This window comes from Miscanthus floridulus, chromosome 8 (assembly GCF_019320115.1).
Source record: "Miscanthus floridulus cultivar M001 chromosome 8, ASM1932011v1, whole genome shotgun sequence".
In the NCBI taxonomy this organism is placed as follows: Eukaryota; Viridiplantae; Streptophyta; class Magnoliopsida; order Poales; family Poaceae; genus Miscanthus; species Miscanthus floridulus.
In genome coordinates this window covers 126,461,967-126,534,055 of record NC_089587.1, presented here as the reverse complement: position 1 = coordinate 126,534,055, position 72,089 = coordinate 126,461,967, and positions in this window count along the sequence as shown.

The window sequence follows — 72,089 nt, the reverse complement described above, 5'->3', positions numbered from 1 at the left end:
CGACATGGGTAAACATCTTGTGAAGAATGGATATATGCCGGGCTACACCCGGTGGATCTACCATGGCGAAGCCCATCGTATGAGAGAGGTGGTGGTGAGACCATGCGTCAAAGCTTTTGATGATGATGCCGGTGTACCAGACTTGTTAGATGATGTTCACCAAGCACTCGGCGTTGACGAACGCGAGAAGGAGGAGATGGAGGCAGCCACAAAGGCTTTCTACGAGATGATGAACTCTGCTCAGAAGCCCCTTTACAATCGGTCCTCGATGTCTGAACTTGATGCCATTGGACGCTTGATGGCGTTGAAGTCCGAGTTAAACATCAGTCGAGACGGCTTCGATAAGATGTTGATCGTGATTGGCACCCTGCTTCCGGAGGGCCACATTCTGCCAAAGAGCATGTACGATTTACAGAAGCTCCTTCGGGCACTTAAGATGCCGTATGAGCAGATACATGCTTGTCCGAAGGGGTACGTCCTATTCTGGAAAGAACATGTGGATGCAAAGTACTGTCCACAGTGTGAATTGTCTAGGTACCTGGAGACAGACTTTGGTGATGGTCAGAAGAGTTAGACGATAGTCCCAGTGAAGATCGTACGGCGCCTTCCATTCCTATCGAGGATCCAATGGCTATTCATGAACGAGGAATCCACGAAATAGATGACATGGCACAAAAATGGAAAATGGTATAGTTCAGAGAAGATGGTGCATCCAGCCGATGGTGAAGTATGGAAACACTTCGATGACATATATCGTGAAAAAGCTGGAGAGGCTCGTAATGTACGTGTTGCGTTGGCAACAGACGGGTTCAATCCTTATGGAATGATGGCTGCCCCATACACATGTTGGCCCATGTTCGTTATCCCCCTCAATCTCCCCCCCCCCGGTGTCTCCTTTGAACGACATAACATATTCTTGTCGTTGATAATTCCTGGACACCCGGGGAGTAATATGGGTGTGTTCATGGAGCTGGTGATTGATGAATTGATCCATGCTTGGGAGGTAGGGGTATGGACATACGACAGAGCTACAAAGACAAGCTTCAAAATACACGTTTGATACCAGTACTCCATGCATGACTTCCTGGCATATGGGTTATTCAGTGGTTGGTGTGTTCACGGGAAGCTCCCATGCCCAGTATGCAAGGAAGCTTTAAGGTTCATCTGGTTATGGAAGGGTGGCAAGTATTCGTCGTTCGACGCACATCGGCAATTCCTCCCTTCTGAGCATCCATTCAGACAAGACATCAAGAACTTTACAAAAGGTGTCGTAGTGACAGACCCTCCACCACGGATGATGACTGGTGCTGAGGTTCATGCGTAGATAGATGCTCTCGTGTCCACTCCAGATGGTGGGTTTGTGGGATATGGTGAGCAACATATGTGGACACATAAGTTAGGCTTGACGAGGCTCCCCTATTTCGATGACCTTCTTCTGCCACATAACATCGATGTAATGCACACCGAGAAGAATGTCACCGAGGCACTTTGGGGAACACTCATGGACACTAAAAAGTCTAAGGACAACACTAAGGCTAGAGTGGACCTAGGAACATTATGTGATAGACCAAAGCAAGAGATGTAGCCTCCTAGAGGCAACAAGACATGGAGGTGGCCTAAGGTCGATTTCATCTTGACCAGGGATTAGAGGAGGGAAGTACTTCAATGGATCCAAATGCTAATGTTCCCTGATGGGTATGTAGCGAATTTGAGGAGGGGAGTCAACTTAGGCACTCTGCGAGTCAATAGGATGAAGAGTCATGACTTCCACATCTGGATTGAGCGGTTTCTTCCAGCGATGGTTCGAGGCTATGTCCCTGATCATATATGGCAAGTGCTTGCAGAGTTGAGCTATTTCTTTCGCTAGCTTTGTGCAAAGGAGCTTGACCGGTCCATCGTTCGTGACTTGGAAAAAGTGGCACCTGTGTTGGTCTGTAAGTTGGAGAAGATCTTTCCACCCGGCTTCTTCTTGCCGATGCAGCATTTGATTGTGCACCTCCCCTATGAGGCACGTATGGGGGGCCCGTGCAGGCCCAGTGGTGCTATCCAATCGAGAGATGTCTGAAGATTGTTCAAACAAAATGTAGAAATAAGGCCAAAATTGAGGCTTCCATTACAGAGGAAACCATTAGGGAGGAGGTGGGAACCTTCACACAGAAATACTACAAACTGAACCTCCTTTGTAGCGTGCATAATCCACCCCCTCGTTACAATGCTGGCAAAAATGAATCGAAGCTCAGCCTTTTCCAAGGGCAGCTCGGAAGCGCAAGTGCATCGACCACTAAGCAATTGAAAAATGAAGAGTGGCGCAGTATCATGCTGTATGTGTTGACCAACCTTGTCGAGGTGCAGCCGTTCATTGGGTAAGTTCTCAACCCCCTTGTTTTGATACGCCGTCACACTATTTCACATCCCCCTTATTTCTCTTTGGTACAGGGAATTCACTCGTCAAACCTGGCAAGGACGAAGGGATCCAACCCTGCAGGAAACTGATACCTTTCTCTCGAAGGGTGCGGGACCAGGGAGGCCCGATTTCATTTCTTGGTTCAAATGGAAGGCCCAAACTGATGTTACTATAAGTGACGAGTTAAGACAGGTTGCAAACGGCTGTGCCATTAGGGTCAAGTCATTTAACGGCTATGACGTGAATGGATATCGCTTTCAAACAACATGCTACGAGCAGAGTTGGCCCAATTGAAAGGCCACAAATAGCGGAGTTTTAACACCAAGCACTGATGAGGTCCAATATTATGGAAGAGTTGAGGAAATCTATGAACTTTCATTTCATGGTTCCAAAGCTCTTAATCCTGTCATATTCAAATGCCACTGGTTTGATCCTAGAGCAACGAGACGGACCCCTAATCTTGGGCTAGTGGAGATTCAACCAGATTCTGTCTACCTAGGAAAAGATGTCTATATTGTGGCTCAACAGGCCTACCAGGTGTATTATATGCCATATGCGTGCCAAGACGAAGAGCTTAAGGGTTGGGCTATTGTGCACAAGGTATCACCACATGGTAAACTACCTGCCCCAAACGGTGAAGATTACAACTTCAATCCAAGCACATATGAGGGAGAGTTCTTTCAAGAAGAGGGGCTACAAGGAAGCTTTGTGATAGACTTAACCAAAGCGATAGAAATGGAAGTAGACAATGAAAGGGTTGATGATGAGGATGCTGGAGATGAGGTCCAAAATGTGGATGACCTACAAATGCTTGAGCGATTACGTTTAGGCAATGACAATGAAGACAACATTCCTCCTTCAATTAGTGTTGATGATTTGGACAATGTTGATAGCGATGATGAGACCTATGATCCAGCTAATCCAAATAATGACGATTATTTCTAATAAATGTAATACTAAAGTTGATTATCATTTTGCATCTATTTCTAATTAAGTGTTTTGTAAGCATGAATATTATTTTTAATACATGTAATACTTTTCTTTTTTTTCAGGTGATTCAACAAAGATGGCGGGTGGGCGTCACAGGCCCGTTAGGTCGCTTTACTAAGCGGGGGAGGAGGCCGAGGGGTCAGACGCGAGGAGGAGGAGGAACCCGAGGAGCAGGAGGCCCCCGGCACGTCTCTAGGTGTCGGAGGAGGCGGAGCTAGTGACGCCCGTGGAGAGGGCGCACGAGGAGGAGGAGGAGGAGGCAGAGCCGGTGACGCCCGTGGAGAGGGCGCACGAGGAGGAGGAGGAGGCACCCTTCGACGAGCAGGAGGCATTGGCGGGAGGCACGAGTTCCTCTTCCTCTGCTCCGAGGGTGTACCTACGAGGTCCCGTGAGCCTCCCTGCTTTTCCACTTCCTCACCGCCGCCCAGTGATTCACCCTGAAGGGCAAGAGTAAGTAAACTTGACATTTCATTTGCCCCTACTTCATATGATAAGTTCAAACAAAGATGAACTACTAATTTTTCTTAATCACATGTGCAAGAACTGGGTGGTTGTGTCCGGTGCTGGTGCACGCACCCCCAATGGCATCCTAGGTCTTCTGTGCAGGCAGCACTACCCCGGCGTCGTCACGTACAATAACAACACATTGGCGGCCTGTTCGTTTGACCACTACGCCATTGCTGCTGATACGGAGCCGTACCCCAACAAGGCAGCACGGGTCATTGGGGAGTTTTGGGTAAGTCTCCTCGCATAGCATTGCTTCTTTCATTGAACTTTTTCTTTAAAAAATATCCATACAAATATCGTGTTTGTTCGCAGGCTTATTTCAAATGCGAGGGGGGATTTGAGGGCAGGAAGGATCAGGTGGCGACCAAAGCCTGCAAAAAGCTCGTTGTCGACATGATTCACGAGGCGAAGATCCAGGCCGTTGTCACCTACTATGAGTCGAAGCTTGGACAGAGGGTCAAAAAGGCCGACGCCAGAACCATGGACCTGACCCGGGAGCAGTACATTGAGGTACATGAGAACATCCAAATTGATTCGTTTTGAGAATAAGTAGGTTTAATTCGATCATCTTATATGTCAATTACCGGATGACATGCAGATGATTCCCTAGTGGTGCGGATCGTATCCCGAGGCGTGGGAGAAGATTGTGGACAACTGGTTTACGGAGGGGTATGTCTCGACGCACAACGCTGCAAGGGAACGGCGTTTGGAGATGTAAGGACCAGCATACCATCAAGGCAGCCGCAACCTCGCCGGATATAGAGACGCATGGGTACACGAATTCATTTATCTATTCTGATGCTCAATTATGACTGATTTCTAATCTTCTTGATGTGTTTCTCGTAGAGGGTGGCACATCAAGGCCAGGAGTGCTCGGACTTCCAGGCATGGTGCATGTCCCACAAGGGAAAGGCGACGTCTGACGTCTCCTTCAGCCTGGAGGACGGGCCCCAGGAGTACACGAACCCGAGCGTCCACATCTGCATCAACGAGTACACGTCGGCGGCAAGGTCAGTCCATGGGCCAGACTTCGACCCGTGCATGCAGGAGATTGATACGGAGCTTGTCATGAGGTTGGGAGGAGGGAAGAAGCACGGCCACATGTGGATTGCCGATGGCACAATCGACTCGACCGCTGTCCCCGACCTCTCCATGATCCGAGCCCGGAGCACGAGCGAGAGCCTGGCCATACGCACACGGCCGACCGTTGCACAGCAGCGGGTCGACGTCCTCGAGGTAATTTCAGTTTGACTCGTCGTATATTGACTTTTAAACACCATAATTAGCTATGCATTACTGAAACATTGGAGTGAAATATTGCAGGCCCGGCTCGAAGAAGAAGCTCGGCAGCGTCAAGAGCTGCAGGCGTAGCTGATGTCCCAGCGTCAGACCTATGAGAGTAGGTTGACGGGCATCACGGAGACCTATGAGAATCGGTTGTCGAGCATCACGGGCTTTCTTCAAAGCCTTGGGCAACATACGGGTCTTGCTGTGCCACCTGAGCTGCTCGCTCCACCACCTCCACCTGCAGCCTCACCCAGGGATGGACTTACACCTATGAGTATGAAAGTTAATTGCAGTCTCTTACATGCAACTAATTTCTAATTAGCTGCCAAGTACATGTCTAACACATAGAATATATACTCCTTTGTGCAGCCTCAGTCGGCGGGTTCCAATAATCCGCCTAATCGTTAGGATCCGTATCAGTCACCGCCCGATCAAAGGCGTATTTGGTAATGAGTTTGAACTTCTCCATGTTCATGGAATTGTGGTAATAAACTGGATGTTAGATGATGAACAACTTTTGAACTTGTGAATTTCGATGTGATATATTCAGACACTTATGTTTGTGACTTCTAAATGGTGTTTGTGATATGTAAGTGATGAATGTGTGATAATGGGATGGATGTGTGATGAATGTCATGGATTTGAAGAATATGATGAATATCTGTGAAATTTTCTATTTGAATGTGTGATGGAAGTGTTGGAATGTAAAAACAAGAAAAAAATAGGCAATTATAGACGCTTTGCCGAGTGTCACACTCGGCAAAGGCCTCTTTGCCGAGTGCAACACCCACTGCACTCGGCAAAGCTGGCAAAAACTGCATGAAAACACCAGATTTCCCAGCTTTGCCGAGTGTAATGACAAAGACACTCGGCAAAGCTGGGCCCTTTGCCGAGTGTCAGGCCACGGCACTCGGCAAAGGGGAAGGCTTTGCCGAGTGTTACTACAAACACTCGGCAAAGAGACTTTTTAAAAAAAATATTTTTTTTTTGCCGAGAGCCGACACTCGGCAAACAATTTTGGGAAAAAATTATATAAATTCTTTGCCGAGTGTCGTACATGAGACACTCGGCAAAGCAAACGTCATGATAGCGCCCCGTTAACGGCTACTTTTCTTTGCCGAGTGTACGGTCGACACTCTGCAAAGGCTTTGCCGAGTGCCCGACAAATAACACTCGGCAAAGAAGGCTTTGCCGACTTTTTTTTCTCCGAGTGGCCTATGCCGAGTGCAGCGCTCGGCAAAGCATTTGCCGAGTGTTTTTAGGCCTTTGCCGAGTGCCGCCTGTTTCCCATAGTGATGGATCTCTCGACCATATAATCAGGGTTATGATTTTCTAACTTACAATTTGTATGAATTAAACAGAAAAGACGAAAGCAGACTTTAGGGAATACTAGACAAATGAAACTGAACTATAACACTAATTACGGGAAGATATAAGGAGCGGCATGCCATCAAGTGCAAAAAGACTGATGTGACAATTTTGTGAGCTTTTTTTTAGAGGATGGCTACTGAGTGATGACTGTTCGGTAGTGTGGCAAATACTGTAATTTCCCTCCTAGGGATTAAAGGGAATATATAAATTGTTATTTGTATTGAATTTTTTCCAAGAAAGTATTGACAAATAATGTCCAGAGCAGAAAATATTGGATTAGACATGGGGAAACAGTTACGAATGCATAAGACAATAATTTGGGGCACCTCAAGCCTTAAGAAGTGGAAACAAGAAGAAAATGACTTTCTGATGTGGAAATTGTGTTTCTCACTATATATTAGCTTATTATCAGTAGTTTAGACGGAAAGGAATAAAAAAACTGCAACTTTGTGGTTACACGGGTCAACCTTCGGCACTTGAAATTTCGAATCTTTAAACAATATTTAAGCTTTCAATTTGCAACTCAAATCTTCTATTATTTTAATTTGGAATCCATTACTCCATTCATTCCAAATTATAAGTCGTTTTCATTTTTCATAGATACATTGTCTATGTATCTAAACATCCTCTATTTCTATATATCTAGTAAAAACTATGTATCTATAAAACCAAAATAACTTATAATATGGAGCAGGTGAAGTACTTAATTTTTTTTTATTCAGGCCCAATCTACGTACTCACTAAAGTAATCGATTATAGAAACACTAAATAATTTATTCAATATTTTGCTCAAAGCGTGAAACTTGAATATCAAAATATCAAACTTCTAGTTTTACCTCAGCTCATGAACTCAAGACTTCTGTTGAAAAAGAAACAATTATCAACTATTATTACATTAATCCAAATACAATAATAAATAAACTACTGGAAATGGTTTTTTTTTCCTGTGTGACCACATTGGTGCCCATGTGTGGTTCTTCAACAAGGCAGCATGTTCTTCTTCCATAGCAGCGTGCCAACATGGGTCGGCAAGGGCACTACGGAAGGTCTTGGGCACAGGAGACAGCGGTGTGGCATGGTAGAGAGCTGGAATCCGGTAGCTGCTCTTTGCACGCGTTGCCATGGAGTGTTGGTTGCGTACTGGTGGAACAACAACGACACCCTTGGGCAGTGGTGTAGCAGGAGGACCGCCAGACGCTGCAGTAGGGCTGGTGGCAGGCGCTGCAGCAGGGCTGCTAGCAGAAGGCACCACCGCAGCGGTCGGTCCCTGGCGAGTTTAGACATGCTTGATGACGGGCGCTGGGAACGGCTGTGGGGTGGCCACCAGAAGCGGGAAGCCGGGTGGAGGACCACGCGCGCCCGGTGACAGCGAAGGCAAAGTAGTCATCGTGGACGAGGGTGGAGGAGCCGCATGTGGTTGTGCGGATGGAGTAGTCATCGTGGACGAAGGCGCCAAGGCCACACATGGCTCTGTAGGCAGGGTCATGAGGCCGGCTGGGAGCACATCATGCGTTGCTAGACCATCCGTGACATCGCCAGGTGCAGCTGCACGTGGCTGTGCGGGAGGGTGGGCGCTGGAATCTGTAGAGATAAACCTTTGTGGGGATCCGATAGGAGCCGAGACATAGTCAGTCACATCCAAAAAATCAAAGTCGGCCTGTGATGGGGAAGAATCATGTTCAGCATAGGGAAAGGACGACTCATCAAAAACAACATGGCGAGAGATGATCAATCTGTTGGAAGAGAGATCAAGGCAGCAGTATCTTTTGTGATGAGCTGAATAACCCAGAAAAACACATAGGGTAGACCGAGGTGAGAGTTTGTGAGTAGCTATGGCAGACATATTGGGATAACATTTGCAACCAAAGACGCGAAGGTGGTCAAAGGAAGGCACAATACCGAAGAGGGCAAAGTGTGGGGTGGATGATCGAAGCGTCTTGGTGGGCAAAATGTTGATGAGGTAGGTGGCTGTTTGTAGGGCTTTGACCCTAAGGGAGGGTGGAAGAGATGCCTAGAACAGAAGATAACGCATAAAATTGTCAAGGGAATGAATGATGCGCTCGGCCTTACTGTTCTGAGGCGAAGTGTAGGGGCATGACATACGAAGATGAACACCATGAGTGAGGAAGAACGTGCGAGAACTAGAGTTGTCGATCTCCTATCCATTGTCGCACTGAACTGCCTTGACTGTGGTGCTGAACTAGGTAGAAATATAGGCAAAAAAGGAAACTAGCGTCGAAAAGGCGTCAGATTTAAGTTTTAAAGGAAATGTCCATGTATAATGAGAGCAATCATCAAATATGACCAAATAGTATTTATAGCCCGATACAATGAGAATAGGGGATGTCCATAGATCACAATGTATAAGATCAAAATTATTGGACGCTGTAGACGCTGACATATGAAATGGAAGACGCACATGGCGGCATAACTGACAAGCGTGACAAAGAGATGAACTATCCTGACGACAAGCAGGAAGACTAGACGACGCTAGTTTGAAGATGTCCTCATGTCCAGGATGACCGAGGCGGCGATGCCAAAGCGAAGACCTAGAGTCGGCGACCAGGGAGTGCGCAGCCGGTGGATGAAGAGGGTACAATGGCCCAGAGCTATTGCACCTGACGATCATGTTCCGAGACTGAAGATCCTTCACAGAACAACCAGTCAGGTCAAACTCAACAGAGCAATTGTTATCGAGAGTAAACTGGCAAACGAAAATAAGATTCTTAATAAGCTGTGGAGAGACCAAAACATTATTAAGATGTAAGGAAGGTGAAATAACAGTAGTGCCAGTAGCTGTAACGGGAAGTAAAGAATCGTTACTGACAACAATGGAGGAAGGAATAGGATACCGTAGGGAAGTTGTATGTGAAAGAATATTGGAACGTGAGGCCATTTAGATGTAGCACCTGCATTGAAGTACCACTCGTTGTTGTTCTGGGGCTGGTTCAGTGTCATGGTGCTGAACGTTGACGCTAGGGAGGGTTGATCCTAGGAGGGAAGCCTAGCCATCGGGTTGTAGACCCCAGGAGGAGGTGGCGCCGCCCACTAACTGGTGGGAGCAGACCATTGGCCAGTGTGGTCCATAGTAGGCCGGTTGTGGCCGGCTGCTGGGCTGACGGCTGCACCAATAGTGTCTGCTGGTGTGTGGGCGCCGACAGAGGCGCGAGCAGAGGCCACGGACCGGACCATTGGATGGACGTGGCTCACGGGTTGAAGAATGAGGGCCACAGGGTGCCCCTGGTGCTGGAACTGCCATGCTTGGACGGCGCAACGGGCTAGGAGCTGATGCCTGTAGGCTGGCCGCTGGCCGCTATCCAGAGCCATTGCACTTGCCACCACGCTTGCTGTGACGGCTCTTGGACGATGAAGAAGACACGCTCCCAGAGCGTGAGCCGCCCGTGTCGGGCTACTGAGCAGTTGGAGGGAGCGGGGTTGGCGAAGAGCCGGTGTTGGTGGAAGTAGCAAGGGCGGTTTGCTGAGAGGGGGTCTGGTTGTCCATTGTCAGCTCCTCCATGAGGAGATCGGCTTTGGCATCCAGGAACATGAGGAAGGGATGACCACGCTGGAGATGCATGCCGATGATCTTGAACTGCTCGTTCAGACCACAGATGACGTTAAGCACCTGATTGCGGTCGGTGACGACCTGACCCAAGTCATCGAGCATGTCTGTCGTGTGCTTGAAGTCCCTGCAGTAATTTGTGATGGATAGATCACCTTGAATGAAGTTCCAAAACTTGGCATCGAGGTAGAGGGCTAGTGTCTTGCGGTTGCTGAAGAACTGGGACTCAACAACACGCTAGGTGGTGCGGGCAGTGCCGTTTTGGGCCGAGATCATCTCGGCAAGGTCATCAGAGATGGTGTTGAGGATCCATGACTGGACAATGCAGTCCATGCGTGCCCAGTCAGGGAACCCAGGTGTTGGAGCATCCTGCAGGACATGATCTTGAAGGGAGAACTTCCCGACAATGAGGAGCAATTGATCGCGCCACCGATTATACTTGTCGGAATTGAGGTCGACGATGACCCTAACAAGGTTTTAGATGTTCTGTACAGCGACTGCCTGGGCATGAAGATTGGCGATGGCGGCGACTTCATGCAGGAGCAGGGCTTGATGAAGATCGTGGTGGTTTGAGGTGCGATCCTCCACATCAAAAGGGGGTTTGTCATCATCATCAGCGCCAGGCGCGTCGTCATCATCGGTGTTAGGTGCGCCAGTAGCGGCGCACTCCTGTTCAGCACGGGCTAGGGCATCACGAGTGCGTGCCGCAGCAGTATCGGCCATGCGAATAGAGAGGTCGTGAGCCTCTGCTATTTTGATGCTGTCATCCTCGCAGGTGTAAGCTGCGTATACGTTGCCCCTGAGAGTTAGAACCCCCTTCTCAGTAGGCATCTTGAGCACCAAATACCTATAGTGAGGTATGGCCATGAACTTGGTGAGCGCTGGTCGGCCAAGGATAGCATGGTAGGTGCCTTCGAAGTCGGTGACCACGAAGTTAACGTAGTCGGTGCGGAAGTGGTCTGGGGTACCAAATTGCACAGGTAGCGTGATCTGCCTGAGAGGTGTGGAGCTCTGTCCGAGGAGAACACCCCATAACTATGCCTCGTATGGCTTGAGATCAGCCTAGGTTATCTTCAGGGCTGGCAAACTGTTCTTGAACAGTATATCGATGGAACTGCCACCGTCAATCAGCACTCTATCGAACTGAACCTTGTTGATACAAGGATCGAGAACCAGAGGAAAACACCCTGGCTCAGGTATTGCAGCCCATTGGTCCTTTCTGCTGAAGGAGATCTCATGGTGAGACCAAGGAGGGAGCCATGGATCGGCGATGAGGTTGTCGGCATTGGCCACGTTCAAGCAAGCGCGGGCGAGCAGCTTGCGCTTTTGTTTGGTCTCGATGGACACTCTGCCCCAATGATGGTGTGGGCATGGTCGGTTGGCTTGACGTACTTGTGATGGGGATCTGCGTCTTCATCATCGTTGTCCTCGTTACGCTGCTCCCCTGCGTCGTTAGGCTTGTCGGATTTATCCAGAGCCTGTTGGCATGTGTAGATGGATTTGAGAACACGGCAATTCTCCATGGTATGGTTTGACTTGGGATGGAGCTGGCAGGGTCCTTTCAATGCTTTGGCATAGTCTTCTTTGTAGTTGCGACGTCCGCCACCTTTTTTAACAATGTTGACTTCGCCGTCATCTTCCCGAGCACGCTTGCCCCTGTAATCATCACGGCGATTATGCTGCTGATTACGCTGGTCGTGGTGGTCACAAAAATTGTTGTGCTGGTTGCGGCAATCAAAATTGTTGTTCTGACCATGGTTGCCGCGGTAGTCATCGCGGTGTGGGGGGTGGTCGGAGCGTGGAACCCTTGCTACTTCTTCGATGATTATCTTTTTAGCATCATCGGCGTCCACATATTTTTTAGCAGTAGCTAGGAGTGTTGTGACCAATTCAGGTCTTTTGCGGAGTAGCTTGTCCCTTAGGGCATCGTGGAAGCAGAGACCAGTGATGAAAGCTTCGATTGCCTCATTGTCGGAGATTGATGGGACCTTGATGCACATCTTCAAGAAGAGTCGGACGTACTCGCGCAGTGGCTCATCTTTGCGATCTCGAATCCGCTGCAGATCATATTTGTTGCCGAGTTGTTCGCAAGTAGCAATGAAGTTGTCGATGAATGCTTGCTTGAGCTCTTGCCAAGAATCAAAGTAGTTTGCCGACAAGCTGACCAGCCATTGGTGGCCTGCATGGCCGACGGCGACTGGGAAGTAATTAGACATGACGTGCTCATCAACCATGGCTGATCTGCACGCGGTTTTGTAGAGCATGACCCATAACTCGGGGTTCTCCTTGTTGTCGTACTTCTGGAGTTTTTCGAGCTTGAAGTTTTTTGGCCACACGACTTGGCGAAGGTGAGGAGTAAACTGCTTCAAACCCGGAGAGCCGTGGGTAGTATCATATTCCATACGGCGATAGCTTTCGTGGGATGCACGATCGTTGGCTCTTTGGTTAATACAATCGTGTAGATCACGTTCTCCGAGGGAATGGCAGAGATCGTTATTGCCATCACGGCGATCCCAATTGCCACCCTGGTTGACCACGCGACCACGGTTATCACGACGATTGTCGCGGTTGTCGCGACGGTTGTCGTCTTGGTAGTCATGGCAGTTGTCGTCTCGGTAGTCATTGCAGTTGTTGTCCCGACCGCCATTATGACCACCGTTTCCGCCTTGACGGTTGTCTAGTGGGTCGTTGTTGCGCGAGCCATGTTGGTTGGGTGGCTGTGGGCGACTTGAGTACTGGCGACTACGGCTTGATTCGACTGAGACAGACAGAGCCCGGGCTTGGTTTGCAATCTCTGCGGTCTGGGCTATAGCAGCCGTCAGGTATGCTTGTACATCATCACGAATTGCTTGGATTTCTAGGGTATTGGGTAGTCATTGCATTATCGCCATAGCAACAGCTACATTGGCGCTTGGAGTCCTGAAGACCTGCTTTTCCCCTACCCTATCAAAGGCATTGTTGAGATCGCGTGGCTGGAACATTATGCGCCGTGCCTCCTCTTCTGCCTCGGCTTCGGCTTGTCTATGATTAAACCGGTCAATATTGCGTACTTCACGTGCTAGCCTTTCTTGTTCTGTTTCGTCAACTGCTGGTGGTTCGTCATTACTGACGACATTGATCAAGTCTCCTTGCCTTGGTGGGAAGGATGGGAATCGTGGGAACCTCGGGGAGTGGTCTGGGATATCCAGATTGTATTCAACTTCTTCATTGTCACGATGCTAAAGCTCAGTGTGGACGGAGCCATTAGATGCGATGCTGGACGAGGAGCTTGAGCCGCCCTCTTGAACTATGTGGACCGATCCTTCTTTGATACTCCTCAATCCGAACCATGTTGACGAAGTTGCGTGGCTTTGGCCGAGGTCGATGTATAAAACACAGATCCGAGCAATGTTGTATATTGTACGCGTAGTTGGAAGCAGTGTTTCGCAGGCCGTAGGGCTGAGCCTGGTAATTCTCCATCAAGGCTTCGCACTTGGAGAGCCGGAGACCCGTTGCGGGGGCTGGTCTGCGACGAATGGAGCGCCCTTCAGGAGTTGACGTGACCACGAGATCCGTACCGAGTCATGCAGGACGACTGGCCCGAGCTAGTCAGGTAGATCTGTTGTGGGTAGTGGTTACCTGCTCGATAGGTTGATTTTGAATCGAATCTACCAGAGCTAGGGTTTCAGCAAGCTTGGTGCCGACATGATCGATGGAGTCGAGCAGGTCGATATTGTTGATCTGCCTCCCTTTGTAGCGAGGAAGCGAACGACGAGTTGTCGACGTGGCTGAAGACGATGCTGGTGTGGCCGGAGCCAGATCCAACGTGGTCGGAGCCGTAGCTGATGCTGGTGAAGCAGTAGTCGACACAGATTAGATCTGCGCCTCCTCCGTGGTCATGGCGATGAAGTTGTCAGAGCCAGTGGTCCAGGTGATCTGGCCGATGGTGAACGTGAGGCCGTTCAGTGTAGCCATGGAACCGGGGATGATGACCATCTTGTTCATCTAGGGAGCAGTACACACACCCCCTACCTGTCGCGCCACTGTCGACGAAATATGGTCGGTAGTCTACCTAGGGGTATGCCCAAGGTAGTAGATTATCGGTAGATAGGTGCGCAAGCTACGAACGAGATGGTGACGCAAGACAGACACGAGGTTTTATCCAGGTTTGGTCGCTGTGAAGGCGTAATACCTACGTCCCGCGTCTAATTGTATTGCTGTATGTAAATGAGATGATTTTTGAGAGGGGTCCCCTGCCTGCCTTATATAGTCTGGGGGGCAGGGTTACAGATCTAGAAACTAATCCCAACCAGTTACAATTGCTATAGGTGGCCGGATAAGGACTCCTATTCTAACCAACCAGGATCTTGCTTGATCTCCAAGTCTGCCTTGATTCCTTGCGCGGGACTCTGAGCAGATCGGCTGGGCCGCGCGTCGTCTTCTAGTGGGCCGGACCCCCTGGTCCGGGCCGGCCCAAACCTAGCCGTAAGGGTATAGGGGTTAATACCCCCACATGCTCCAAAGTGGCGTCTTGAGCCTCCTTCTCGACAGTGGCGGCACGTGCCACGGCGTTAGCCTAGGCCTTCTTGCGGGAGGCCACGTAGGCGCGCAATAGCGTCTGCATCAGCCGCGGTGACAGCGGCCTTTTCCTTGGCATCAGACTCTAGGGCAGAGGCCGGGGGGTCAGAGTCGGCGGCGGGGGCGGCGGCGGCGGCGCGAGGAGTAAGTGGGGGGAGTCCCACCCATGGAGATCACTGCACAGCACGGGATGCCGGCACGAAGGGCGCAGCCAGGGGAGGAGGGGGGAGGCGCAGCTAGAGAGGCGCGCTAGGGCAGCGGAAGGTGAATCAGGGTGATGACCTAGACTCGTGATACCATGAAAGCAGATATGTCTTAGGAATAATAGTAGATTGATTATCAGGAGTACAAGGGGTGTACAATATATAGGCAAGGATGACCAGAGGTTTATAGATCAATACCCAATCAGGAGGATCCTTGCCTAATACCAAATCACCTACTATAACAGCCCTGGGTATCTAGGCCCATGTGGCCTCACGCTAACACTCCCTACACACACAAATCCCGTTTCTCTTTTTCCTTAATTTTGTTGAAAATTTTGTTCTTGGAACTGATGAGGAGTTGGAAAGGGAATCAAAAGTGTTAGTGGTATATAAATCTCATTAAGTATAGTTTTACGTCTAGAGGTGTAGCAAGGGCAGCAATAATGGCCAGCTTCAGATTGTGTACTCTGTAATGGAAGAGATACTTCATCAATGTTAACATCGACATAAAAGCAGCAGTTTCACATTCAGTGGCACCTAGTGAATATCAAAACTTGGATCCTACAAATATTAAGTATAGTTGGCATTCTATTTGAGTTGTTCTTTCATGAGCTTTACCGTATTCAATTGGTCCTCTGTTTTAATTTACAAATACTCTGTTGAAATCTAAATTCTCCTATCTAAGCTAGTTCGGACTTTGGAGATATTAGACTATCATAAGTATGATGGAAAACGGACTCTGTTTACTTGATAGCTTTTGTAATGATTTGAGGTATTCCTGTTTGTAAATTTGCGTTGATATTTTTTGGACTATATATGTTTGTTTTTTTTTCAGTGTTATGCTTGCCGCTCTTCTTTCGATAATGGTTTTGTTAGGTCTTCACTTTTGTTGATCTCCCAGGTGTAGAGGAGCCATTGCAGCATATCACTACACGATTGAACAACAGAGCATGGAAACAGAGGGTACTTTCAACTTAGAAACTAGATGATTTTTATGTTTGTTAATTAAGATGTTAACTAAGCAGAATAATGTTGTGGCAATGGAATTAAAGAAGAGAGAGAGGAGGGGGGGGGGGGGGGGGCGGAAATAGTTTTTTAGATGAGAAATTATGTATACACGGGAGTCAAGATGTGAAGAGATATAGTAAGTAGATGATGGAGAAAGAAAACATATGATCGGCAGAGATTTATTTTGAAAAAAAAATATCGATTGAGAATATAGTTTCTATATTTAGTGTCTTTATGATTTTGGCACGTATAGAAACTATCTTAGAGTTTCTAGGTTGAGATTGCTCTAAGAGCAACTTTTTTTTTTGACAATGCATACCACAAGCTTTATTATTGAAGAATATTTACATCGTCCAGCACAAACTCAAGGGGGCTCATCGTCCCAAATACAATTTGTCTTAGTTTGCATAGCCCGCCTTGCCAACTCATGTGCTACACGGTTTGCATCCCTGTTGCAGTGCTCTATAGAAATCTCCTGGAAACCACTCCATATAATGTTGCATTCGTCATAGATGGCTGTTGCTGAGTTTGCCGAGAAACCACCTTCATTCATTGTTCCTTCTACCTCCATACAATCAGACTGGATGATGAGACGATTACCCCCAATGTGTTGTGCCAGCAGTAGACCTTCCTTTAGTGCATATGCCTCAGCCATAGGCGCATCAATCACATGAGCAACAAAGCTATGTGCAGCAGCTAACACCCCCCTGAGTGGTCTATGATTACTACTACTATACTACCACACCCCACATCATCATCAAACGATGCGGCAACATTCACCATTATCATTCCTTCCGGAGGCTTTTGCCATCCCTTGCGAATTGTTGATGTCATCTTTGTAGCCAATTTATAATCCCTAGATAGAGCCGCAATAGACATTGCTGACCTGGAAGGTCTCTGAATAGCTTCACCGTGTACATGTTGTCGACGCTCCCACCAAATATACCAGCCTCCGGTCAATACCAGTTCTGTTAAACCAACGTCCAATGATCGGACATGTTTGTCCTTTCTAATCACCTCCGCCAGAACTACTAAGCCAGACCGGTCCACAGTGAGCATCTGTGCAATCGAGTCCCAAATGCCCGGCGCCCTCCATGCTTCCTTGGCTCTATCACATGAAAAGAGTATATGCTTGTATCCTCCGCACCATTTGACACATAGGACTACCCCCCGTGTTTCCAATATGGCGATTAGCAAGAATTGCGCAACCTGGAATCAAGCCATGGAGAGCACACCATCTCTCGGGTTCATAATCCCGGAATCCCTCACAGACCGTCTTCCCAACAAAGGCTTGGCCCAAGCAGACAACGCGCAACTCATAAGGCCGGCCCAAGTATCTAAACAACAGGCCAAAAGGGCGATCCAATCACCAACTGGAAGGTCTGGCCGAGGAGGAGCGATGCCCGTTTTCCGATTCCGACCCACCTTTCTAACTGGAGGTCTCACTTCGGTCTCCAGTCGGCCTCCGGACGGCCTCTCCGATCGGAAGGCCTGGCCAAAGCATTACTTCCGACTTTGACCCCACGTCTCCGACCGGGGTACACAAAAACCCTGCTCACTGCTCTTCTCCGACTGGCGCAATCAGAGCTGACTGGGACCAACCGACCAGGGATGCCCACTCGGAAAGAACCAAGGAACGAACGGAGAAAACAAAGCAAGGCGCACAAGTCAAACCACAATAACAGGGACCATACCCTATACACCTACAGAAACAGTACTCTGCAACCTCTCTGACATAAACAATATTGTAGGCACCGATATTTTCCCTACAGTATTGTGGGCGTCAATAACTCCCATACGGTAAGGCTCCCCCACATGCCTCTAGGCATCGATAGTGTTGCGGGCGCCGGCATTTACCGTACCTAGTGAACATGGTGAAACTCCTCACATGTCTCTGGGCATCAACAGTATAGCAGGTACCGACATCTGCCATACCTGGACAAAACAACACAACCTCCCGCGTGCATACGACATCCAACAGTGTTGTGGGCACCTACCATCATCTTGTACCCACCGGCGTGAGCAACAAGGCTTAGAAGCATACGCACTCTCTCCCTCTCACTTGTAAGGCCATCCCCTTCATCTATAAAAGGGGATGCGCTCTCTCCCAACATGAGAGTCATTCCAAATTCATTAGATCAATCAAGTTCACTAGTTCACAACCACAGAACCGCCAGGTTCGAACCTCAAGGACATGCTTGGACACTTAGCTCATAACGGAGCTCCTATCGCTCTCCACCCTTCTGACTGGAGTCCGACCGGACCTCTTGTACACCCCATCTTTCTCCTTCTCGTTTGTAACCCCACTGCAAACTTTGAGCACCTGGGCTCAGGAATAAAGTCACCGACCAACTTGAACTGGACGTAGGGCACATTGCCTGAACCAGTATAAACCCTGTGTCATTGAGTGCTAGGCCACCTCCGATCACAACGTACGACAAAACTACAAATATTTACTTGTTGGTCACTTTCTGCACCGACAGTTGGCGCCATCCATGGGGAAGGCGTTGTACGTTCAACACTTTTTGGTCATCGGATGGCCCACTTTTCCACCACCTTTGCCGTGGCGAACTCAAGCGATACGACTCGCTTTGGCTCACTGGAGTTTCCTGCAATCCCACCGGTTGGGATATGGGTTCCACCCATCTTCGAGCCATCCCAGGCCTTCCTCTTCGGAAGCCTGGACTTCGTTGCCGATCGGCTCGGCGTACTATGCCTCCGCAAGGAGACTCTCGTTCCAGCACCCATCGGAGGGGCGCCCTCCATTGGTTCCGGAATGCACGACGACTTCAACGACGAGGCATCTACGCTTCATTCTGATCAAACCCTCTGCTCAAACCCCGCTGTGAGTAATATACATACTATAATTTACTCTCTATTTACTATCTCCCGCTGATTATCTGAGGGACCGTATTGACCGCATCGTAGACATCATACGATCGGTTTCCCTATGGCCTCGCGTCCCCCGCAGACGTGTGCGCTCGGGGGCTTCGAGGGACGCTGCCGCCATCCCCCTCATATCCGAATTTGTGGGAATGGCGAGCTATGCTCCTACCACTTTCCACGAACTCCCAGATGATGAGGGTGAGAGCGACGGCTCCAGCATTAGCGATGTGGCACCTAGCCACTGTCTGTCCCGAGAGTGCGCTATGGTGGACGTTCTAGGACAGCCGCTAGTCATTGTGGAGTCTACGCAAACTCACACCCCTCTAGACCCACGTGCGGCAGCCCTCGCATTTGCGCAAGGGCACGCCGAGGAACTACAAAAACAGCAGTAGAACTAGCTGCCACCTACGCCGGCAAGCTTGGTGCAGCACGTTGCACCCCATGCACATAACCCGACGCGTGGCGCTCGGGGTCGTGCTCGCCAGGTCCAACACGACATCATGAACGAGGGGAACGATCTCCCATAGTTCGCTTGGGCTAGCCATAACATTGCTGCTGCAACAATGCTTCTGCACGGCATTCCTGAGCCCATCGACCCCTAGGAGCGGGCGGTCTACCGAAACGTCTGGGTTGTAGTAGCAGCTGCCACCATACAACAAGCGAAAAGCTTGACATAGCGACTCCAACACACGCCCTCTCTCCCGACTGGGGGAGAAGGGACACGCCAGACGGATGGCTCCATCCGCTCGCCTCTACAGCTGCTAGGTGCGGCTCAGGAGGTAGCAGCTGTGCCTCGGTCCGACCTAGCGCCTGCTCCGCACCGACCGCCGGTACACGAGTGGCCCGGTCCGCACCAAGATGCTCACAACGTCGTCAGCAACCGGCATCAGGCCTGGCATGATGATGACGTCCATTGGGCGACGGTGAGAGCAGGCAACATGGATCCTAGCCGAACCATCGAGGGGAGCGGTTAAACGCGCCCTAGGCACGGTCGCTGGCTGGACGATCGAAGTCCTAGCCCTGAGGGCCTTTGGCCAGCGTATTTGGAGAGCGCTGTTCCCACAGCGCTTCCGACCGCCCACCAACATCACCAACTACACTAGGGAGACAAACCCCAGTATTTAGCTTGAAGATTTTTGGCTTGCCTGCCGAGCCGGAGGGGTGGATGATGACTATTTCATCATTCGGTATCTCCCCATCTGCGTGGGGGAACATGTTCGGGCATGACTTGAATTCCTCTCGCACGACAGCATCTGCGACTAGGTGGACCTCAAGAGGGTCTTCGTCGAGAATTTCTAGGGGACATGTATGCCCTAGAAACTCCTAGGACTTCAGTAGTTGCCAACAGGAGCCCAGCGAGTCCCTGTAGGACTATATCCGTAGGTTCTCCTAATGATGAAACTCCCTCCCTAATGTCATCGATGCGGATGTCATCAGCGTATTCCTCTCTAGGACGACCTGCGAGTCCCTGATCCACAAGCTTGGATGCCTGAAGCCCCGTACCACCCACGACCTGCTCGACGTCGCCACTAACCACGCCTTCGGTGAGGAGGCGGTCAGAGCGGTCATCAATGGGGGTCAAGACAAAGGCAAGGCCAAGCTCACGGACCAAGATGAGGGCCCCTCCACATAGAGGGGCAAGAAGAACAAAAAGGATCGGCGCCGATTGGACAACACCACGTTGGTCGCCGTGGCTGATCGCATGGGCAAGCAGCCCCAACAGGGACTGCCTGACCACTTCAACAAGCTCATGGACAGTCCATGCACTAACCATGCCTACACCATCAAACACCTCTACAAGGACTGCGAGCTCCTCAAATGTTTCCTACGATAGGCCGACGGGCCAAAAGAAGGGGATGGCAAAGAGGCGGCAACCAAGAAAGGAGGCACGGCGGGCAAGGACAGAGATGGTTTTCCCAATGCTGAGGAATGCATCATGATCTTCGGTGGATCCGACGCCATCTGGTCCAAGCGTCAGCACAAGGTACGCTACAGGGAGGCATGCACCGCTGAGATGGCCATCTCCTCCTTCCTTAGCTGGTCGGAATCTCCGATCACCTTCGATCAGAGGGACCATCCCTCCCACATCCCGAGACCAGGATGCTACCTGCTCGTCGTCAATCCCATCATCCGCAAGAAGTGCCTTACCAAGGTGCTGATGGACAGAGGCAGCGGCCTCAACATCCTCTACATCAACACCCTCGACGCCATGCTTATCCCCCGGTCAAAGCTCTGCCTGGCGGGCTCTCCCTTCCACGGGGTAATCCTAGGAGCGCAGGAATACCCGCTCGGGTAGATCGACCTGCACGTCACATTCGGCAACCAAGCCAACTTTCGCTCGGAGGTCCTCACCTTTGAAGTGGTGGACTTTCTAGGGTCCTACCACGCAATCTTGGGGTGGCCATGCTACGCCAAATTCATGGCAATCCCTAACTACACCTATCTCAAGCTGAAGATGCCAGGACCAAACGACGTCATCATCATGAGCAGTGCCTTCTCGCATGCCTTCACGTGCGACCGCGAGCACTACGAGCTCACCACTACGGTCGTCAACTCGTCCGAGCTCTCATGGCTTGGGGAATCATTGATCCCGGTAGTCCCAGGCTGCAACAAACCAACCTCCTCAACAACCTTCTATCCGCTCGAGGAAACCAAGGCGGTGGGGATCGACCCCACCGACCCAGCCAAGACGGTGCGGATCAGGACCTAGCTCTCGGCCAAATAGGAATGCGAGCTCATCAACTTCCTATGCGCCAATCATGATGTCTTCGCATGGTAGCCCTCTAACATGCCAGGCATACCGCGGGAGGTCACCGAGCACGCACTGCGCCTCATCCTAGGCTTGAAGCCCACCAAGCAACGCCTATGCCGTTTCGACGATGAAAGGTGCAGGGCCATAGGCGAAGAGATCACCAAACTCCTAGCAGCTAGATTTATCAGACAAGCATTCCACTCCGACTGGCTTGCCAATCCCGTTCTTGTTAAAAAGAAGACCGGGAAATGGAGAATGTGCGTTGATTATACTGGCCTCAACAAAGTGTGTCCAAAGGATCACTTTCCTTTATCGCGCATAGACCAGATAGTCGACTCTACCTTGGGTTGCGAGATCCTCTCCTTTCTAGATGCCTACTCAGGCTATCACCAGATCACGATGAAAGAGTCCGATCAGCTCGCAACCTCATTCATCACCCCATATGGTTCGTACTGCTATGTAACCATGCCTTTTGGCTTGAAGAACGCTGGCGCCACCTACCAAAGGTGCATGTAGTAATGCTTCATCGACCAAATTGACCCGCTTGATCAGCCTGATCAAGCTAAGTGACCAAGATCAACGATTGCCATCTATGTTGATGACATAGTGGTCAAAACGACTCAAGCTTGTGACCTGATCACAAACTTGGCCACAATGTTCATGGACCTCCAAAGATTCAACATCAGGCTGAATCCTAAAAAATGTGTTTTTAGGGTTTCGAAGGGGAAGCTGCTAGGATACATTATGTCCGAGCATGGCATCGAGGCCAACCCTGAAAAAATCACAGCCATCTCCAACATGGGTCCCATACACAACGTCAAGGGCGTGCAAAGCTCATCGGCTGTCTGGCTGCCCTAAGTCTGCCCTAAGTCGATTCATCTCCTGGCTCGGCGAATGGGGGATGCCACTCTACAAGCTCCTCAAAAAACTAAACACTTTCGTCTAGACTAAGGAAGCTTAGTAGGCCCTGGAGAGCCTCAAAGAGTCCCTAACATCAGCCCCGATCCTCGTCACTCCCGAATGGGGAGAACCACTTCTCTACATCGCGGCCAGCAACCATGTGGTAAGCGCCGCGCTGGTCGTCGAAAGGGAGGAGCCGGGACACCAACTTAAGGTCCACTGGCTCATATACTTCATCGGGGAAGTACTCACTGACCCCAAGGTCTAGTACCCCTAGGTGCAGAAACTCCTATATGTTGTGCTGATGGCGACCTAGAAGCTCCTGCACTACTTCACCGACCACGAAGTCATAGTCGTCACTTCATACCTGTTTGGGGACATCATCTACAACCGTGACGCCACAGGATGGATCTCTAAGTGGGCACTCGAACTCATGGGCCACGGCATGAGGTACATCCCTTGTACCACCATTAAATCTTAGGATCTCATAGATTTTGTCACCGAATGGACAGAGGTGCAGCTACCGACCCCGGACGTCACCCACGAGTACTGAACAATGTACTTCGATGGGTCTATAATGGCGCTCGGGTCGGGGGCTAGAGTGGTTCTAATCTTCCTAGATGGGAGTAGGCTCCGCTATGCCATCCATCTCCACTTTTCAGCCTCAAATAACGCCGCGGAGTATGAGGCCCTCATCAATGGACTACGCATCACCATCGAGCTTGGTGCCATGCGACTCTACATTCGTGGTGACTTAGAGCTAGTCATTGATCAGGTCATGAAGGAGTCCTCCTGCAAAAGCCCCCTCATTGCAGCATACTGCCAAGAGGTACGCAAGCTCGAGGACAAATTCTAGGGGATCGAGCTGCATCACGTCCCCCGAAAGGACAACGATGCCGCCGATTTTCTTGCAAAATTGGCCGCCAGGCGGGATCCATCCCCAAGCAGGGTCTTCATCAACGACGTCCATGAGCCATCCACTTGCATCCTGGAAGGTCTGGTCTAGACACACCCCAACACCCAGCAGGTGCCCGGGGGCTCCGACCCCGATGCTAGGCCAGCGCTCGGGGGCTCCGATCCTAGTACCTCCATGATGACATCACCTCGCCAACGTCACTGTATTGGCACTCAATCAAACCGACTGGCGAGCACCGCTACTCGCCTACCTCCTCAAGGAGGTTCTCCCACCTGAAAGGACTAAAGCCCGATGGATCGCTTGACGCGCCAAGACCTTCGTCGCGCTCGGTGATGAGCTCTACAAATGGAGTCCATCAGGGGTGCTCATGAAGTGCATCCCCACAAACCAGGGGAAGCAGCTCCTCCTTGAGGTCCATGCTAGGATTTGCAGACATCACGCGGCCCCAAGGTCACTAGTTAGAAAAGCCTTTCGCCAAGGTTTTTACTTGCCTATCACGCTACGAGATGCAGAGGAGGTTGTTCATAGGTGTGAAGGATGTTAGGTCTACGCTCGGCAAACCCATTTGCTGGCACAGGAGCTCCAAACCATCCCCATCACCTGGCCATTCATGGTCTGGGGCCTCGACATGGTGGGACCCCTCAAAAAGGGCCTAGGCGGCTTCACTCACCTAGTCGTAGCTATGGGGGTATTAACCCCTATACCCTTATAGCTAGGCTTGGGCCAGCCTAGATCAGTGGGTTCGGTCCACCAAAAGACAACGCGTGGCCCGACCAACCTATTCGGAGTCCCGCGTAAGGAGTCAAAATAGATTTGGCAACCAAGCAAGATCCTGGTCGGTTAGAATAGGAATCCTTATCTGGCCATGTATAGCAATTGTAACTGGCTAGGATTAGTTTCCAGATCTGTAACCCTGCCTTCCGGACTATATAAGGTGGGTAGGGGACCCCTCTAAAAAACATCTCTCATTGACATACAGCAATACAATCAGACGTAGGACGTAGGTATTATGCCTTCTTGGTGGCCGAACCTGGATAAAACCTTGTGTCTATCTTGCGTCATCGTCTTGTTTGTGGCTTGCGCATTTGTCTGCCGACAATCTACTACCTTGGGCATACCCCTAGGTAGACTGCTGACCATATTTCGTCGACAGTGGCGCGCTAGGTAGGGGGTGTGCGTACTGCTCTCCAAGCAAACAAGACGGTCATCACCTCTGGCCCCATGGCTACGCCAAGCGGACTCACGTTCACCATCGACCAGATCACCTGGACCACCGGCTCTGATGACTTCATCGCCATGGCCACGGAGGAGGCGTGGATTCAATCTGCATCAACCATTACCTCACCTGCATCGGCTACGGCTCCGACCATGGTGGATGCGGCTCCAACCATGGTGGATACGGCTCCGACCACGATAGATCTGGCTCTGACCACGGTACATCTGGCTCCGACCATGCCCGCATCATCTTCAGCCATGCCGACAACCCGTCATCCACCTCCCTACTACAAAGGGAAGCAGATCGACAACACCGACCTGCTTGATTCCATTGATCGGGTCAGCACCAAACTCGCTGAAACCCTAGCCCTGGTAAGTACGATTCAAAGTCAACCTAATGAGCAGGTAACCGCTCCCCACAACAGATCTACCCGACTAGTTTGGGCCAGCCGGCCTGCACGGCTTGGTACAGATCTCGTGGTCATATCTACTCTCGAAGGGTGCTCCGCTCGTCGTCGGCCAGCCTCCGCGATGGGCCTCCGGCTCTCCAAGTATGAAGCCTCAATGGAGAACCACTAGGCCCAGCCCTACGGCCTGCGAAATGCTGCCTCTAGCTACGCGTATAACCTACAACGCCGCTTGAATATGTGTTTTATGCACCGACCTTGGCCGAAGCCACACAACTTCATCAACATGATCTAGATCGAAGATTATCAAGAAGGATCCGTCCACATAGTCCAAGAGGGCGACTCCAGCTCCTCGTCTGGCATCGTATCTAATACCTCCGTCCACACTGAGCTCCAGCATCACAACGATGAAGGCATCGAATACGATCTGGATATCCCAGACCACGCCTCATGGGCCCCACAATTCCCGTCTTTCTCGCCAAGGCGAGGGGATTTAATCAACGTTGTCAGCAATGACGAACCACCAGCAGTTGGTGCAAATGGAACAAGAAAGGACTGCGCGTGCGAGGCACTGCAATATTGACCGGTTTAATCGCCGGCAAATCGAAGCTAAAGCAGAAGAGGAGGCACGACGCATAAGGGTCCAGCCATGTGACCTCAACAATGCCTTCGACAAGGTGGGGGGACAAACAAGTCTTCAAGACTCCAAGCGCCAACGTAGCCATCGCCATGGCGACAATGCAGCGGCTACCCAACACTCCCGAAACCCAGGCAGTTTCGCGATGATATACAAGCTTATCTGACTGGCTGCTATGGCTTAGACCACAGAGATGGTGAATCAAGCCCGGGCTCCATCCGTTTCAATCGAATCAAGCCACAGCTGCCAATACTCAAGTCGCTCACAACCACTCAACCAACGTGGCTTGCGCAACAATGACCCATCAGACAACCGTCAAGGCGGAAATGGTGGTCACGATGGTGGTCGGACGACAACCGCCGTCGGGAGGATAAACCGCCGTGACGTTTGGGATGATAACCCGCCATGATAACCGCGACAATCACCGCGGATAACCATGGTCGCAGGGCTAATCCAGATGGCAATCGAGATCACCCGCGATGGCAATAACGATCTCCTGCCATTACCCTCGGTGGACGTGATCTGCGCGCTTGCATCAACCAGAGAGCCAACGATCATTCATCCCATGAAAGCTATTGCCGTATGGAATATGACACTGCCCACGGCCCGCCGGGTTTGAAGCAGTTTACTCCACACCTTTGCCAAGTCATATGCCCAAGAATTTCAAGCTCGAGAAACTTCAGAAGTACAATGGCAAGGAAAACCCGGAATTATGGGTCATGCTCTACGAAACTGCGTGCAGATTAGCCATGGCTGATGAGCATGTCATGTCTAACTATTTCCCAGCCGCTATTGGCCATGCAGGTCACCAATAGCTAGTCAGCTTGCCGGCGAACTACTTTTATTCTTGGCAGGAGCTCAAGCAAGCCTTCATCGACAATTTCATCGCTACTTGTGAACAATCGGGCAACAAGTACGATCTGCAATGGATCCAAGATCGGAAAGATGAGCCACTACGCGAGTACGTTCGGCGTTTCTTGGAGATGCGCATCAAGGTCCCATCAATCTTCGACAATGAGGCAATCGAGGCTTTCATCACTGGCCTCCGCTTCCATGATGCCCTAAGAGACAAGCTCCTTCAGAAGAAACCTGAATCGGTCACAACGCTCCTAGCCACCACTAAGAAATATGCGGACGCCAACGATGCTAAGAAGATAATTATTGAAGAAGCAGCAAGGGTTCCACGCTCCGACCACCCCCCACACCGCAACGATTACCACGGCAACCGTGGTCAGAATGACAATTTTGACCGCCGCAACCAGCGCAACGACTCCTGCGACCACCGTGACCAACGTAATCAGCGGCGTAGCCACCGTGACGATTATAGGAGCAAGCATGCTCGGGAAGATGATGGCGAGGTCAATATCGTTAAAAAGGGTGGCGGACATCGTAATTACGAAGACGACTACGCCAAAGCATTGAAAGGGCCCTGCCAGCTCCATCCTAAGTCAAACCATACCATGGAGAATTGCCGCGTTCTCAAGTCTATCTATATGCATCAACAGGCTCTGGATACATCCGACAAGCCTAACGACATAGGAGAACAGCGCAATGAGGATAACGACAACGACGATGCAGACCCTCGTCACAAGTACGTCAAGCCAACCGATCACGTGCACACCATCATTGGAGGCAAAGTGTCCATCGAGACCAAGCGGGAACACAAGCTGCTCGCCCGTGCTTGCTTGAACGTGGCCAACGCCGACAACCTCCTCGCCGATCCGTGGCTCCCTCCATGGTCTCACCGAGAAATCTCTTTCAGCAGAAAGGACCAATGGGCTGCAATACCTGAGCCAGGACGTTTTCCCCTGGTCCTCAATCCTTGTATCAACAAGGTCTAGTTCGACAGAGTACTGATCGACGGCGGCAGCTCCATCGATATACTGTTCAAGAATAGTCTACCCGCCCTGAAGATAGCTCAGGCGGATCTCAAGCCATACAAGGCACAGTTCTAGGGTGTTCTCCCCAGACAGAGCTCTACACCTCTCGAGCAGATCACGCTACCTGTGCAGTTTGGGACCCCAGACCACTTCCGCACCGACTATGTCAACTTTGTGGTCGCTGACTTCGATGGCACCTACCATGCTATTCTTGGCCGACCGTCGCTCACCAAGTTCATGGCCATACCACATTACAGGTATCTGGTGCTCAAGATGCCTACCGAGAAAGGAGTTCTAACCCTCCGAGGCAACGTGTACGCAGCTTATACCTATGAGGATGACAGTTTCAAAATAGCAGAGGCTCACGACCTCTCTATTCACATGGCCAAAACCATACTCGATGCCAAGAAGACCTCGGCCGACCACCTGGAGATCCCAGAGCTCGAGGCTCCTCGCAAGAACATCAAGTCCAAGGAGCACAAGGTGATCCAGCTGGTCGACGGCGATCCCAGCAGAACGGCCCTTATCGGTTCCAACTTGGATCCCAAATAGGAAGATGCGCTCATCAGGTTCCTGAGGAGCAACGTGGATGTGTTCACATGGAAACCTGCTGACATGCCTGGTGTACCTCGGAACTTGATCGAGCACTCCTTGAATGTCAATGGCAAGGCCAAACCTATCAAGCAGAAGCTACGATGGTTCGCTCGCGACAAAAAGGAGGTGATTAGGGTAGAAGTTACATGGCTTTTGGCAGCCGGATTTATCAAAGAAGTGTATCATCCGAAGTGGTTAGCCAACCCTGTTCTTGTACGCAAAAAGGATAATGAATGGAGAATGTGCGTTGATTACACTGATCTCAACAAACACTGCCCTAAGTACCCCTTTGGCTTACCTCGCATAGATGAGGTCATAGATTCAACCGCCGGTTGTGAGCTCCTTTCCTTTCTCGATTGCTACTCTGGTTATCACCAGATCGCTCTCAAAAAGGATGACCAGATCAAGACATCTTTTATCACGCCTTTTGGCGCCTACTGCTACACGACCATGTCGTTCGGGCTTAAGAACGCCAGAGCTACCTACCAACGCGCTATACAAGCTTGCCTCAAAGATGAGATAAAAGACGACCTCGTCGAGGCTTATGTTGATGATATAGTCGTCAAAACCAAGGAAGCACATACCCTTGTTGACAACCTGGAACGCACCTTTGCAGCCCTTAACACATTCTAGTGGAAATTAAACCCAAAGAAGTGCATCTTTGGTGTTCCTTCTGGCATACTACTTGGCAACGTCGTCAGTCATGATGGCATACGCCCTAACCCAGAGAAAGTTAAAGCTGTCTTGGACATAAAGCCGCCCAAGAAGGTGAAGGATGTTCAATAGCTCACCGGGTGCATGGCCGCCCTTAGCCATTTCATATCAAGATTAGGCAAAAAAGGATTACCGTTCTTCAAACTACTCAAAGCATCTGAAAAATTTGAGTGGTCGGAGGAAGTAGACACTGCCTTCACACAGCTGAAACAATACCTTACGTCACCTCCGGTCCTCACTGCTCCAAGAGAAGACGAAACACTGCTGCTTTACATTGCAGCTACTAATCGAGTAGTCTCCACGGCAATGGTGGTCGAGCGAGATAAGCCTGGCCACGTCTACAAGGTACAGCGACCAATCTATTTCATTAGTGAGGTACTCAATGAGTCCAAGACTAGGTACCCATAGATTCAAAAGTTGATCTACGCCATACTGATAACATCCTAAAAGTTGAAACACTACTTCGATGGATATCGTGTGGTGGTCATGACTGAGTACCCTCTGCGAGACATCCATTAGCAACAAGGATGCGAACGGGCGCATCAGTCAAATGGGCAATGGAGCTATGCCCCTTTTCCTTGGAGTTTGCAAGCCACACTACAATCAAGTCTCAGGCACTTGTCGATTTCATCAGTCGAATGGACAGACTTAAGCATGCCTGCCTCTACCAGAACCGACGAGTATTGGACGATGTACTTCAATGGCTCTCTCAACATTGATGGTGCGGGAGCAGGAGTCCTTTTCATGTCACCATCCAAGGAGCAGCTCCGTTACATCCTCAGGATTTATTTCCCAGCATCTAATAATGCCGCCAAGTACGAAGCATGCCTACATGGTTTGCGCATTGCGGTTGAGCTTGGCGTTAAACGTCTCTACGTCTACGGAGACTCTGCTCTGGTCATCAACCAACTCAACAAGGACTGGGACACAACCAGCGAGAAGATGGATGCATACTACAAATTGATCAGAAAGCTGGAAGGCAGGTTCTATGGCATCGAGTACATACACATGGTCTGGGACAAGAATCAAGCAGCGGATGCACTGTCAAAGTTAGGATCATCCTGAGCAAAAATCCCACATGGCGTATTCGTCCAAGACCTGCTCACTGCCTTCCATCGAAGAGGAAGATTCCACGCCAGACAAGCTTCCTAGACCAGCAATTGGTGGCGACGGTTCCAGCGTCAAGCACCGCCGAGCCCCCTCCGACCACTCGTGAGCTCGACTGGAGAATACCTTTCATCAAGTATCTAACAGATGGCAGCGGTTACACTGATCGAACAGAGAACGAGCGCCTGATGCGTCGCAGTAAGCAGTACCTGCTCATCGATGGCAAGCTATGGCGCAAGAACGCAAAGGAGGAAATCTTGATGAAGTGTATAACCCAGGAGGATGGTGAACATCTCCTGGACCAAATCCACTCTAGGCTCCTGCGGCAACCATGCGGCCTCAAGAACGCTGGTCGGCAAGGCTTTTCGAGCAGGGTTCTATTGGCCGTCAGCAGTAGCCTGACGCAGAGAAGCTAGTCCACCACTGTGAGGGTTGTCAGTTCTTCACCAAGAGGATCCACATACTAGCACATGAGATCCAGACAATACCAGCCTCTTGGCCTTTTGCATGCTGGGGACTGGATATGATCGGGCTCTTCAAACCAGCTCTAGGGAAATTTACTATGCGTCTTCGTGCTGATCGATAAATTTTCTAAGTGGATAGAATACATGCCTCTGGTACAGGCATCCTCAGAAAAAGGCTGTCACTGTTCCTCGACCAGGTCATCCACCATTTTGGCATACCCAACAGCATCATCACTGATCTGGGTACTTCAGTTCACCGAGAACGCTTTTTGGACTTCTGCGATGAAAGGAGCATAGTAGTAAAATACATCTCGGTAGCGCACCCTAGAGCTAATGGACAAGTCGAGCGGGCCAATGGCATGATCTTAGATGCATTGAAGAAGAGGATGTACAGAGAAAATGATCAAAGCTCCTAGAAGATGGCTCAAAGAGTTACCAGCCATGGATCTGGGGCCTCAGAACTCAGCCCAGTCATAACACCGGCGTCTCACCGTACTTTATGGTTTACAGGCGCTGAGGCAGTCCTTCCAGCAGATATAGCCTTCAGATCAGCATGGGTAGAGAACTTCGACAAAGGAAGGGTCAATGAAGTACGGGAACTAGAAGTGAACAGCGCAGAAGAGAAGCGGCTCGATTCTTATGTACTGTACGGCCAAATACCTTACTGTTTTGTGCAGGTATTACAACAAGAACGTTAAAGAGCGGTTCTTCATGGTTGGGGAACTGGTCCTGAAGTGGAAGGCGAACCAGGCTGGTGTCCATAAACTCGCAACCCCATGGGAGGGTCCTTTCATGATCAAGGAGGTCACACGACCAACGTCTTATAGGTTAGCTCACCTGGACGGTACTGACATACCAAACTCGTGGCACATCGACAAGCTTAGACGTTTCTATGCTTAACTACTGAGATATGTACCTCTCTTGTACTTTTCGATTTACTTCAATAAAGCTATTTTGATTTCTCCGACCACTCTAATGTGTCACTTCAAATTTTATGATTATTCTAACTTAGCCAGCAAAAGCCGACCACCACTCCTACAGTTTTTAGGAGCAGGCCCTGTCTCTGGTTCCTCCCAACACATGCATGGGATCTGCTCTCTACGTTACGGGTGATCGGTAGGTCCCCCTTGGTTTGACTTGTCCGCGTCTATGTGTGCATAGGTCACGAACCTCACACTCCGACCACATGGCAAACTAGGGCCACACAAACTTTTCGGGATGATGTGTCGAGCAAAATGGTACAACTAAACAGAATGTTAACATGTTCTCACTTAGTTACACCAACATAAGTTTCAAGCTTAAAAACATTTTATACAAAGCAAACAAGCTTATAATGATATAACAGTTACGTTATTACAAGCTTGCCTAAAGAGGCCCAAGTTTACAATAACACAACTATTCCCTCCTTCTATAGCTCTAAGACTATTACATTGGCTAGTCGGGGCACGCGGCACCTACTGCTCGCTGCTTCTAATACCCTACTCGGGTCTTGGGGACTCTTGTGCTAGTCGAGCTGAAGAGGATGGCCCCACCGATGCCTGGCTGGTCGAGACCGCAGGCTTCGTCGGTTGGCTTGCAACTGATGGCAGTTTCTAGCTGACTTGTCGAATGGCATCCCCTGTATAGGTGCTGTCCCACCTCCACACAGGTTAATGTCACCAATTATCTTTGATGACAGGTCTAGCTGGGCCATCCGAAGCTCCTCCGCCTTGTCTGGGTCTACCTCCTTCGGGTATCCAGCTTCCAGGCGCTTGAGATCGATCAGGGGGTAGTGGGCACGCACCATGCTTAGCACATGGGCACCCGTGTACTCACCCGCCTCCTTCACTGAACTCTTGGAACCATCCCCATGCTTGTCTACATCTCTCGACCAGTCCGAGCTGGGGCATCCTTGGCTCTTCCTCTATGAGCGCCGGGTCGATAAGGTCGAGGACGGGCACAATGCCAGTTGCCACTTCCTGGCACCTGGTTCTTCCATGTGTCCCTGATCCTCGGTGGCCTCGAGGCATCTTGCTTTCCAGCCATCACGCTCTTTGATCACGGCTTCTAGATGCCTCTTGGCATTGACTTTTAAAACTGAACACCGTACAAGACATCAAATGTAATGACACGACAAGACAAGGCGGGCAACAAAATGAGAAAGGTGGTCTGGAATACTTACTTTTCAGTTCCTCCTTCATTTTGGTGGTGTGGTCCTGGAGTGGAGACTAGTTGCGTGCCAGTTTCTCATTGTCCTCCTTCAGACGACCACACTCTGCGGTCACGCGGCTATTCCCCTCTTGGAGGCGGGTTAGTTCAGCTTCTAAGCCTACATTACAGCTGTCACTACCAACAACGCAACAACACGTGTGTACACACTTGCTGTGATAAAATGACAACTTACTTGTTTTTTCCCGCTCTTTGTTATTGAGCTAGCCGACTAGGTTCTGGTTCTGTGCCTCTAGCTCTGTCCTCTCCTGGTCAGTGGCTTCAAGTTGGCGGCGCAAGTGTTCCACCTCGACCGCCAGTTCTTTATTGTTCATCGTGATTCCCTCAATCTGGTCGAAGCACCTCTTTCGGTACTTCGCGGTCTTCATCAAGTCCTGCATATAAACAAGCTAAGTCAGACAGATCGACTACATAACAGGGTCAAGTGGTCAAGCCAAACATACCTAGACTTCTGTCACCAGATGCTTTGCCGCCCGTTCAACTCTTAGGGTCTCTTCGACCTCTGGGATTTCTTCGTGCATAACCCACTCGTCGTTCCGCCAGCGCGACACATATACATGTTGTCAGTTTATCTTGGGGATGGCCCTAGGATTTCTTCTACTTCATCCTCTTCGGCCTCTTGTTCAGGGGGCGGCGCTGGTCTGGAGTCTGCAGTCTCCGCGACCACCATGGCTTTCCCACGAGCCGTAGCATCGGCTAGCAGTGCTCTGTGCCAACCCCGGTTGCTGCTCCTCGGCTTGGACTGGTTCCCTTGGCGCCAAGGTACCTGCTTAGTAGGGTTTATGCTCGGAGCACTTATACTTTGCTCGACTGTCTTCTCGACCAGCTGCTCCGGGACTAACGTCTGGTCGCCCATCTACTGAGGTTCTAGTGGAATTTCTTCTTCAGGTCCCTCCACAACTGGCCGCTGAGCAGCTCTTTTCGCAAGTACTGGCGAAGCCATGCCGCCTCCGGCTAGCTGGTCGGGATTTTCGGTGGACGCCGACCTGATACACCAAGGAAAAGTTTAGAAGACAATAATATTCAATACAAATTATAAGCTTACATCAAAGTTACAGATACTTACAGCTTGGAAGCATGGAATGACATGGCGAAGGAGCGTCTCTTCGATCATGCCTGCTCCACATGCTCGGTGGGTTCCACCAGGTCTTTTCTGATGACTGGTACTGGTGCTGGGGTTTGATGCTCGACACTTCCCTCACTAGTCCTCTGTGTTGCAGTGGTCAGTGATGCGATCACTGCTGGCACAGAGGAGCCACCCTGCTCCATCGACCCCATTTGTCTCCTCCTCTTTCGAGGGACGAGCCAGAAGATGTCTGCATCCTCTGCTTCATCAGTCTGAAAGGGGGAAGATGGCTTGGCGCCGTTTGTTGGCAGCCGGCCGCTTGCCAGCAGCTCTGGTCGATGCATCCTCCACAACCTCGAGTGCTGCCCAGTGGACGTCTTCGGTCCTGGCGCTGGTCTGGGCGGCTGGGCCGGCAACTTGTGGCCAATCCACACCGGGGGGTAGAGACACGAACACTGCTGCCCGGTCACGACTATTACTCTGAGAAACATAAAGGAGACAACAGTCAATTTCTTGTTACAACATGATTCTACAGGTACAAGGAAGTATCATTTACCTTTGGGGGAGGTCGGGCCAGCTTGAAGGCATGCTCGATGTCGTTTAATCTAACATAATTGGGATCGGCCAGGTTGAATAGCTCCCCATTTCTGGCCTTGACTTCTATCTTGTCGAGCGCCTCTTTCCTAGTCCTCATTGGATCTGCGCTTCCCTGGTACTCGAAGCCAGGATGTACCCTCTTCTAGCAGGGCTAGATCCTTCGGCTGATGAAGTTCCCGACCACGCTTGGACCATCCAACCTTCCCCACGGGATCATCCCGAGCAGTTCTACGATCTGCTCCAAGTTCTCGGGCTTCTCCGACCAGCTGTTCTTCTTCTCTGGAATCAACCCCACATCGCACAAGGGTGATTGTGTTTGGCTCTTCGCGGATGTAGAACCATTTCTTGTACCATTCGTCTAGCGAGGTGTTCTAGGGGCAGTGCAAGTACTAGGCTTTCATACCATCATGCAGATTGAGGTAGACACCTTCGGCTATCTTCGAGCTGCTGCTCCCTTTCTTCCGCAGATAGAACAGGTGGTGAAAGAGGTTGAAATGGGGCTGGAAGCCACCATAGGCCTCGCAGAGATGGATGAAGGTGGAGACAAGAAGAATCGAGTTGGGATGCAGATTGCAAATCCCAATCTCATAATACAAGCAGAGACCCTGAAGGAAAGGGTGCACTAGAACCCCAAAACCCCGTTTGAAGAAATCCTCGAAAACCACAATCTCACCTGGTTGTGGATCGGGGAAGCTTTCTCCTTTCGGCACACGCCATCCCGCGAGTGCCTTGTTGTGGAGCACTCCCATGGCGACGAGGTCTTCGATGGTCTGCTCATTGCTCCGCGACTTCCACCACTCCTTTGCCATGACTCCGCCTTTCTTCTGGGCATCTCTCTTCGCCATTAATCTATCCTTACTAAGGGGGTGGATGCGGTGGTGGGGGGATTGGTGATGATTTTCGGAGGAATAGGGTTCGGCGAGGAGAAGAAGAAGGTTGCGGCGGCGAATGACAATGGGGATCAGTACAAGTAACTTACCAGGTCTATATTATAAATAACAAAGAGCTCCATCGTTTCATCCGCCCGAGATTCTTGGGAGACGTGCGCACGCGCCACAAATAGTTGTTCATACAACCTCGAGATCTACGCTAATAAACGCGCCCCTTTGTTACCAGTGTATGTGCCTCTTCGTTGATAGTGTAAGAGGGCCCACACTGACGCACCTCCATATAGGTGCCAAGTGACTGTTTGCTAGAAAAGAGCAAGAAGATAGGGTGCCGCACTATACCCGTCTGCTTTTTTGACCAGACGTGTCAGACTGGACTTGACAGAGAAAGGAGATAAATAAATACACCAAATAATAATACAAGCGGCATTCGTATTTTCATTGCATGTCTTGTGCTCAAGGATGGATCAGACCACTGCCATGCTCGGGGACAGCCTAGACCACTTCCATGTTCGGGGACTGCCCAGACCACTGCTGTGCTCGGGGACTGCTCCGACTACTAATGTGCTTAGGGACTGCTCCAACTACTAATGTGCTCGGGGACTGTCCCGACCACTGCTCGGAGAATGGTTCTCCTCGGCTACATGTGATTTGTACTCACATACAGTTGAGAGACATTTATTTAGACCTTGCTACAAGGCTCCTACTTCGCCTTCCAGTAAGCTCGGGGACTACATCGGTACGATGCACCTTCCGGTGCATCTCGTTTTGCTTGCACGACGATTGGATTCTTAACTTCAGTAGAAATTCTTTTTTAGACCCTGGCACCACGTGCCTGCGTCACCTACTACCAGGCTTGGGGACTAAGTGGGCACACTTCACCTTGCGGTGAATGTGTTTATTTAATCGACCCCTATGCTTTGAATGATTGTAAGGATTACTAAAGTGCTCGGGGACTATCCTGACCACTGCTCGGAGAATGGTTCTTCTCGGCTACATGTGATTTGTACTCACATACAGTTGAGAGACATTTATTTAGACCTTGCTACAAGGCTCATACTTTGCCTTCTAGCAAGCTCAGGGACTACATCGGTACGATGCACCTGCCGGTGCATCTCGTATTATCTGTACAGCAATTGGGTTTTCAACTTAACTGGGAATTCTATTTAGACCCTGGCACCATGTGACTACATCACCTACTACCAGGCTCAAGGACTAAGTGGGCACACTTCACCTTGCGGTGAATGCGTTTGTTTTTCGACCCTTACGCCTCTAATGTTCAAGGACGCTACGCTTCAAGACCACTTACATTTCTTTTCAGAAATACAAGTGGGCACACTTCCTAGGATGGAAATCTTTTTCTTTTTTCTTAAGAGAACCATACATTCTTCGGACAACCTATTTCTCCAGCGATGACGGTGGTCAGAGATGTCAAGGACTCGAGCCTTACTTGTCGGAGAAGGTTAAAATGGCGTGTCGCAGCATAATACATGGTGCTCGGGGACTAGCTGTGGGGATATTAACCCCTATACCCTTACGGCTAGGCTTGGGCTGGCCCGGATCAGTTGGTTCGGTCCACCAAAAGACGACGCGCGGCCCAGCCAACCTGTTCGAAGTCCCGCGTAAGGAGTCAAAACAGATTTGGCGACCAAGCAAGATCCTGGTCGGTTAGAATAGGAATCCTTATCCGGCCATGTATGGCAATTGTAACTGGCTACGATTAGTTTCCAGATCTATAACCCTGCCTTCCAAACTATATAAGGTGGGCAGGGGACCCCTCTAAAAAACATCCCTCATTGACATACAGCAATACAATTAGACGTAGGACGTAGGTATTACGCCTTCTTGGCAGCCGAACCTGGATAAAACCTCGTGTCTGTCTTACGTCACCATCTTGTTTGTGGCTTGCGCATCTGTCGGCCAACAATCTACTACCTTGGGCATACCCCTAGGTAGACTGTCGACCATATTTCATCGACAGTAGCGGTCGACAAGTTCACCAAGTGGATAGAGGCCAAGCCCATCACCAACATCTGCTCGAAAGAGGTAGTCAAATTCTTCCTCGACATCATCTACCGGTTTGGTGTTCCTAACTGTATCATCACTAACCATGAGACAAACTTCACCAGGAAGAAGTTCCTAGACTTCAGTGATGGATACATCATCAGGATCGACTAGGCCTCGGTCGGACATCCACGAACTAATGGTTAGGTCGAGCGTGCCAATGGCATGGTCCTCCAAGGACTTAAATCATGCATCTTCAACCAACTCAACAAGTACGCCGGGCGATGGGTCGCAGAGGTCCCAGCGATCCTTTGGAGCCTAAGAATGACCCCAAACCGATCCATAGGGTTCACACCCTTCTTCCTAGCCTATGGAGCTAAGGTAGTGCTACCCTCTGACCTCGACCACGGTGCCCCAAGAGTGAAGGCTTTTGACCTTGATTGAGCATGGAGGCTCAGCAAGACGCAGTCGACCTACTCGAAGAGGCCCGTGAGATGACAGTCATCTGCTCCGTTCGCTACCAACAAACCCTCCACAGGTACCATGAAAGGAAGATCAGGGGGAGGATACTCGAAGTCAGCGGTCTTGTACTCTGGAGGACCCAAACAACGAAGGAAAAACACAAACTCTCTCCACCATGGGAAGGGCCCTATACGGTGACCGAAGTAATTCGACCGGGCACCTACCAATTAGAGGATGGCAACGGCAACGTTCTCACCAACACTTGAAACATTGAACAACTATGTCGTTTTCCCCTAAATTTGGTCTTACCGCTTTTTAGTCAACACTTGCTCCTATAAAGCTCCCTAGCATGAACATTTTTAGCCCGGGTCGCTCGAGGGCTCCATGAGGGTACAATACTAAATACTACCTCTCTTTTTTACTATCACATGGTAACAACTTTGTCCCTAAACAGAAGCGCATTCCATTCCTTTGATTGCCCTATGTGACTCTGTTCTTACGCCCAACTGAACGCACCCCACCATGACCTACGGTTACAAGTAGCCGAGCCCCGTGGGCCATGCCCAGGTTCTTGACAGCTACAGCCTACAGAACTAATGGGCAAGTGCGAAAAAGAAAAGGATAAAAATAAAAGTTATGCCAGGATAAAAAACAAGGAACGGATAGTGTGGTTCTATCACAAGAATAGAACTGATGGATTCATTGATACAAAAACTATTCACACGGGGGCTCACCCACAACTATTACATTTTTCTAACTACTTCTAAATCCAAATACTACTGTGGCCCCTTGACGACATCGCCTAACGCCAAAGGAGAGACTACGGCAGACGCCGCCAAACGTAACCACCGCTATAGGGGCCCCACCCGATTCTGTTCCCTCGACTTCGGTGAGCACAATGGGTACCTCAAGGGACCCGCTCGGTTCCGTCCCCTCAACTTCGGTGAGCACAATGGGTACCTTAAGGGCATCACACCCATAGATGCTCAGTAGAAGAGCATGAAGCTCCTAACCTTCTCATGCAGTCAAGGCAGCTCCTGGGCGAGGACACTGTCACCAAGGTAAGGCCACCATGGCTGGAAGAGATCTCATCAAACTTTATGAACTAGCCAACCTAAGCAGTTGTAGGCGTGGAACCCTCCACCAGCAGAATCCTAGGCAACTTCCCCTCTGACAAGGCTCACCTAGTGAAGATCCATCGCAGAAAATCCTCACATGGCTCCATCCTAAAAAAGGCCTCATAGATGAATCCAGCATGGCACCCCCTTCGGTGGAAGCCGCCCCTTCTCAGGCAGAGATGGCCAGCACCGCCCGAGCAACCTCTAGCTCGACATCATGCTGTGGATTCATGAAAGGATCTATAAGTCCTCCCCCTCGCTTACCCTCTCTCTCACTTAGGAACCGCCGCGGCATATAGGCACTCTTGATGAGGAGGAAGAAGGAGGAAAGACAACAGTTGAAGAACATGCAAAGGACTATGACAGAGAGCCCTCTCCCTCCCCCTATTTAAGGAGAAAATGCGATAGCTGAAGAGGGGCAAAAGATCAGAGCGAAAAAATCTCCCTTCCCCCATTCAATGTGGATGGAAAACGATGGGACACACCCTGACTGATGGGATACACACTGACTAACAAAATGACGCCTGGTCACATAGAATGACACCTAGTAAGATGGGATGTGGCCTAGGCATGGCCAACCACTATCACACGCTAGGCGCAAAAACCAAAGCATCACCACACGCAGGCAGCTCTCTGCCTCCCTAGGCGAGACTTGGAAAAACCCAAACGATGGGATCTCCGCTAGGACAAACCATCGGGCTTCCTAAGTCGATCGAATGGCTCAAGAAAACACCGAGAGACAGGTAAGGAGCGAAGGGACACCCCATATAGGCCACAACAACTCTGTCGCAAATGACGAGCATGGGTCTCGGTTGGACATTTCTGATTGGAGCTCTCCAAACCCCGTCACTCGAGTCATCAAGGTAACACTACCGACCCCCGCTATTTCCTTATAATCATTTCATACATCCATACACGCATTCATTCCATACGCCCATGCCCCTCGGATGATTCAGGCCCTGAACCACCCGAGGGCTCGAGAACTAAGCATCGTACATGCAGCGAAATGCATCACAACGCTCCGTGTTGCATCACGAAGCGGCAGTTGCCCCATTCAACATGAGCAACGACCAACCAGGGTTCAAAGGCTGGCCCATGAAGGGCTTAAGGCCGCCCCACGTCAAACAGAGCCAGGGGAGAAAACATAGATGAGCCCCGTGCGGCCCTCACCCCGTCTGCTCCAAAGCAGATAGGGTCATCTCAACCTTCTCATTCAATCCTAAACCTCTTGCCAAGCCCACAGAATCTCCATCGAGGGGAGTATGTTAGGCCACCTAGGTCGGTCTTCGAAATGACCTAGGCATCTACCAGGTTGTAGGTAAAGGAGTAGTGGAATGTCACAAGAGGGCTATGCCGACCTTGTCATGAACAATAGACCCAGATTCCACTCGATCATACCCGTTAGCGAACTCGCCGAGCACGACACTCAAGCCCGAGCAATCGGGGCAAGGGACAAAACTCAGCCCCTCCGGTTGTAAGAAACCGAGGACAGGGTAACTCACACAACTCAAACCGACCCCTACCAAAGCCCAATGGGGCTTAGAGGCTTAAGACACCAAATGCCCAGGTCTACGACCCTGAACTCGCCCCATCCATTGGCTACGATTCGACTGCTCACCAATATCTTGCGTCTATGACCCCGAACTCACCCCATCCACTCGGCTATGCTTCGACTGCACACCAAAATCCTAGGTCTGTGACCCCAAACTCGCCCCATCCACTCGGCTACGCTTCGACTGCACACCAAACGTCTGGGTCTATGACCCTGAACTCACCCCATCCCTCGGCTATGCTTCAACTGCACACCAAACGCCTAGGTCTGCGACCCCAAACTCACCCCATCAGGATCCGTGAGCTCCGGCTTGCCCGATCCCTAAACTAACTAACTAACTACCTTGGTTGTGTGGGCTGCACCGAGGCTAGGATCCACGACTCCAACTCACCCAATCCCGCGGCATGCACCGACACCAGAACCTACGAGCTCCATCTCGTCCGATCCCTAAAACTAACTGCCTCGCCTGATCCCACGGTGTGCATCAACGCCAGGATCCACGAGCTCCATCTCACACAATCCCTAAAAAACTAACCACCTCAGCTGTGCAACGATGCCTTGGTTGATGACTCCATCTCAACTAAAAAGCACACACACACGCCCGCTAACAAACACCCCCCAGACAATTCTTCCCAAATCACCTAGGGCTTGGAGGCTACAGCCGTGGTGCGCTCGCGCGCACTTGCTAACAAAACAAAAACCTCCCCCGCTGGCAACACAAAAAAAACCCTAGACGATTCTGCCCGAATTGCCCAAGGGCTCGGGGGCTACACCTACGAATGCGCTCGTGCGCACCCGCCATCAAGACAAAAAAACCCTAGACGATTCTGCTTGAATCGCTCGAGGGCTTGGGGGCTCCTATCAGGTTCATAAACCTGGGGTCCCTCATAGACCAGCTTCCCAACAAAGGCTCGGCCCATGCAGACAATGCACAACTCATAAGGCTGGCCCAAGTATCTAAACAATAGGCTAGAAGGGCGATCCAATCACTAACCAGAAGGTCTGGCCGAGGAGGAGCGACGCCCGTTTTCTGACTCTAGCCCACCTTTCTGACTGGAGGGCACACTTCGGTCTCTAGCCCGCCTCCAGATGGCCTCTCTGACCGGAAGTCCTAACCAAAGCACTACTTCCAACTCTAACCCCATGTCTTTGATCGGGGTATGCAAAAACCCTGCTCACTGCTCTTCTCCGACTGGCGCAATTAGTGCCGACTGGGACCAACCGACTGGGGACACCCACTTGGAAAGGACCAGGGAACGAATGGAGAAAACAAAGCAAGGCGCACAAGTCAAACCACAATACTAGGGACCATACCCTATACACCTATAGAAATAGTACTCTGCAACCTCCCTGACACAAATAGTGTTGTAGGCGCTGACATTTTCCCTATAGTATTGTGGGCGCCATTAACTCCCATATGGTAAGGGTACCCCCACATGCCTCTAGGCATCGATAGTGTTGTGGGCGCTAGCATTTACCGTATTGAGTGAATATGGTGAAACTCCTCACATGCCTTCAGGCATCAACAGTATAGCAGGTATCGACATCTGTCATACGCAAACAAAATGATGCAGCCTCCCACGTGCATCCGACATCCAATAGTGTTGTGGGCGCCTACCATCATCCTATACCCGCCGGTGTGGGTAGCAAGGCTTAGAAGCATATGTACTCTCTCCCTCTCACTTGTAAGGCCATCCCCTTCATCTATAAAAGGGGATCCACTCTCTCCCAACATGAGAGTCATTCCAGATTCATTAGATCGATCAAGTTCACTAGTTCACAACCACAGATCCGCTAGGTTTGAACCTCAAGCACACGCTTGAACACTTAGCTCATAGTGGAGCTCCTGTCGCTCTCGGCCCTTCCAATCGAAGTCTGACCGGACCTCTTGTACACCCCATCTTTCTTCTTCTCGTTGGTAACCCCATTGCAAACTTCAAGCACCTAGGCTCAGGAATAAAGTCACCGACCGAGTTGAACTAGATGTGGGGCATGTTGCCTGAACCAGTATAAACCCTGTGTCATTGAGTGCTAGGCCACCTTCGATCACAATGTATGACAAAACTACAAATATTTACTTGTTGGTCACTTTCTGCACCGACACCATCCGAATATTTTTATCTTCCCCGGAACCTACAACTTCTTCCAAACATGACTCCTTCCTGCACCACTCACTTGCATTGAATAATTTCTCCATCCATATGTATCCTCCCATTGATTGTGGTACTCTGATCGGGCCGAGAAAAGTCCGTTCCTATTATAATGCCAGGCTACAAAATCCTCTCTTCCAGAAGTAATAGGGATTTGTAAAATCATAGCTGCATAGACTGCGCAAAAGATATACTTCACCAAATCTATATCCCATGTTGAATTAACTAGCTTTATAAGCTCATCAACAGTTCTAATGATATTATTACCTCTCGGCATTAAGATTTTTAGATTATGACTCCTAGAATCCAGTGATCCTCCCATATATTAATTTGAGTACCATCTCCTTCTCTCCAAATATAACCTTTCTTAAAGCATTCAAACCCCACTTGAGCAATGGACTTAATCAGGATCTCCTTCCCACCCATGCTTAGCAACTTTTCCTTCCACCCATTTATTCTAGATATGACTATCAATCAAGTGCCGAAAGCAGTCACTTTGGTCTACCCCCACTAATGTTGGCAAATCCAAATATTTGTCATTTAGTGTTTCTGTCATGATATTTAGCACTTCACACACATCCATCTTAACATCAACATCTGTATTGCTAGAGAAAAAAATGCTAGACTTTGCCTCAGTAACCTTCTGCCCTGAGCCTGCACAATAGCATGATAAAATATTCGATAGACAATCCGTATTCTTTTTGTCAGCTTTCATAAGAATAAGCGAATCATCTGCAAATAGAAGATGTGAGACCATAGGAGCATCTCTCCATACCTTCACTCCCTCCAATTCTCCCCTCTCCTTGGCCTCTCTTATCATACAAGATAGGCCTTTAGCAACAATTAAGAATAGATACAGAGACAGTGGATCTCCCTGTCTCGATCCCCTTGTGGGAGTAAAAACATCTGTCTCCATAGAATTGAATCTAGCATTATAACGAACCAAAGTCACACAAGCCATAATCAACTTTATCCATCTCTGATCAAAACCTAACTTAGACATGATCTTCTCCAAGAACACCCATTCCACCCTAACATATGCTTTGTTCATATCCAGCTTCACTGCACAAAGCCCCTTCTGCCCTTTCTTTTTATATAGTATGGATACATTCATAGGCCAGTAAAATATTATCCATAATTAATCTACCAGGGACAAAAGCACTTTGATGATCACTAATTATATCAAGTAGAATAACTTTCATCCTACTAGACATCATCTGTGAAATAAGTTTGTAGACCACATTGCATAAAGAAATAGGGCAAAATTGAGCTACCTTGTTAGAGTTTTCAACCTTTAGAATCATGACAATAGTAATATCATTCCACCCACTTGGAATCATGGCATTGTTCACCGCCTCTAGAACCTCCTACACCACATCGACCCTATCGGTGTTTTGTAAACCAGACTAGTAAACTTATACGATTGCCGCACTGCTCTAGGAAGATGATGGTAGCATCCAATAGACATGAGGATTTATACTAGTTTAGGCCGAAGCCCTATGTCTAGTCTTAGAGATGACTGAGAGCGTGTTCCTAGTTTGAATGCTCTGAAGTTCTTAAAAGGGGGGTGCAAGAATGGTGAAAGAGATGGAAGGACCTATGCTAGGCGGAGGGCTACCTGAAGAGAAGCTCCAGGAGCCCTACTACAATGGTGAATGAATGGAATGGTAGAGGATGTCCCATGCATTGCCCTGGCAGTCCTTATATAGAGTTTGGGGCTAGGGTTGATACAAAGAGAAGGTTCCCCTGACCGAAGGGTCGTGAGCCTAAGGGATATCCTAGCTAACTTGGCTTGCAAGTTACACCATCTTCTGGTGCTCATCTGGGCATGGCTATTGTCATGGTCTAGAGGCCACATCACAACAGGGTGTGACATGGTGCTATTGTGCTGGCCATGGTGGCACTATAGACACAGAGGTGGTTCATCAGCTGTCCTATGCGACGCGGTATCTACCATGGCCTTTGTTGCCATCTCCTGGTTGCACAGGAGTTGGTAGCCGCCCTGGGTCATCGATCGCCTGGTCGCTTCATGGGGCTGAGGGCCATGACCCCGATCATCATGGTCGGGGCTTGTAGCTAGTCTGGATGGCTTCTATGTTGAGACCCTTGTCATGGATCCCATCCTATAGTGGGTAGGACCGTATAGCTGCCTTGTTGAGCCGTATCCAACCGTTGGTCATCGTACTATCGTTACTGCCTCAAGGCAGTGTTGTCTTGTCCATGTAGCATGGCACAGGGTTGGCATCTGACCAAGCTGAGGTGACTACTATCGCCTCAGTCCTTGCAGGGTTAGTGCGGCGTGCTTGCTCCTATCAGAGTAGGCATGCTTGATTGGGCGTGACCTCTCTCCGTTACTTTCGGAGTTCATGAGGGGAGAGGTCATGAGCCCTACGGGTGTCATGCGACTAAGGCAGGTGGAAGGGGTCATGGGCAACATCAGCCCTAGCCCCTGGCCTGCTCTTTTTGGCTCTTGCCAGGCCTCAATTGTTTGGGCCTTTGTCTGCTGATGCGTCGTGGGCTACGTGGCTCGCTATCTAATCGATGCCTTGAGATACCCTGGGGTTACAACCTCGATAGTAGCCCCCTGAGTGTTTTTGTGATCACAAAGTGATCGTGAAAGTGCTGGTATGCGTTTATGTCAATGCGTGGGCTCATGGCCATAGCCTACTCAAGCTTCGTTGCTCGGCCCACGACAGGTCAGTGCATTTAATGTAGCAAGCGGCCACCATGTTTCACCTTGTCAGGACGTCCTAATGATGTGGTATGCGTTTGTCATGTCTTGTCATGTCAGTGGGCTATGCATCGAGGCTTGCAATCCAGGTGAGGTTGTGCGGTCTCGTCGACGCTGTACCAATCCTTCCTTTTGGAAGATCTCAGTTATCCCAATCTTTCATGGGCGCCTGCCTTGGTTGCGACTTCCCATGGTTCGCTAAGCGGCGTGGGAGTCTCAGGCTACACAATTCACCCTTGGGCTTATATCTAAGGGCTTTTCTCCTGTTCGAGCTACTTCTGACACTGAGTTCCCTCTGACCTCTTTTGGGGGCTAAACCTTTGAAAGGGGACAAAGAAAAAAGTTTTTGAAAGGAACCAGGAACCACGCAGTTCTTAGATATGCATCTTGCTAGGGATCAACTGTGGCAGACAGAGGCCATTGTGCTAGTTCTAATAGCTAGTGTTAGGAGGGATCTTGTGAGTCAAAAGGCAAGGAGTAGCATGGCCACTATGTTAGGTTGTATGCGACATCAGTGTGCCATCTCGTCGCCATTTCTTGCTCCAAGCCTAGGCAGCTCGTGTGCTCAAAATGGGAGAGTTGCTCTTGGCTCCCCTTGGAGGCCTGCACGCTAGTTGTTGGCCCGCAAGAATAGCTGGTCAGAACAGGAGAAGGATGAAGCAGTGCTTCCTCATCACTCCACCCCTGCTAGATGGGGTAAGATGGTGACATGGCTGTACTACTGCTCCCGGCTGATCCTTCCTCTGAAGCCAAAGGAGATGCTATGGCCCTCCTTTGCGTCATTCCTCAGTGGCATGACACCATCGGAGGATCCAGTGGGGAGTCTACAGCCCCTGTCTCCTCGGTGGTGCCTGGCCCTGGGTTGTCAATTAGCATCACCATTGAGGTGACACCTTTTATTGATGTTTTGGTGACATGGCTGCTTTTGTACTTGTGGGAGGGATTTCCTTTTTGATACCTTTGGCAGCTAATGCCGTGAGCCCTCGGGCTGTGGATTTGGGATTGTTCCTTTGACCCAGGTTTGATTGGAGGGGTTGTTTTTATCCTTATGTTATAGGGGGTTGTTTCCCTGACCTCTTATTACACAGTCGTGGGGTTTCTTGTGGTCATGCATCAGCTCATAGGTCTTGGACCCTTTGTTTTTTCCTCATGACCGAGCCATGATCACGTCATGGGTTTCGCATTGCGCGTTACCCCAGCCATTTGCTTTGTCGATCTCTCCTAGAGATGTCATAGACCTCTAATGGCTTATGAACCTCCAAAGTTGGCCTTTGGTCTGAGACCTGGGTCACAGGGAGGAGTTGGCTGAGACTTGTCCCCAGCTCCTTTCGGGGTTGTGAGGACCTAGCTCCATTTTTCCCTTGCGTCCCCGCCTACCTCAAGAGGTCATGTTGCCCCATTATAGGCGGGTTTGGTTTCTCCCCATGTGGGGAGAGGCATGTCCACCGTAACCACATGGTCGGAGCGGTGCGCCTCATCAGGGTCTATGGGTAATTCGAGTGGGACCTGATATTCTCCCCAATCGATGTGGACTTTGGTTGTGCCTCACATGAGACATCCTATAAATCATCGGCCATCAATCCCGTTGGTCCCCAACTGCCTCCGCAACAACCAGACGGCAATATGCTCCCCCCAAAGGCGGTCAACCCAGGAGACTTCGAAGCTGTAACACCTTGGGTGTTTAAATGTTAAAATCTGACATGTCATCATATGCATTGCAAAGCATTTGGCATTTGGTGAAAACTTTGATGTGCATTTACTAAAACAAGTTTACATTGGTGTAATGAGTGTTGAATTGTATTGTTTGACTCAAGTTCAAAGTTTGCCTGGGTTTTGAATTTTTCGAGAAAACCCCGCGTTTCAACATGTAAACCCTACCCTGAAAATCCATTTCAAAATCTAAGCATATTTTGGGGTTGGGCCCAAAAGCAAAAGTGTAGAGCTTGGCAAGTTATACAAAGTTTGTTTTTGGAGTTTTTCAAGTTGTTTAGAAAATTTTTGAGTAAATCAAAAAGGCGTAATTCGGTAAATTTTCCTATTCAAATTCAAAAGTTCATTTCAAAATCTAGACCGAATTAGGAGATGGTTATAAAAGCAAAGTTGTAGAACTTTTGATTTTGAACAACTTTTATTTTTGGAGATTTTTGAGTTGTTGCAAAAATTTGGGAGTAATTTGAGTTTCAAACTAGAGGGCAATTTTGTAAATACGATGAACAGTACTCACCGCTCAAAGCTACACCGGCGGCGACCTTCGGTTTGCTTCCAGGCGCGGTCGTGGCCGTCTTTGGCATCGCGCTGGCGCGGTGAAGGCCACAGCGCAGCTTCCTTGCGCTTCTGAGCTGCTCTATTTAGCCCAGGCCGTCGCCGTTGGCCCCATTCTCTTGCTCTGTTTTCCCGACGCCACCGCCATAGCTCCGGCGAGCCCGCACCATCTCCCTAGCGCCGTGGTCGTCTTGGTAAAGGCTGTTCCAGTTCCGTCCTTCTCTTGCGCATCCACCCAGCCAATTGTGGTCGGCTGATTTCGTCGGGAACTCGCTGACCACGCTCTTCTTCCTCGCGGCCAGCAGAGTCCCCGTCGAGCGAGCGCCGTCGTGGCCAGTACTCTACGGTGAGCTTCTGATCTCGGGAAGCATTGTTTCAGCTTCTCCGTGATGCCGTGGTGCTTAATATCTTGTTGATTGCTCGTTTTGTCCACCACAGCCACTGGAACACCGCCGTCGCCATTGCTCGCACCGCCGTGATCGCTGTGAACGCCGCCCCGCTTCACCGTTGCTTCTCCGGCCTTAATTCTTGCTTGAACGTGTTCGTGGTGAGCTACTGGACCTTCCCATGCCCTCTGTTTCCCCGTTTTTGGCTTTGTTTCACCAGCGTAGCACTGCCGTGCCACCGCATCCGCCATGGACGATGCCAAGTTCGTAACTCGTAGTAATTCGTCTAGCTAGTGCCTTCAGTCGATGCGCCGTGATGATGTGGTCATTTTGGTACCTTGACCGTCGCCTTTGGACTCACCGTCGGTGAGTTTGCGCCGGTCAGCACCGTCGCCGTCGTAGTCAACACGCGGGAGGTAGATGATGACAGGTGGGGTCCGATGTCAGTGACTCAGCGTTCAAATGGATTTTTCTATTTTCAGATTTGAATGAATAGTGTCTGTTTTTGTTATTTTTGTATAGATTTATTTAGAGCTCCAAAAATTATGAAAATTTTTGTGTGACTTCTCTGAGATGTATAGTATTTAAGAAAAATATTAAATAGTGTTTTTCAGTAAGTTTTAAATGTGATAAAAATTGCTCAATTTATTCATAAATGGATTTCCAGGATTTTTCTAGGCTTATTTATTTATCCAAAAATTATGAAATTTGTTTTGCCACTTAGTTAACATGTAATGAACATGTACTAAAATTTTGAGCTCAATTAGAATAAGTTGATTTATTTCATAATTTTGAATTAAATAATTAATTCATAAAAGCAAATAGTAACCTTTAGTGATTTAGGTTTTGTTTGGAATTTTGGATTGAGTGATGACCTTGGGTCATTTGATGTTAATGATCCTTGGCAGTTGATGTATGTGTTTACGAAAAAGAATTAGTTTGTTTGACTTGCAACTGTACCGCGAAGGAAAGTTGTATTCAAATTATTAATTTTTCATCCCTCATCGAGCATCATGTTTCGAATTCCGCATCATATTAAACATGGCATTGTTATTACGTATAGTGAACGAAGGTGAAAACGTGGTAGTTAATCAAGCTGTTGAAGAGGTTAATCCGTCTGCTGAGGTCGGGTCGAATACTTGTGTAACGTCGCAGGAATCGGACTTTTCCGTCAACGAAGGCAAGCCCCGGATGCATACAACCCTACCTTGTATTTTATAAATTAATTTCGCTTTTGCTTTCTGTTACTGCATTAAGTGATTAGGAGTTAAGTAAAAGCCTAATTGGTGCATTACCACCCTTGTTATTCCATATTTACCATATTACCAGTTTTAAACTCGTATATGCCTAGTCTTGCTTAGCTATGCGTAGAACGATGAAAGTCGGGTGACTACCTGCCACCCGCAAGTTACAAATGGAACACTGGTTAACTATGTTAACATGTGATATGGGAATGTGGAGTAATAAATCTAGACCGGGCGGACTCGGTGAGTGTGAGCCACAAGACATGGAGGTCTTGTGAGCGGGTTCTTTCCGCCTGTGTCGATTAAGGCACGTCCGTTGTTGAATTGCATGAGGTGAGAATTTGTAGTACTAACCACATACTCCGGTAAGCCTGAACTTGGCAATTCTATTACGAGAATGGCTACTCGCGCACTGGGAGTGGAGAGATGGCGGGAATAGCGTGTACCCACGTGGCCATGGGCTAGAATGGTGGAGTACTGTGTTCTCGGGTGGCGCGGACCCGTTCTTGTTTTAGAGGATCTGAGGGTAGGTTGGTATATGGAGGTCAGGGACCTGCATATGTCGTGTGGTCTGGAATTCCCAGCTGGGTGTTAATCGGTTCGAATTGTCGTTGCTCCTCGGTTATGGAGACTCAACTCACTGTTCATCATCGTAGAATTAATAACCGGAACTTGAATAAGGCTTGTGAAGGTGCTGAATATGAAGTTTCATGATCTCAGTGCGGATCGTGTCAGCTTTGTATATAATTCTTGAGAAGTTTTCTATATAAAGAATGTTGTTAAAAGAGCTTTTATGCAAAAGAACTTTGATCATTGTTAAAGCTATACCTTGAATCCTTGAGCCTGCATTACTGAGTTTATCAGTTAAGATTTCGGTTAAGTCTTGTTGAGTACCTTTGTACTCAGGGTTCGTTGACCCCTTGTTGCAGGTGAGCCTCATGAGCAGATCTGTTTTGGATCGTGCTGCATGACTATCGTTTGTTCTGACGATGAGAATTAAATGTGTGATCCTTGGGCAGGATGTTTATTTTGTGTGTTAAGTATATGTTAGTTATGCCACTCTACCACTACTATGGTTTGTAATAATTATGGAACTTAGTTTGTAAGGTTTGAAACAACTGTTTGTAAACTATGTTATTGTAAGACTTCCGCTGATTTTACTCTGGTTTTGATATTTGAATAAATGTTGTAATACTGCAATGACTCTGTAACGTGATCCTGCTCGGAAATCGTGGATGATTTGGGGTTCCCCGAGGACACCCGACAGTCTTTTTAAGTTATTGGAAACATATGCATAAATGTCAAAGGTCGTCGGACAGTGACAGGTGCATGTGGGCTCTATAACTTAGGAGGTTCTGCCACAGAAGCAGACGACTCGAACATAAGGAGAGATGGTCATAAGGCTCTACACCACCGATTAGAGCCATAGGGGCCCATCTCCTCCTTGCATCTATCCCTTTTGTGCCCTCGAGCCCTTCTAAAGACTGGCCCAAAAGTGGGTTTCCTAAGTACGACACGGGGTCATGATCACAGTGGGCCACATGGCGTACGATCTCGAGGGGCGGACGGCCTCCCTAGCCACTTCGTGGTGTAATGGCGATTGCTCACGTATGGTCGTGTGCCATGAGATGCAGGCGCGTAAATTGAAACGACATGGAGAAAGTGGGGGTGTGTGCATCTTACTTGATTCGTGCTGTTGCATGGGCGACCGTCATTCCGCCTCCCCTCCGATCACTTCACCTGCTCTATGGGGTTTTCCATGCAGTGAGTAAATGTAGTTGTGCGCGTGTGCGCCCTGAGCGCCCTTAGTGGCTACAAATAAACTTGGAGTAGTGCAGTGAAGAGGCGTTCGCTCTGAGTTGCCTACTCCTCCACTTCTTCATTCTTGCCTAAGCTCCTCTGGGGTTCCTTTCCTACCGACGAGGATGAGCCACGACAAGTGGCCATAGGAAGAGTCATCGGGTGCCGGCGGGGCACCACCACCTATCCATCATTACCTGCGTGACCAAGGGTAAGTACATTTGGATGATGCTCGAGTTCGAGGGCCTGACCTGTGTTGATTGTGTGTGGTCTACAGGGCTGCCTCCCATGCTGCACCCACGGGGATCACCAATGCCGCTCGCACTGTGACACACTAGGGGGTCGAGTTCGTCGTCATCTTCCTCAGATGATCGGTGTGAATTTCACAAGCTCATCCATGGGGCGGATGAGGCCCGCCAGCGCTTCTCCAACGCCACCCGTGAGGTGAGCTGGCTAGAGCGCTGTCTTGAGGCTGTCCTGGTGTCCCTCAAGGCCTTGGAGAGGGAGACCACGATCATGCAGGCATTGGCCGCTGACACATAGGCCTGCATCATGGGTAAGGATGCTTCTACATCTTGTTATCCCATTCGTTATTTGTCATCCCTGATGTTCCTGCCTTCTTGTCGTCAGCGTTGGAGAAGTAGCTGGTGGCTTCCCGCCTCGAGACAGAGGAGGCCCACCTCTAGGAGTTTTTTCTAATGGAGGATAGCGAACATGTGGTGGTGACTAGAATTCGGTAGGGGGTCGGCGTTGCTCTTGTCGCCCTATAGCTTCACACCAGCCGGGACTTCCATTAGATGGTGCCTAGGTTCTCGAACCATGCCTGCCAGGCGGAGCGAGCGGAGCTAGTCGGCGGCTTCGCCACTATTGTTGCCGTCGTTGTGGTCATTGTGAACATGGTGGACATCCTCTATGGTGGTGGCTAGGGGCCTTAGGTTGTACCTATGGTTCTTCGATGAATGAAATCCTTTAGCTTGTGTCCCATGCTTCTTTTTCTTTCATGCATCTGTTGTTTATTTGTTCGTTTGAACGTTGTAGTCGTGAGCTTGCCTAGGGATTGACAAGAATAGTTTGGCTTGGTTCGACTCCATTTTCGAGACCTTAGTGTCGTAGGAGTGGTCCAGCGACAGTGTGCCTGGTGCCATTCTCTTTTCTATAGGTTGTGATGATTTTTCCAGTGAGCGTCGATGCATAGTATGCCACGGTTTAGCCCCGCGAGTGAGCCATGTCGTCAGGCATGCACCGATCGACATGGGTCCCTTAGGGGCGCATGCATTGTTAGAGTGTCACCTTGACGCGCACTTGTTAGGTCATGTCATGATCTCTAGGCATGGAAAGGACTTATTGATGATTATGTACAAAATTTTCAGTGGGCTGGGAGTAGCCTTGATGCAGATACTAAGTGCCCATGCCACAGGTGTGGCCTTCGTCGTTCGCAGTGTCCGACATGGCATGGCCTAGGGCTCCATGAGTCATGGAGCATGCTATGTTGCAAGCCCTCTGGCGCTTGTTGGTCGTGCCATCATTGAGCCATGTCGTCACCTGCCTTGCTACGCGTCATAGTCGAGGTCACAGAGTGCATCCTTCATGTGCTTCCTTGCCATGTAGGGAAGTCGTGTTTGAACTTAGCCCTCGGGGGCTAGCACATGGCTATTGCGATGTCATAATTCTCCCATTCGCAAAGGTGGGCCTACTGAAGGTCGCCCCCCATAGTGATGACCCCATGAGGGCTGGGCATTTTGAGCTTTAGATAGGTGTAGTTTGGAATGGCCATGAACTTGACGTAGCATGGCTGACCCAGGATGGCATTGTAGGCGCTAGGTAAGTCCGCTATCTCAAAGGTGAGCATCTCCATGCAGAAGTTGGCTCAACCCCCAAATGTCACGGGTAAGTCAACCTACCCACGGGGGATGGCTTGGAGCCCGGGTATGACTCCATGGAACGAAGTGCCGGACGATCATATAGCTGACCGTGAAAGCCCCATGACATCGTAAGTCTCAGCATAGAGAAGGTTGAGGCCACTCCCGCCATCCATGAGGACTCAAGATAGGTAGGTCTTGTCGATAATCGGGTCGACAACGAGGGGAAAGCGTTTCGGTTGCAGAATGTGGTCGGGGTGATCCTTTCTGTCAAAAGTGATTGCGGTTTCTGACCATTACAGGAATGCCAGGACGGCTTTGCCTAGGATGACCATGTTGACCTCCCTAGCTATGAGCTTCTGCTGGCATCTAGACTCATATGCCATCGGTCCGCCGATGATCATGAGGCACCCTCTCGGGTCGGGATACGCATCCCCCTTCTCTTTGTTGTCAGCGGGTCCGGATGGCGCATCTATGCCAGTCATCTTGTAGTCACCACTGAAGTAGCACTTGATGAGGTCACATTCTTCGATGGTGTGCTTGACTAGATAGCCATGGTTGCGACATAGTATCATGACCATCCTATCGAAACTGATTTGGTTGAGCTTGCTAGTTTTTTGCTTGTGGACCCTATCGACGGTCGCGACGAACTCCCTGTTGTAGTGCCTCTAGCTGTCCTTCTTGCCTTTTATACACCGGTTGTGGCCCCTAGCCTCGTCCATGGGCTCAGCTTACACCTTGCCCTTGTGCTTGCAAAAGATTGCATGGACAGCCTCCTCACCGGAGGCGTGGCTTGTTGCGAGGTCGACCAACTCCCACATCATTCATGGTTTGTAGCGCCCGAGCTCGTGGATGAGTGCTATGTTGGTCATGCTGAAGATGAACGCTCTGATCATGTCCACATCCACAATGTCGAGAAGCTCATTGCACTACTTCAAAAAGTGGTGGATGTACTCGTGTAGAGTCTCTCCCGCCTTCTGCTTACAGGCTTTGAGATCCCAAGAATTTCCAGGGCGCACATACGTGCCCTAAAAGTTTCCTACAAAGACACGCTTGATATCTGCCCACGAATGGATGTTGTTCACGGGGAGATGCTCGAGCCATACTCAGGCGCTCTCTGTAAGGTAGACTGGCAAATATTGGATGATGAAGAGATCATCATCCGCTCTACATGCTCGATAGGCGAGGCGGGAGTCTTCGAACCATACAGCGTGGTTGGTATCCCCAAAGTACTTGACAATGTTCAGTGGCACATGGAAACATGTCGAGAACGGTGTCTACTAGATCCTTTTTGTGAATGCCTGTGGGCCATACGCATCCAGGCTCAGGCTGCGTCGAGTGTCCCACACCCTAGGATGTTGCCCATGGTTGTCTAGGTCGCTGTCACCATAGTGTAGCTGATCTTTGCCCACCTAGTCTGGCCTAGGGCACCTGGCACCTTGAGTTGGTCGGCCATTGTGGTATCTGACATAGTGGCTACACGCTGGGGAAGGTTCCGCCTTCATGCCACGCCGCCATCATCTGGTCAGAGCTCGCTTGGCACGTGGTGCCCCTCGGGGGCACCACATGCCGAGGAGATGTGTATGAAGCTAGCCTCTGGATGTCACCTCCCTACAAAACTTTGAGACTGTTGTACCGTCGTGGTCTCTAGCAGGTCTCGCAGCTCCTGATGGACATGCTTTCCCTCATCGGTCGAGGGCTTAGGGGTCGTCTGCATGATCATGGCAGTTGTCATGATATTCTGGCTGGCTCGAGGGAAGATTGGCATTTCCCTCTTACCTTGTTGGATTTGATCATACACATGGTGTGCCCGTGCCCACACGCCCACAGCGTCGATTATGATGTACTGGATGATAAATCATCCTCTGCCTCTTCTGATTTCCCCCAAAAGATCCAGACGGCATACTCTTTTTCTTTTTTGAGCTCCTTATGCTGCCGATACTTTGACTCTGAAGTAATGGCAATATTTACGGCCTCATGATACGTGACATTGGTGCAAGTTGTCATCATTGTTTGCAGCTTGGTATTCAAACCTCTCATAAACCACCTCTTCTTCTTTGCATCAGTATTGACATATTCTGATGCATATTGTGATAGGTGATTAAATCTTCCCACATACTGCATCACGGTTCGATCTCCTTGCTTCAAAGCAAGGAATTCATCTAGCTTCATAGCCATCACTCCTTCAGGGATATAATGGGCTCTAAAGGCAGTACGGAACTCAGCCCATGTTATTGGAATGCCAGCTCGTTGCATAGCCACTAAGTTCGCCCACTAAGCACTTGCTGCTCCTCTAAGTTGCAGGGCGGCAAACATAGGTTTCTGATACTCCGTGCATGGAATAAGGTCAAATTTCTGCTCCATGGTTCAAAGCCAGTCATCAGCCTCCAATGGTTCATCTGCCTTGGTGAACACCGGTGGTCCTGTGTCTGTAAAATCAACATATGTAGCCTCCTATTTGTTATGATGGCGACCACGATTTCTGTGCATCTGATTCTGATTACTCTAGGCTATCTCATGAAGCAAACGAGAATTTTCGGCCGTCACATTGACAAGTGCGGTTATAGCATCAGCTAGATTTGTTGGACTGGTGGCGGATCTGGAATACCATCCTCATCTTGTGAAGTTCCAGGAACATATGAACCCCGCGTACGACGCATCTGCTCATAATAAACCAAACTTTATTCACAAGCCTTTATTGAATTGCACAAAAGCTTACTCCAGACACATTACATAGGGTTTACTAATATAAACACCAGAACCTATAAGTACCAAAACAAGACTACATAACTTAACTATAACTAACTATTATACAACTCTACTCCTTTCCATGATTACTTCAAATTTCAGGCTCGGTATCCATTCTGGAATTATTACCGCCTTCATCATCACTTTCATTGATCATTACTAATTCTTTAGGATCTTCTTCTTCTTCCTCTTCCGATTCGTTATCATTGGTAAGGATGACACCGGGGTCCATGGCATCAGCTTGGGGCTCATGATTTGGATTTAGTAGATTGCTAAGCCTATGAACTTCCTCATGTAGATAGGTATTATGTTCTTCTAAATCTTCTACATAGAATTCTAGCTCATGAGTTCTAGCTCTAGCTACATTTTCCCTGTGCCAAGCTTCATTTCTTCCCTCCACTGTACGAACTAACATGCTTTCGTAGTTCCTGTGTGCGGTGGTGAGACGCCTCAATTGATCCTGTAATTCTCCTACCTGTATAGCATCCAAAGCCCTATCTCTAGTAGCTTGTGCTAATTCTGTAGAAATCCTCTGTATCTCTACCTGGGGATTAGGCCTAGAACTGCTACTGCTAGCACTATCATTTCTAGGGGCAAGTTGGTGATGAGGAACTCCTTTGGGTCCAGTGGACTTATGGGGCGTCATCTTGGCACGAGCCATACTATAGGAAGCCAATTTAATCCAAGTAAGACCATTTGATCAAAGTCTAAAGAGTAGCTAAGATGGATTACATTACTCAAACCAGACTCACTACTCAACTCCAGACTTAAGAGGTGAAGGAAGTAACGAGTGAATTAATCATGATGCATGAATCGTTCTTACGAACAAAAACATCAAAGTTTATAATGCACATAAACAACATTTATTTTTATATAGGGCATAGTAAGGTTACTACTCCACCACACAAAACCTTTTTAATCAAATACAGAATGGTGAGAAAGAAATAAGATAAGTCAGAAGCAATTTGGACCAAATTATCAAGTTAAATTTAGTCATCCAAATCATTTTGAAGTTTTTGTAAAATAATACAACAAAAACCATGTAACGATCGCTCTAATACCATTCTGTGGCAAAACCTCCTAAATTATAGGACCCACATGCACTTGTCACTGTCCATCGACCTTTGACAACTATGCATATGTTCTTGGTAACTTAAGAAGTCTGTCGGGTGTCCTCAGGGAACCCCGAATCATCCACAATTTCTGAGCAGGATCACATTACAGAGTCATTGCAGTATTACAACATTTATTCAAATATCAATACCAGAGTAAAAATAGCGGAAGTCCTACAATAACTTAGTTTACAAACTAGTTGTTTCAAACCTTACAAACTAAGTTCGATAATTATTACAAACCATAGTAGTAGTGGAGTGGCATAATTAACATATACATAACACACAAAATAAACATCCTGCCCAAGGATCACACATTTACTTCTCATCGTCAGAATGAATGATAGTCATGCAGCACGATCCAAAACAGATCTGCTCATGAGGCTCACCTGCAACAAGGGTCAACAAACCCTGAGTACAAAAGTACTCAACAAGACTTAACCGAAATATTAACTAATAAACTCAGGAATGCAGGCTCAGGGATTCAAGGTATAGCTTTAACAATGATCAAAGTTCTTTTGCATAAAAGCTCTTTAACAAAATTCTTTATAAAGGAAACTTCATAAAAAATCATATACAAAGCTGACACGATCCATGTTGAGATCATGAAACTTCATATCCAACACCTTCACAAGCCTTATTCGAGTTCTAGTTATTAATACTACGATGATGAATAGTGAGTTGAGTCTCCATAACCGAGGAGCAACGACGATTCGAACCGATTAAAACCCCAGCTGGGAATTCCAGACCACACGACATATGCAGATCCTTGACCTCCATATACCAACCTACCCTTGGATCCTCTAAACAAGAACAGGTCCACGCCACCCGAGAACACAGTACTCCACCAATCTAGCCCATGGCCACATGGGTACACGCTATTCCCGCCATCTCTTCACTCCCAGTGCGCGAGTAGCCATTCTCGTACTAGAATCACCAAGTTAAGGCTTACCGGAGTATGTGGTTAGTACTACAAATTCTCACCTCATGCAATTCAACAACGGACATGCCATAATCGACACAGGCGGAAAGAACCCGCTCACAAGACCTCCATGTCTTGTGGCTCACACACACCGAGTCTGCCCGGTCTAGATTTATTACTCCACATCCCCATATCACATGATAATATAAGTAACCAAGGTTCCATTTAAAACTTGTAGGTGGCAAGTAATCACCCGACTTTCATCGTTCTAAGCATAGCTTAGCAAAACTAGGCATATACGAATTTAAAACTGGTAATATGGTAAATATGGAATAATAGGGTTGGTAATGTACCAATTTGGCTTGTACTTGACTCCTAATCACTTAATGCAGTAAAAAGAAGCAAAAGCAAAATCAATTTGTAAAATACAAGGTAAGGTTGTATGCATCCGGGGCTTGCCTTCATTAACGAAAAAGTCCGGTTCCTGCGACGTTTCATAATTATTCGATACGACCTCAACAGACGGATTAACTTCCTCAACAACTTGATTAACTACCACGTGTTCACCTTCGTTCACTACACATAATCACAATGCCATGTTTAACATGATGCGGAATACGAAACATGATGCTCGATGATGGATGCAAACATTAACAATTTGAATACAACTTTCCTTCGCGGTACAGTTGCAAGTCAAACAAACTAAATCTTTTTCGTAACACATACATCAATTGCTAAGGATCATTATCAACAAATGACCCAAGGTCATCACTCAATCAAAATTTCAAACAAAACCTAAATCATTAAAGGTTACTATTTGCTTTTATGAATTAATTATTTAATTCAAAATTATGAAATAAATCAACTTATTCTAATTGAGCTCAAAATTTTAGTATATGTTTATTACATGATAAGTAAGTGGCAAACCAGATTTCATAATTTTTGGACAATTAAATAAGCCTAGAAAAATCATGGAAATCCGTTTATTAATAAATTGAGAAATTTTTATCACATTCAAAAACTACTGAAAAACATTATTTCATATTTTTATTAAATATTATACATCACAAAGAAGTCACACAAAAATTTTCATAATTTTTAGAGCTCTAAATAAATCTACACAAAAATAACAAATTACATCACTATTCATTCAAATCTGAAAATAGAAAAATTCCATTTGAACGTTGAGTCACTAACAACCCGACCCCACCTGTCATCCCTAACCTCGCGCGCTGACCACGGCAATGACAGCGCTGACCGGCGATATCTCGACGACAGCGAGACCAACGGCGACGACCAAAGCACCAAAACACTCCCCTCGACTAGGCGCATCGATCTAGGGCACAAGCGGGACTAGCTATGGACTGGACCGAGCACTACGCCAGCCATGGCGGGCACCACGGCACGGCAGCGCTACGCCGGCGATGCAAGCACGATAGAGGTTAAAATGCTTAGCACAGAAGGGTTCAGCACCTCACCCTGAACACGACTGAGCAACGAGCAGGGTCGGAGGAGCAATGAAGAGACTGGTCGACGTTCCGAGCAGGCACGGCGGAGCAAATTGTCGTCGGTGGCGATGTTCTGGGAGCTGTGGTGGTCAAAATGAGAAATCAATGGGTCATGGAGTACCACAGCATCGTGGCGAAGCTAAAACAAGACTCAGCAGGGGCAGAGGATCAGTGTAACACGCTGGCCACGGTGAGGCACGCTCGACGGAGATGCTGCCGGCCGTGGGGAAGAAAGACGATGCGCGGTGAAATTTGGCGAAGCCAGACGACTATGACTAGTTGGATGGGTGCGCAAGGAAGAGGCGAAGCTGTTGAGCACTCTGCTGTGATGACACAGGCGCTGGTTCGACGGCGAGGGCTCAATGGAGCTGCAACAATGGCGCCGGGAAAACAGAGGAAGGGAAACGGCGAAGAACGGCGACGGCTTAGGCCTTAAGGAGCGGCCAGAAGCGCAAGGAAGCCACGCAGGAGCCTTTCCCGCGCCAGCACGAAGCTGAGGACGTCCACACGTGCATCTGGAAGCGAACCGAAGGTCGCCAGCAGTGTAGCTACGGCGGTGAACACTGTTCACAGTATTTACAATTTTGCCATTCACCAAAATTCACAAATTACTCTCAAATTTTCATAACAACTCAAAAATCTCCAAAAACAAAAGTTGTTCAAAATCAAAAGTTATACAACTTTTCTTTTATAACCAACTCCTAATTCGGTCTAGATTTTCAAATGAACTTTTGAATTCGAATAGGGAAATTTAACGAATTACGCCTTTTCGAATTACTCCAAATTTTTCTAAACAACTTGAAAAACTCCAAAAATAAACTTTGTATAACTTGTCAAGCTCTACACTTTTTCTTTTGGGCTCAACCCCAAAATATGCTTAGATTTTGAAATGGATTTTCAGGGTAGGGTTTAAATACTGAAAATCAGGGTTTTCGGAATTTCAAATCAATACAAAGATTTCGAACTTGATTCAAACAATACCAAGCAATGCTTATAACATAAATGTAAACTTATTTTAGTGAATGCATACAAAGTTTTTAATATGACCAAATGCCTTGCAATGCATATGATGACATGGCAGTTTTAGTATTTAAACACCCGGGGTGTTACAATCCTTACCCCTAAAAGAAATCTCGCCCCGAGATTCAAAGCCATAGAGTAAGTAATAGAAAAGGAAATGTGTCAGTCCAAAAACATCCAAAACTTGTTCATAAAACAGCTGAGGTCCCTTTACAAAACACAACTTGTACCACCGAACTCAACTAACATTACTCTATTCTATATTGACGATAGAAACTCTGGAAACTTTTCTAACAAGTAATCTTCTGATTCCCAAGTAGCTTCCTCTTCTGAATGTTGATTCCATTGTATTTTATAGAACTTGATTGTCCGTCTTTGAGTAACACGATCTTTCTGATCTAACACTCGGATAGGATATTCGGAATAAGTTAAATCTGGTTCTAGTTCCACTCCTTCAACTTCAACATTTTGTTCAGGCACTCGGAGACACTTCTTCAATTGAGAAACATGGAACACATCATGCACAGCTGCGAGATGTTTAGGTAATTTCAAGCGATATGCCACTTTTCCATACCTCTCCAAAATTTGATATGGTCCAATATATCGGGGTGCCAACTTTCCTTTAACACCAAAATGGGTAACTCCCTTTATTGGTGATACTTTCAGATATACAAAATCTCCTTTGTTAAATACCAATGGTCTCTGTCTTCTATCCGCATAACTCTTTTGGCGGGACTGAGCTATTTTCAAATTACTCTGTATTTGCCTAACTTTGTCTTCTGTTTCTTTCACAAGGTCAACTCCAAAGAATCTTCTTTCTCCAGGCTCAGACCAACTCAACGATGTTCTGCATCTACGACCATAGAGTGCTTCAAATGGAGCCATTCTAATGCTTTCTTGATAACTATTGTTGTATGAGAACTCGGCCAAAGGTAAGCATTCATCCCACTTATTAGAATAGTTAAGGACACAACACCTTTACATATCTTCAAGCACTTGATTGACTCTTTCAGTCTGTCCATCAGTCTGCGGATGATAAGCTGTACTATACAGAAGTTTGGTACCCAATGAAGAATGCAATTATTTCCAAAAGTTAGAGACAAACTATGTACCCCTATCTGACACAATAGTCTTGGGTACTCCATGGAGACTCATGATTCTTGCTAAGTACATCTTGGCATATTGGATCATAGGATATATAGTCTTGATAGGAAGAAAATGTGCTGACTTAGTGAGTCGATCTACAATAACCCATACTAAGTCAAATCCTTTTGATGTCTTGGGTAGACCAACAATAAAATCCATACTGATGTCCTCCCACTTCCAAGATGGAATAGGTAATGGTTGTAATTCACCAGCAGACCTCAAATGTATAGCTTTTACCTTTTGACAAGTATCACATTTTGCTATATATCTAGCAATCTCTATTTTCATTTTAGTCCACCAAAATCTTTGCTTCAAGTCATGGTACATCTTGTTGCTTCCCGAATGGATAGATAACCTAGTAGCATGTGTCTCATCTAGAATTGACTGCCGCAACTCAGGAACTTTTGGTACCACCAGGCGGTCCTTGAACCATAACACATCTTCATCATCTATGCTAAAGCATTCCGCTTTTCCATTCTTGACTCTTTCCTTGATATGAGCGATACCCTTGTTTTCCTTCTGAGCAGCAATAACTTGATCTCGAATAGTGGCTTCAACAATTATGTTGGTCAAACTTCCTTGTTGAATTACTTCTACATTCAACTTCTCCATTTCTTGACATAAATTCAAACCCATTGTTCTCACTGTTAGACAATTGCAATAACTTTTGCAACTGAGGGCATCTGCAACCACATTTGCTTTACCTGGGTGATAATGTACTTCCAAATCATAATCCTTAATCAGTTCTAACCATCTTCTTTGTCGCATGTTCAACTCTGACTGGGTAAAGATATACTTTAAGCTCTTGTGGTCTATATACATATGGCACGTATTACCAAGCAGGTAATGCCGCCAAATCTTCAGAGCATGAACCACAGCTGCTAACTCCAGGTCATGAGTCGGATAGTGTTCTTCATGCTGCTTAAGTTGCCTGGATGCATAAGCAATGACTTGGCCTTCTTGCATCAACACACATCCAATACTAATACCTAAAGCATCACAATAAACATCAAACGGCTTTTCGATATCAGGTTGGGCTAGTACTGGTGCAGTAGTCAATAGTCTTTTCAAAGTCTATAAAGCCTTTTCACATTCAGATGACCAGACAAACTTAACTTGGTTCTTCAACAATTCAGTTATGGACTTTGATATTTTAGAGAAATTTGGAATAAACCAACGGTAATACCCTACCAAACCTAGAAAACTCTGAATTTGATGAACTGTGGTTGGCAGTTTCCAATCAAGCACATCCTTTACTTTGCTTGGATCAACTGCAACGCCTTCAGCTGACAAGACATGTCTAAGAAATTGTACTTCCTTAAGCCAAAAATCACACTTGCTGAACTTGGCATATAGTTGATGTTCTCTCAAGCAGGTCAGAACAATTCTGAGATGTTCTGCATGTTCTTTCTTATTCTTGGAATATAGTAAAATGTCATCAATAAACACCACTACAAACTTGTCTAGCTCAGGCATGAATACTGAGTTCATCAGATACATGAAATGAGCTAGAGAATTTGTTAATCCAAAAGACATTACCAAGTATTCATATAATCCATATCTTGTGGTAAATGCCGTTTTGGGAATATCTTCAGGCTTTATCTTAATTTGGTGATATCCTGACCTCAAATCTATCTTGGAGAAAACTTTGGCTCTGGCCAATTGATCAAAAAGCAAATCTATCCGAGGTAATGGATACTTATTCTTGATGATCACTTCATTCAATGGACGATAGTCGACACATAACCTCAGGGTCTCATCTTTCTTTTTCACAAAAAATTGCCGGACATCCCCAAGGTGATGAACTAGGTTAGATAAACCCCTTTTCAATCAATTCTTGTAACTGAGTCTTCAACTCGGCCAATTCCTTAGGTGGCATCCTATAAGCTCTCCGAGAAATCGGAGCTATTCTAGGTTGTAACTCTATGTTAAACTGTACATCCCTATCAGGTGGTAGACCAGGTAGATCTTCAGGAAACACATCCGGAAATTCACACACTACCGGAATATCTCTAATCTCTTTGACAGCAGTTGCACAAACCTTGCCCACTGATCTTCTTAGGGTTGGAAGTTAGATGAGAAGTTGAGAATTACTATCAGGCAAACTTACTCTTAATGTCCTATTCAAAGCATCTATAACAGCCTTATGCTGATACATCCAATTCATTGCCAAGATTACATCTATATCCTGATCCTTAAGGATAATCATGGTAGTGGAAAAAATATGCCCACCTAGGTTTACGGGTACCTGGTATACCATTTCCTTAGTACACAGATGTTCCCTGGGCGACTGTATAAAGAAACTTTCTTTTGTTGCCCCAATTGAAATTTCATACTTCACGACAAATGTTCTATTGATGAATGAATGCGATGCGCCAGAATCAAAAAGTATAACTGCAAGGTGATTGGCAACAGGAAACATACCCATCATCACTGGTTCCCCTTTCGAAATTTCTCTAGCTTGAATATAGAACACTCGTCCTGTCTTCCTTTCATCTTTGCCCTTCTGAGCATTCTGATTGGGGTTCTTGTTTGGTGCCTGACCCTGTTGTTGATTTGCAGGGGCCTTCTGATAATTTTAATTAGCCTGTCTAGGGTATGGACATTCCCTAGAGAAATGACCAGTCCTTCCACAATTGTAACATGGATAGTTATGACCCTGGGACGTTGGAGCATTGCCACCAGGAGCATTGATTGACTGTGAATTCAGATAGGTTATAGCAGGATGGACATTTGACTGTTGCCCAACTTGAGACTATGGTGGATGGTAAGGAGGACGATTATGATGTACTGGATGATAAATCACCCTCTGCCTCTTCTGATTTCCCCAAAAGATCCAGATGGCATACTCTTTTTCTTTTTGAGCTCCTTATGCTGCCGATACTTTGACTCTGAAGCAATGGCAATATTTACGGCCTCATGATACGTGACATTGGTGCAAGTTGTCATCATTATTTGCAGCTTGGTATTCAAACCTCTCATAAACCACCTCTTCTTCTTTGCATCAGTATTGACATGTTCTGATGCATATTGTGACAGGTGATTAAATCTTTCCACATACTGCATCACGGTTTGATCTCCTTGCTTCAAAGCAAGGAATTCATCTAGCTTCATAGCCATCACTCCTTCAGGGATATAATGGGCTCTGAAGGCAGTACGGAACTCAGCCTATGTTATTGGAATGCCAGCTGGTTGCATAGCCACTAAGTTCACCCACCAAGCACTTGCCGCTCCTCTAAGTTGCTGGGCGGCAAACATAGGTTTCTGATACTCCATGCATGGAATAAGGTCAAATTTCTGCTCCATGGTTCGAAGCCAGTCATCAGCCTCCAATGGTTCATCTACCTTGGTGAACACCGGTGGTCTTGTGTCCGGTGGTCTTGTGTATGTAAAATCAACATATGTAGCCTCCTATCTATTATGATGGCGACCACGATTTCCGTGCATCTGATTCTGATTACTCTGGGCTATCTCATGAAGCAAACGAGAATTTTTGGCCGTCACATTGACAAGTGCGGTTATAGCATCAGCTAGATTTGTTGGAACTGGTGGCGGATCTGGAATACCATCCTCATCTTGTGAAGTTCCAGGAACATATGAACCCCGCGTACGACGCATCTGCTCATAATAAACCAAACTTTATTCACAAGCCTTTATTGAATTGCATAAAAGCTTACTCCAGACACATTACATAGGGTTTACTAATATAAACACCAGAACCTGTAAGTACCAAAACAAGACTACATAACTTAACTATAACTAACTATTATACAACTCTACTCCTTTCCGTGATTACTTCAAACTTCAGGCTCGGTATACATTCTGAAATTATTACCGCCTTCATCATCACTTTCATTGATCATTACTAATTCTTTAGGATCTTCTTCTTCTTCCTCTTCCGATTCGTTATCATCAGCAAGGATAACACCGGGGTCCATGGCATCAGCTTGGGGCTCATGATTTGGATTTAGTAGATTGCTAAGCCTATGAACTTCCTCATGTAGATAGGTATTATGTTCTTCTAAATCTTCTACATAGAATTCTAGCTCATGAGTTCTAGCTCTAGCTACATTTTCCCTATGCCAAGCTTCATTTCTTCCCTCCACCGTACAAACTAACATGCTTTCATAGTTCCCGTGTGCAGTGGTGAGACGCCTCAATTGATCCTGTAATTCTCCTACCTGTATAGCATCCAAAACCCTATCTCTAGTAGCTTGTGCTAATTCTACAGAAATCCTCTGTATCTCTGCCTAGGGATCAGGCCTAGAACTACTACTGCTAGCACTGTCATTTCTAGGGGCAAGTTGGTGACAAGGAACTCCTTTGGGTCCAATGGACTTACGGGGAATCATCTTGGCACGAGCCATACTGTAGGAAGCCAATTTAATCCAAGTAAGACCATTTGATCAAAGTCTAAAGAGTAGCTAAGATGGATTACATTACTCAAACCAGACTCACTACTCAACTCCAGACTTAAGAGGTGAAGGAAGTAACGAGTGAATTAATCATGATGCATGAATCGTTCTTACGAACAAAAACATCAAAGTTTATAATGCACATAAACAACATTTATTTTTATATAGGGCATAGTAAGGTTACTACTCCACCACACAAAACCTTTTTAATCAAATACGGAATGGTGAGAAAGAAATAAGATAAGTCAGAAGCAATTTGGACCAAATTATCAAGTTAAATTTAGTCATCCAAATCATTTTGAAGTTTTTGTAAAACAATACAACAAAAACCTTGTAACGATCGGTCTAATACCATTCTGTGGTAGAACCTCCTAAATTATAGGACCCACATGCACTTGTCACTATCCATCGACCTTTGACAACTATGCATATGTTCCTGGTAACTTAAGAAGACTGTCGGGTGTCCTCAGGGAACCCTGAATGATCCACGAGTTCCGAGCAGGATCACATTACAGAGTCATTGCAGTATTACAACATTTATTCAAATATCAATACCAGAGTAAAAACCGCGGAAGTCCTACGATAACTTAGTTGACAAACTAGTTATTTCAAACCTTACAAACTAAGTTCGATAATTATTACAAACCATAGTAGTAGTGGAGTGGCATAATTAACATATACATAACACACAAAATAAACATCCTGCCCAAGGATCACACATTTACTTCTCATCGTCAGAACGAACGATAGTCAAGCAGCATGATCCAAAATAGATCTGCTCATGAGGCTCACCTGCAACAAGGGTCAATGAACCCTGAGTACAAAAGTACTCAACAAGACTTAACCGAAATATTAACTGATAAACTCAGGAATGCAGGCTCAGGGATTCAAGGTATAGCTTTAACAATGATCAAAGTTCTTTTGCGTAAAAGCTCTTTAACAAAATTCTTTATAAAGGAAACTTCATAAAAAATCATATACAAAGCTGACACGATCCATGTTGAGATCATGAAACTTCATATCCAACACCTTCACAAGCCTTATTCGAGTTCTAGTTATTAATACTATGATGATGAACAGTGAGTTGAGTCTCCATAACCGAGGAGCAACGACGATTCGAACCGATTAAAAACCTAGCTGGGAATTCCAGACCACACGACATATGCAGATCCTTGACCTCCGTATACCAACCTACCCTCGGATCCTCTAAACAAGAACGGGTCTGCGCCACCTGAGAACATAGTACTCCACCAATCCAGCCCATGGCCACGTGGGTACACGCTATTCCCACCATCTCTCCACTCCCAATGCGCGAGTAGCCATTCTCGTACTAGAATCGCCAAGTTAAGGCTTACCGGAGTATGTGGTTAGTACTACAAATTCTCACCTCATGCAATTCAACAATGGACGTGCCTTAATCGACATAGGCGGAAAAAAGCCGCTCACAAGACCTCCATGTCTTATGGCTCACACACACCGAGTCCGCCCGGTCTAGATTTATTACTCCACATCCCCATATCACATGATAACATAAGTAACCAAGGTTCCATTTAAAACTTGCAGGTGGCAAGTAATCACCCGACTTTCATCGTTCTAAGCATAACTAAGCAAAACTAGGCATATACGAATTTAAAACTGGTAATATGGTAAATATGGAATAACAGGGTTGGTAATGTACCAATTTGGCTTGTACTTGACTCCTAATCACTTAATGCAGTAAAAAGAAGCAAAAGCGAAATCAATTTGTAAAATACTAGGTAAGGTTGTATGCATCCGGGGCTTGCCTTCGTTGACGGAAAAGTCCGGTTCCTGCGACGTTTCACAATTATTCGATCCGACCTCAACAGACGGATTAACTTCCTCAACAACTTGATTAACTACCACATGTTCACCTTCGTTCACTACACATAATCACAATGCCATGTTTAACATGATGTGGAATACGAAACATGATGCTCGATGATGGATGCAAACATTAACAATTTGAATACAACTTTCCTTCACGGTATAGTTGCAAGTCAAACAAACTAAATCTTTTTCGTAACACATACATCAATTGCCAAGGATCATGATCAACAAATGACCCAAGGTCATCACTCAATCAAAATTTCAAACAAAACCTAAATCATTAAAGGTTACTATTTGCTTGTATGAATTAATTATTTAATTCAAAATTATGAAATAAATCAACTTATTCTAATTAAGCTCAAAATTTTAGTATATGTTTATTACATGATAAGTAAGTGGCAAAACAGATTTCATAATTTTTGGACAATTAAATAAGCCTAGAAAAATCATGGAAATCCATTTATTAATAAATTGAGAAATTTTTATCACATTCAAAAACTACTGAAAAACATTATTTCATATTTTTCTTAAATATTATACATCACAGAGAAGTCACACAAAAATTTTCATAATTTTTGGAGCTCTAAATAAATCTACACAAAAATAACAAATTACATCACTATTCATTCAAATCTGGAAATAGAAAAATTCCATTTGAACGTTGAGTCACTGACAACCCGACCCCACCTGTCATCCCTAACCTCGCGCGCTGACCACGGCAATGACAGCGCTGACCGGCGATATCTCGACGACGGCGAGACCAATGGCAACGGCCAAAGCACCAAAACACTCCCCTCGACTAGGCGCATCGATCTAGGGCACAAGCGGGACTAGCTATGGACTGGACCGAGCACTACGCTGGCCATGGCGGGCAACACGGCACGGCAGCACTACGCCGGCGATGCAAGCACGGTAGAGGTTAAACGCTTAGCATAGAAGGGTTCAGCACCTCACCCTGAACACGACTGAGCAACGAGCAGGGTCGAAGGAGCAACGAAGAGACTGGTCGACGTTCCGAGCAGGCATGGCGGAGCAAATTGTCGTCGGTGGCGATGTTCCGGGAGCTGTGGTGGTCAAAATGAGAAATCAATGGGTCATGAAGTACCACAGCATCGTGGCGAAGCTGAAACAAGACTCAGTAGGGGCAGAGGATCACCGTAACACGCTAGCCACGGCGAGGCACGCTCGATGGAGATGCTGCCGGCCGTGGGGAAGAAAGACGACGCGCGGCGAAATTTGGTGAAGTCAGACGACTACGACAGGTTGGATGGGTGCGCAAGGAAGAGGCGAAGCTGTTGAGCACTCTGCTGTGATGACACAGGCGCTGGTTCGACGGCAAGGGCTCAACGGAGCTGCGGCAATGGCGCCGGGAAAACAGAGGAAGGGAAACGGCGAAGAACAGCGACGGCTTAGGCCTTAAGGAGCGGCCAGAAGCGCAAGGAAGCCACGCAGGAGCCTTTCCCACGCCAGTGCGAAGCCAAGGACATCCACGCGCGTGTCTGGAAGCGAACCGAAGGTTGCCGGCGGTGTAGCTATGGCGGTGAACACTGTTCACAGTATTTACAATTTTGCCATTCGCCAAAATTCACAAATTACTCTCAAATTTTCATAACAACTCAAAAATCTCCAAAAACAAAAGTTGTTCAAAATCAAAAGTTCTACAACTTTTCTTCTATAACCAACTCCTAATTCGGTCTAGATTTTGAAATGAACTTTTGAATTCGAATAGGGAAATTTAACGAATTACGCCTTTTTGAATTACTCCAAAATTTTCTAAACAACTTAAAAAACTCCAAAAATAAACTTTGTATAACTTATCAAGCTCTACACTTTTGCTTTTGGTCTCAACCCCAAAATATGCTTAGATTTTGAAATGGATTTTCAGGGTAGGGTTTAAAAACTGAAAATCAGGGTTTCGGAATTTCAAATCAATACAAAGATTTCGAACTTGATTCAAACAATACCAAGCAATGCTTATAACATAAATGTAAACTTATTTTAGTGAATGCATACAAAGTTTTTAATATGACCAAATGCCTTGCAATACATATGATGACATGACAGTTTTAGTATTTAAACACCCGGTGTGTTACAACAATCGAGAGTGTGCGACTGTCCCCTACTTGGCGCGCCAACTGTCGGTGTTTTGTAAACCGGACTAGTAAACTTATACGATTACCATGCTACAATAGGAAGATGATGGTAGCATCCAATAGATACGAGGATTTATACTGGTTCAGGCCAGAGCCCTACGTCTAGTCTCAGAGATGATCGAGTGCGTGTTCCTCGCTTGAATGCTCTAAAGTTCTTACAATGGGGGGTCCAAGAATGATAAAAGAGATGGAAGGACCTATGCTAGGTAGAGGGCTGCCCGAAGAGAAGCTCCTGGAGCCCTACTACAATGGTGAATGAATGGAATGGTAGAAGATGTCCCGTGCGTGCCCTAGCGGTCCTTATATAGAGTTTGGGGCCAGGGCTGATACAAAGAGGAGGTTCCCCCGACCGAAGGGTCGTGAGCCTAAAGGAGGTCCTAGCTAACTTGGCTTGCAAGCTATGCCATCTTCTGGTGCTTGTCTGGGCGTGGCTATCATCATGGTCTGGAGGTCACGTCGTGGCAGGGTGTGACGTGGTGCTACTGTGCTGGCCATGGTGGCACTGTAGACACGGTGGTGTTTTGTCAGCCGTCCTGTGCGACGTGGTATCCGTCATGGCCTTTGTTGCCATCTCCTGGTTGCACGGGAGTTGGTAGCTGCCCCAGGTCGTCGATCGCCTGGTTGCTTCATGGGGCTGAGGGCCACGACCCCTATGGTCGGGGTCAGGGCTTTTAGCTGGTCTGGATGGCTTCTGTGTTGAGACCCTTGTCATGGATCTCATCCTGTAGTGAGTAGGACCGTATACCTGCCTTGTTGGGTCGTATCCGGCCGGTGGTCATCATACCTGTCGTTACCGCCTCGAGGCGGTGTTGTCTTGTCCGTGTAGCATGGCACAGGGTTGGCGTGTGACCGGGCTGAGGTGACTACTATCGCCTCGGTCCTTGCGGGGTTAGTGCAGCGTGCTTGCTCCTGTCAGAGCAGGCACGCTTAATTGGGCGTGACCTCTCTCTGTCCCTTTTGGAGGTCGTGAGCCTTGCGGGCGTCATGTGACTAAGGCGGGTGGAAGGGGTCGTGGGCAACCTCGGCCCTAGCACCTGGCCTGCTCTTTTTGGCTCTTGCCAGGCCTCGGTCGTTTGGGCCTTTGTCTGCTGATGCGTCGCGGGCTACGTGGCCCGCTATATAATCGGTGCCTTGAGATACCCCGAGGTTACAACTCCGACAGTCCCCCATCACGTTCCAAAAACCACTTAAAAATAGCATGGAGGCCATCGGGTCCCAGAGCTTTTAAATCCCCAATGCCGAAAAGAGCTTTCTGAACTTTTTCTCTTGAGAAAGGGGATTTAACAATTGATTCATCTCTGGTGTTACTTTCCTGGCCACATCCCCACAACACTCCCCCATCTACCCTTGGTCTCTCCGATGTGAAGAGACTACTAAAATACTCTTTCACCAGTTGACTCATCGTCACTTGGTCTCCATGCCTAACCCCTTGGTCATCAACTAGACCTCGGACCATATTCTTCTTCTTTCGGCTAGAAGCAAAGTGATGGAAAAAATTTGTATTCCGATCACCGTGCTTAAGCCAGTTTGCTCTAGCTCTTTGGAACTAAAAAATCTCCTCCTGTTCTTGGAGCAATTCCAGCCGGAAGAGAGTTTCTTTTTGTGCTGCAATGGACTCATCAGTCATCGGTCCTCTTCTCAAGGTTTCAAGCTCCCTATTAAGCCTCTTAATTATTTGAACCGGCTGTTTAAGAGTTTCTCTGTCCCAACGATGCAGGTCAGCATGCACTTGATTTTCCTTCATCATAAACGTCAGCCCTTGGCCCTGCGACCGAGCACGCGCCCACGCTGCTTGGACCACCTCTTCCACTGTCTCTCCTTAAGCCACCTAGCTTCGAATCTCCATGGACCAGAATTACCTTGTACCGATTGGTCCTGCAAGTATTCTGTATCCACAGCAATCGGCCGATGATCAGATTTCAAAGTTTCAGCATTCACCAACTTGGCATTTGGGAACATGATACTCCACTGAGCGTTTGCCACACCCCGGTCCAACCGCTCTTTGATCTTTCGTCTGTGCCAAGTAAAAATATCTCCTATAAATCCAATGTCCACCAAACCACGCTCCTCCAAAGTATCATGGAACTCTTACAACTGCCGCTGAGTTCTCATCCGTCTCCCTTTTTTTCATGATGAAAAAGGATTTCATTGAAATCCCCTAGCGCCAACCAAGGAAGAGTCCCTCCATCTTTACGTATGAAACCTGCACCCAAAAGCTGGCCGGCGAGCGTGGCCACGTCGCTAGCCGTTCCCGACCGTCGGATCGGGCGCGTGCACGGCCCAGAGCGTGCGAGGCGTGTTTTTTTTACAAAAAAACCCTCGAACTTCAGTTGAATCAACCCGCAGTCCAGACCTGCTCTCAAGTTTTTTTAAAAAAACTCTCGAACTTTACCGAAATCAACCCACAGTCCAGACCTTTTGAATGGGCCAGCCTGCCTCCCGCTCGGGCCTGTTTCCTGCCGAACCTGGGCCTTACTGGGCCGAATTTGGCCCGACGACGTGTTTCATCTGGTTCATGTTCATTCTGTCC